The sequence below is a fragment of the Gobio gobio genome (genome assembly GCF_949357685.1).
Source record: "Gobio gobio genome assembly, chromosome: 18".
Classification (NCBI taxonomy): Eukaryota; Metazoa; Chordata; class Actinopteri; order Cypriniformes; family Gobionidae; genus Gobio; species Gobio gobio.
In genome coordinates this window covers 181,025-253,113 of record NC_137111.1, presented here as the reverse complement: position 1 = coordinate 253,113, position 72,089 = coordinate 181,025, and the positions used below count along the sequence as shown (strand labels likewise).

Below are 72,089 nucleotides of genomic sequence, written 5' to 3'. Positions count from 1 at the left end.
CACACACAGCTCCACCTCGATCATCAAGTTTGCTGATGATACTGTTGTCCTGGGTCTCATCTCCAACAACAATGAGACGGCATACTTGGACGAAGTGGAGCAACTGACATCATGGTGCCAGGACAACTGTCTCTCTCTGAATGTTAACAAGACCAAAGAACTGATTGTGGACTTCAGGAAGAGACAGCATCGGTCATACTCCCCTCTCATGATCAGCGGGACACCGGTAGAGAGAGTGAGCAGCTTCAAATACCTGGGTGTGAACATCTCCGAGGATCTGACCTGGACTACACACATCCAGACACAGGTGAAAAAAGCCAGGCAAAGACTGTACCACCTGCGCCAGCTGAGGAAATTCAGGGTTTCACCAGCCATCCTGAAAACTTTCTATCGAGGGGCGATAGAAAGTGTCCTGACTCAGTGCATCACAGCGTGGTACGGGAACAGCACCAGTCACGACTGCAAAGCCCTGCAAAGAGTGGTGCGCTTATCCGAGCGCATCTCAGGCTCAGCTCTCCCGTCTCTGCAGGACATCTACACCAAACGCTGCAGAGGTAGAGCTACTAAAATCATCAGAGACATTAATCACCCTGCAAACTCTCACTTCACCCTGCTGCCATCTGGTAAGCGCTTCCGTAGCCTGATGGCAAAGACTGAAAGACTCAGGAGGAGTTTCTTCCCCCAGGCCATCAGACTCCTGAACTCAGTCACGTGACTCACTTCACCCCCGCACACGCATAAACATACGGTCTTTCAACATTAACATCCACATACTGCAATTGCACTGCACTTTACGTCCCTATTGTTACTGCGTAACAACCTGTAATAAACCTTGCACATTATACTTCTTTATATATACATATTATATATTTTATGTTAACCACTTATTTTTAAGTCTACAGTTTATCTCACTTATCATATCCACATATTTTTTATATTTTTATTTTTATCTTATTTCCTATTTTTATCTTTTACTTGATTTATTTATAATTCTACTTATGTTAATACTTTTTATTCTAATTTTATTCTATTTCTATTTAATTTCTTGTAACTGTTATTTGCACTGTCCATGGAGCGGACCTGTTTACATTTCACTGCCAGTTGTATATTGTGTATATAACTGTGTATGTGACAAATAAAACTCTTGAATCTTGAATCTTGAACCACTTCGGAGTTGCACAGGTAGACCTGTTCGCTTCTCCGGACTCGACCCATTGCCAGTGGTACTACTCCCTGACCGGAGGTACCTTAGGCATAGATGCACTGGCGCACAGCTGGCCCCGGGACCTACGCAAGTATGCGTTCCCCCCAGTGAGCCTTCTCGCTCAGACACTGTGCAAGGTCAGGGAGGACGAGGAGCAGGTCTTGTTAGTTGCGCCCTACTGGCCCAACCGGACCTGGTTCCCAGAACTCACACTCCTCGCGACAGCCCCTCCCTGGCCGATCCCCCTGAGGAAGGACCTGCCACTCTATGGCACCCGCGTCCAGACCTTTGGAATCTCCATGTCTGGTCCCTGGACGGGACGCAGAGGTTGTAGGTGGCCTACCACAAGCAGTGGTAGACACCATCGCTTCAGCTAGAGCCCCCTCTACGAGGCGCCTCTACTCTCTGAAGTGGAACCTGTTCGTCGAGTGGTGCTCTTCCCGCCGGGAAGACCCCCGAAAGTGTTCGATTAACGTTGTACTTTCCTTCCTGAAGGATGGGTTGGATCGAAGGCTGTCTCCCTCCACCCTCAAAGTGTACGTCGCAGCAATAGCGGCGTATCATGATGCAGTAGACGGTAAATCCTTAGGTAAGCACGACTTAATCGTCAGGTTCCTCAGAGGTGCGAGGAGACTAAATCCTCCTCGTTCTACCTCGATACCCTCTTGGGACTTAGCCCTGGTGCTCAGAGCACTTCAGGGTCCCCCATTTGAGCCTTTGCAGTCTGTTGAGATAAAAATCCTGTCCATGAAGACAGTTCTCCTGATTGCATTGGCTTCAATCAAGAGGGTAGGGGACCTGCATGCACTCTCGGTCGACGAATCGTGCCTAGAATTCGGGCCGGCCAACTCTCACGTTGTCCTGAGACCCCAGCCTGGATACGTGCCCAAGGTTCCTACCACTCCCTTTCGGGACCAGGTGGTGAACCTGCAAGCGCTGACCTCGGAGGAGGCAGACCCAGCCCTAGCTTTGTTGTGTCCCGTCCGCGCTCTTCGCGCTTACGTTGACCGGACTCAGAGCTTCAGATCCTCACAGCAGCTCTTCATCTGTTACGGAGGCCAGCAGAAGGGAAAGGCTGTCTCCAAGCAGAGGTTGGCCCACTGGATATTGGATGCCATTGTCTTGGCCTACCAGTCCCAAGACATACCTTGCCCGTTCGGGTTGCGAGCACACTCAACAAGGAGTGTTGCTTCTTCCTGGGCGTTGGCTCAAGGCGCCTCGCTGACAGATATATGTAGAGCTGCGGGCTGGGCGACACCTAACACGTTCGCTAGATTTTATAGCCTCCGTGTAGAGCCGGTATCTTCCCGCATTCTCGCCCCCAGTGGCCAGCAGCGCTAAGTGCCCGTTCTAGTGTCGGCTTGCATACGCCACTCCCGCCCTCTGGGCCGGATACGTGCGTCTATTTTTTGCTCCAGTCGTGTTCCCCGAAATTCGGCTAACCCTGTGAGTTCCTCCGTCACCCCTCCGGTGTCAGACGTGGCGGCCGTCTGATGCCAGGCCTGCACCCGTATGCTTGTGGAACGTGTGTGTAGGCTGGGTTCCATATGTTGCGGTCCCCTCTAGGCTACCCCATATGTGTATTTTCCACGGTACCAGCTACCCTACTCGGCTAGCCCCGTGTCTTTCCCTCGACAGAGCTTCCTCTGTCGTCTCTAGTTGTGTTCTTCCCCCCCTGGAACCAGGTTGGGTCCACTCTAGAGACTGCCATTTGTTGCACTACCCTGTTAGGTTAGTCCTTATGTGTATTCCACCTCTCCTTCCATTGAAGGACGTGGTCCGCAGCGTACCATCTTCCGAGACGGGCACGCTTTCCCAGCGTTATCCAATAGTCACGCTGAGTGGGTCTTGCAGGAACAGCAGTGACTGTCCTTCCCTGCCCGGAGCCCTGACTCCCACTCTAACATAGGAGTGGTCCAGCGAGCTCAGGCAGGACGCTGGAAGGGCCAGCCTCCTGGCGTGTTGGTAGGGATCCCAATTCGTCGGTCAGTTCCGACGTACGTCGAACGTGACCGACTGAAAGGGAACGTCTCGGTTATGTATGTAACCCTCGTTCCCTGAAGGAGGGAACGGAGACGTACGTCCCGTCGCCAGGGGCTGTGCTTCAGCTGAAGGCCCGAGCCACTTATCTCGGCTCCTCAGTTGAAAACGGTATGCGGCATTTCCACATCCTTATTTATACCCGCAACGCGGAGCGGTGCGTGGAATGCGTGATCGCATGCCAATGTTTATTGGCTCGTTTTTAATTACTCGAAGTATGTCGGTCTCTGAAAACAGATCCCAATTCGTCGGTCAGTTCCGACGTACGTCTCCGTTCCCTCCTTCAGGGAACGAGGGTTACATACGTAACCGAGACGTTACTACTTGTGGAGCTTTTTTGTCCAATAATTAAAAATTCTGTTTTTTCTGAATTAAGTTGCAGGAAATTACTGGTCATCCAATGTTTTATATCAGCTATGCATTCCGTTAATCTTGTGAATTGTTAAGTTTCTTCAGGGCGTGAAGAAATATAGAGCTGAGTATCGTCAGCATAAAAATGAAAACTAACGCCATGCTTCCTAATGATATCTCCCAGTGGTAGCATGTACAGAAGAGTAGCGGTCCTAGCACTGAGCCCTGTGGTACTCCATACTGAACTTGTGCTCGCTGTGACATATCTTAATTTACTGCTGCAAACTGATAACGGTCGCATAGGTATGATTTAAACCATGATAAAGCAATTCCACTAATACCTACATTATTTTCGAGTCTATTCAGTAGAATGTTGTGGTTGATAGTATCAAATGCAGCGCTAAGATCGAGTAACACTAATAGAGAGATACAGCCACGATCGGATGATAAGAGTAAATCATTAGTAACTCTGATGAGAGCAGTCTCAGTGCTATGATACGCTCTAAATCCTGACTGGAAATCCTCACAGATACCATTTCTTTCTAAAAGGGAACATAATTGTGAAGACACTGCCTTTTCAAGTATTTTTGACAGAAAGGGTAGATTTGAGATCGGCCTATAATTGACTAATTCTGTAGGATCAAGTTGCGGTTTTTTAATAAGTGGTTTAATAATAGCCAACTTAAAAGTTTTCGGTACATATCCTAATGACAAAGATGAATTAATGATATTAAGAAGAGGATCTATGACCTCTGGTAGCATCTCTTTTAATAGCCTAGTCGGTATAGGGTCGAGCATACATGTTGTGGATTTTGATGATTTAATGAGTTTAGCCAATTCTTCTTCTCCCATAGCAGTGAATGAGTGAGTGTGTGTGTGTGTGTGTGTGTGTTCTCCTATAGCAGTGAATGAGTGTAATTTTTCCTCAGTGACACTACAATGCTCTGTCTGATGTGATACTGTAGTAGACGGCTGCATGGTTAAAACATTTTTCCTAATATTATCAATCTTACATGTGAAGAAGTTCATAAAGTCATTACTGCTGTGCTGTTTACAATCATCAGAAGTTGAAGCTTTATTTTTGGTTAATTTAGCCACTGTATGGAATAAATACCTTGGGTTGTGTTTGTTTTCTTCCAAGAGAGTTGTGAAATAAGCAGATCTAGCAGTTTTTACGGCCTTTCTGTATGTGATCATGTGCTCTTTCCACGAATTACGAAATACCTCTAATTTTGTTTTCTTCCAGCTGCGCTCCATTTTTCTGGCTGCTGTTTTAAGGGCCCGTGTGAGTGTGTGAGTGTGTGAGTGTGTGAGAGTGTGAGAGTGTAAGAGTGTGTGTGTGTGTGTGTGCTCGTTGTACCACGGCGTTGGACTATTTTCTCTAATCTTCTTTAAGCGCAGAGGAGCAACTGTGTCTAAAGTGCTGGAAAAGAGAGAGTCAATAGTTTCTATTGCAACATGGAGTTCTTCTAAGTTATCTGGGATGCTGAGCAGATGATACTGATGAGGAAGATTATTTAAAAAGCAATCTTTAGTAGCGGCAGTGATTGTCCTGCCATTTTTGAATCGAGGGGGCGGCTTTGCAACCTTAGCTAAATTAAGTATACATGATACTAAGTAATGATCTGAGATGTCATCGCTCTGCTGCAGAATTTCAACGGTATCAACATTTATTCCATGTGACAATATTAGGTCTAAAGTATGATTATGGCGATGAGCGGCTCCTGACACGTGTTGCCTAACTCCAATAGAGTTTAGTGTGTCTTTAAATGCTAATCCCAATACGTCTTTTCCGTTATCTACATGGATATTAAAATCACCAACAATTAGTGCTTTATCTACGGCCAGAACTAACTCTGATAGAAAATCAGCAAATTCTTTGATAAAGTCTGTATTATGCCCTGGTGGCCTGTATACAGTAGCTAACACAAATGTTGAACGGGTTTTATCATGTACACTACATAGCGTTACATAAAGCACCAAAACTTCGAAGGAATTATATTTGAAACTAGACTTCTGAGTAATACTGAAGATATTATTATAAATTACAGCAACCCCTCCCCCTTTACCTTTCAGACGCGGCTCATGTTTATAACAATAATCTTGGGGGGTGGACTCATTTAAGGTAATGTAGTCGTCAGGTTTTAGCCAGGTTTCTGTCAAACACAGCACATCTAGATTATTATCTGTAATAATATCATTAACAATAAGCGCTTTCCAATAAGCGATCTCCAGCCGGGAACAGAGAAGGAAGATGTTCTGAGAGATCGCACACAGACCGATCGGAGGGCGGAGTGGAGACTCATAAGAGTGAGTGGAGGAACTACACCAATAACTGATAAATAACTACACTTCTGTACGAATGAGCAGTCGGCAAACGACTAAAGATCAAGATCAGACCGGCGGGTTCGTGAGATCCGCATAACCCGGACTCTGAGCGGCATCAGGTGATGAACGAATCATTGAAAGTATGGGATGTCCCGAATAATCAAATATCTGAAATTCATGCATAATAATCATTTGAAGTTGGAGTCTGATTGAGGGTTATAGTGGAGCTAAAGTAACAGTGAATCTAAAGTCTAATCATTTAGGCTTCACAGATTTTCTGAAAGTCAGGCTCTTTCACACTTGAATCCGATGAATCTTGCCAACAGATGATTAAAGGGACTGTATGTAGAATTCAGACCACTGGAGACTGAACGTGATTCAAGAGCCAGATATACACACGGCCAAGTGTTCGATATTCGCTCAGAAGTAAAAAGAAGTGAAAATATTTTTCAGCGATGTACTGTTAAACATCCAGAAACCTTCCGCGCTGCGGCGGTTAGAGGAATATGTGCTGCGCTTTCCTCTCAGTAACAGAACTAACACAACAGAAATGCCAGCCGTTCAGAAAGCATCTGATCCTAGAGATCCAGACAGCTCTGTGATCTCAGTCCTTTACTCTCCACATGACACATGAACATCGAATGAGCATCAGTTTCATGAGCCATTGAACTGAAGAGAGCGTAAACGACACATACTTCTGATTTTCCTGGCATAAAGTTGTGTTACTAGCTGTTTAAACATAGGCAATAAGAAAACTATGAAAACTTTTACACACAGCCTCTTTAAGCAATGAGCTGGCATTAATTCTCCCTTCGCCAGGAGTTTGATTGACAGGCGATCTGACCAATCATAATCCACCATCCGCCGAATCTGACATTTTTGTCCGACAAAGTAGTCGAGAGAGTTTGTAGATTAACGTCGGTGGACTTGAACTCTTTTTCCGCGGTTGAAATAACATTCCTTCTGAAGTTTATTTGATACTATAAATGAACTAGAAGGAAGAGATGATCAGTTCACCTGTCACCAAAGAGCCACAAAACGCTATTTATTGTTTAAATTTCTTTTAAAAAATGACAGAATGATACAGTTGAGACTTTGTTTCCCTGCTCTGTCCTGTCTGCCGGCGTGTTGTCAGTGTCCTCTTTGCTCTGAGATGTGTTTTGCACTGCATGAGAACGTGTGTGTGTGTGTGTGTGTGTGTGTGTGTGTGTGTGTGTGTGTGTGTGTGTGTGTGTGTGTGTGTGTGTGTGTGTGGTGTGTGTGTGTGTGGTGTGAGAGCGCGGCTTGTCCGACATAGCAACAGTAACTAAAGTGGGCGGGTCTTTGCGAACGGTCAGTTAAGGCTAAAAGAACTGTTGCCAGACATTTAACATTCCAGAAACACATCAATCACTGCGATAATGATGCTTAAGTATTGGCTTCTTTAAATCCAAACGGCAACTTTTGGGGTTCAGGCAGTTCACACAGCTAATTACAAACCCTATACTCTAATGCTAACGGCTTTGGTCAGATTGAGCTCGCTGCTATCCTGTGGAGCAGTGGTTTCAAACTGCTTTAAGAGCGACCCTTTCTTTCTTTTTATGTGTTAGGGTTACATTTACATGCAGGTCAAGCAATACCTGTCTACAACGGGCTAAAGGCGCTTTGACTTCATTCTCCTTTAAACCACTAGATGGCACAAATGCAGCTCAGCACTTTTCTTAACAACTGCTTTTGCTGATCCTTGATGTGAGCGCAACACACGCTGATCCTGCACTGATCTGAAATCGCTTCATAGGGGCGCTAATGAACTGCTTAACGTTCAGGGGCCGGAGGGGGTTTGGGGCCCTTTAGAAGTTTGGACATGCTCTGACCTTTGTGCTTTTTTCAGTTGCTTATAATAATAATAATAATTATAATTTATTGTCATTGTTATAATACAACAAGATTACATTAGAGCATCGATCGACAGTGCAATTTCATGAAGTGCAAGAGATCAACAATAGCACATTTTATAAACAGGGCAAACGACATCTAGTGGACAGAGGAATAGTGTATATGAGCTGAAGAATCACTATTGACCAGGAGGAATGAGTGTAAGTACGTGTGCTTCAGCAATGCAAAGTCCAGTTCTCGGATAATTGTTCATGTGATGGGAACTTGTCATTGTTGTATAATCTGCATAATAGCCGGATTAAGAGCGTGGAGGTGGAGAGGAGAGCAGTGCTGATTCAGCTGTCTCACTGCCCGCGGATAGAGCCTGCTGGACATTCTGGTGGTCCTGCCATCAAGAACCAGCCGTGAGCGGATGGAACCGGTCTCTCATGAATCATGATGTTGTGTGTCCTACACAGGCAGTCGAGATCTCCGGGAGGACAGGCCCGATGATATTGCCAGCAGTTTTACAAAAGTCTACTATGAGTTCCTTTGTTTTTTTACTTTAAAGGGTTAGTTCACCCAAAACTGTAAATTGTGTCATGAATGACTGAGCCTCATGTGGTTGGACACCCGTCAGACCTCCGTTCATCTTCAGACACAAATGAAGATATTTTAGTGTAAATCTGATGCTCTGAAAGGCCTCCATTGGCTCAACTTTACACTCTCAAGACCCTTAAAAGACACTAAAGACTAAAGTTACAAAGTCCATCTCACTACAGCGGCTCTACAATAACTTTATGAAGACGAGAATAGTTTATGTGCGCAAAAAAACCCTAAATAACGACTTATATAGTGATGACGATTTCAAAACACTGCCTCATGAAGCTTCGAAGCGTTATGAATCAGTGAGTCGATTCAGCAGTTTGAATCGCCAAATTTCAGCAGTTTGGCGGTTTGACACGCGATCCGAATCATCATTTGGCTCAGTGATTCATAACGCTCTGAAGCGCTGAATCGACTCACTGATTCATAACGCTCTGAAGCGCTGAATCGACTCACTGATTCATAACGCTCTGAACCGCTGAATCGACTCACTGATTCATAACTCTCTGAACCGCTGAATCGACTCACTGATTCATAACGCTCTGAACCGCTGAATCGACTCACTGATTCATAACGCTCTGAACCGCTGAATCGACTCACTGATTCATAACGCTCTGAACCGCTGAATCGACTCACTGATTCATAACGTTCTGAACCGCTGAATCGACTCATTGATTCATAACGCTCTGAACCGCTGAATTGACTCACTGATTCATAACGCTTCGAAGCTTCATGAGGCCGTGTTTTGAAATCGTCATCACTATATAAGTTGTTATTTAGGGTTTTTTTGCGCACAAAAACTATTCTCGTCTTCATAAAGTTATTGTAGAGCCGCTGTAGTGAGATGGACTTTGTAACTTTAGTCTTTAGTGTCTTTTAAGGGTCTTGAGAGTGTAAAGTTGAGCCAATGGAGGCCTTTCAGAGCATCAGATTTACACTAAAATATCTTCATTTGTGTCTGAAGATGAACGGAGGTCTGACGGGTGTCCAACCACATGAGGCTCAGTCATTAATGACACAATTTACAGTTTTGGGTGAACTAACCCTTTAAGAACCAGGTTATGCTGTTTACACCAACCTGTCAGTTGTTCGATCTCCTCCTTGTATGCCGTCTCGTTTATTATGATCAGCGTTGTGTGGTCAGCAAATGTAAAGATGTGATAAGTGGGGAAGGAGGCAGTCGTGTGTGTAGAGGAGTGGACTGAGCACCCCTGAGGGCCACCAGGATTGATGTCTATGCTGTTAGAAACATGCTCGCCGATTTTCATACATTGAGAGCAGTTGGTTAAAAAGCCCAATTTCCAGCTCCATAATGACTTGTTCAGTCCAAGGTTACACAGTTTCAGCATGAGTGTATTTGGCCGTATTGTATTAAAAGCTGAACTAAAGTCAATGAAAAGTAGCCGTGCAGGTGTTTTTATGCTCCAGATGTTCCAAAAGTATGTGAAGCACAATAGCAATAGAATCCTCCGTTGATCTGTTCTCCTTGTATGCTAACTGGTCCAAAGCAGGAGGGAGGGCCTTTTTAAGTGTTTCATGACCAGCTGCTCCAGGCACTTTGCAGGGATCGATGTGAGTGCCTCAGGCCTATAATCATTCAGGGATTTGACATCGGCTTCCGTTCCAGTTAGAACATCAAACAGCAGAGCTGGACAGTAACTAAGTACATTTACTTGAGTACTTTACTTAAGTACACTTTTTGAGTATCTGTACTTTCCTTGAGTAGTAGTTTTTCTGAAAACTTATGACTTTTACTCCACTACATTTGAAATTTGAATATTTTTTGAACACAAATCAATTGATGGCAAAATAGAAGGTGGCAGTTCCCAGATGCAATGCGCGTTGCATAGTCATACTTAAAAGTTAAAATTCAGAAGAGCAGACGTGGATAAGTCTGAAAAAGTGCGACGACACGAAAGTGCACACAGAAAGCTGCCTCTCAGACGCCAGATCACAAGTTGGGAATTTTAGTCTATTGAATCTACTAAAATCTTATTATAGTCAATTAAAACTAGACTAAAACTAAAACAATTCAGATGCCTAAAATGTTATAGTCAAAAGACTATGACTAAAATTAAATCAAAATTTGCTGTCAAAATGAACACTGGTATGTATGTATGGTTGGTCGAATGATTTATAGATTTACCCGCCAAGTCGCCAAGTCCTTTCAGAAATGTGTGTTACATAATCCTGTCAAATAAACACAATGTAGAAACCTTTCTTTTCTAGTATGATTTTGACTTTGATAAGAGCTTTTTAACTTTTAAGCAAGTATTTAAATGAGGTATGCTGGCATGTCAGAGCATGACTGGCTTAAACCACCATGATGGAACAGCGTGCATTCATACAACAATGCAACAATAATAAAATAATAATGCGTTTACTTTTACTTTTGATACTTAAGTACTTTTAAAAGCAAGTACTTCTGTACTTTTACTTAAGTACAAATCTATCTTTACAACTTTCACTTGTAATGGAGTAATACTTAACCAATAGTACTTTTACTTTTACTCAAGTAATGGAGTTGTGTAGTTTGTCCACCTCTGTCAAACAGGTTCTCCTCTCTCAGTGAAGCACCCACTGAGTACCTGTTGAGACTCTTTCACCTAGATATTATCATATAGAGACTGTGTCTGTTCCCCGAATTAACACATACAAAAAAAAACATCAAAACCATTCAACAGTAAAAATGTAATTGATATCCAACAAATAAACAACTGATATAATACAGATGAACAATTGATAAAGCTTGGGTTGCTGAATATTCGATCCCTTTCCCCAAAAGCGCTTATTGTTAATGATATTATTACAGATAATAATCTAGATGTGCTGTGTTTGACAGAAACCTGGCTAAAACCTGACGACTACATTACCTTAAATGAGTCCACCCCCCAAGATTATTGTTATAAACATGAGCCGCGTCTGAAAGGTAAAGGGGGAGGGGTCGCTGTAATTTATAATAATATCTTCAGTATTACTCAGAAGTCTAGTTTCAAATATAATTCCTTCGAAGTTTTGGTGCTTTATGTAACGCTATGTAGTGTACATGATAAAACCCGTTCAACATTTGTGTTAGCTACTGTATACAGGCCACCAGGGCATAATACAGACTTTATCAAAGAATTTGCTGATTTTCTATCAGAGTTAGTTCTGGCCGTAGATAAAGCACTAATTGTTGGTGATTTTAATATCCATGTAGATAACGGAAAAGACGTATTGGGATTAGCATTTAAAGACACACTAAACTCTATTGGAGTTAGGCAACACGTGTCAGGAGCCGCTCATCGCCATAATCATACTTTAGACCTAATATTGTCACATGGAATAAATGTTGATACCGTTGAAATTCTGCAGCAGAGCGATGACATCTCAGATCATTACCTAGTATCATGTATACTTAATTTAGCTAAGGTTGCAAAGCTGCCCCCTCGCTTCAAAAATGGCAGGACAATCACTGCCGCTACTGTAGCGACAAAGGACCATCTTGTCCCTTAGGCTAGAGGTGTTGTAGGGTTATCTGACGCGTGGGATCCAAAACATGACGCTTCCAGTCCAGTACTGCAATTATCACCTTTATTGTCACAGTTACGATGCTCAAACACATAGTACTCCTCATACCCACTCCTGACACGGTCAAAAATTGTTTGCTTCCCTCATTACACCTGACCTCACTTCCTCTCTGGCTACCTATATCCATTAAACCCACACTCCACCCGGTGTCTAACAGTGGAACTACAACAGACATATAAATAAAGCATAATGGCTCTTACAGCTACTAAAGATTGCTTTTTAAATAATCTTCCTCATCAGTATCATTTGCTCAGCATCCCAGATAGTATCGAAGAACTCGATGTTGCAACAGAAACTATTGACTCTCTCTTTTCCAGCACTTTAGACACAGTTGCTCCTCTGCGCTTAAAGAAGATTAAAGAAAATAGTCCAACGCCGTGGTACAACGAGCACACCCACACACACACTCACTCACACACACACACACACACACACACACACACACACACACACACACACACACACACACACACACACACACACACTCGGGCCCTTAAAACAGCAGCCAGAAAAATGGAGCGCAGCTGGAAGAAAACATAACTGGAGGTATTTCGTAATTCGTGGAAAGAGCGCATGATCGCATACAGAAAGGCCGTAAAAACTGCTAGATCTGCTTATTTCTCAACTCTCTTGGAAGAAAACAAACACAACCCAAGGTATTTATTCCATACAGTGGCTAAATTAACCAAAAATAAAGCTTCAACTTCTGATGATTGTAAACAGCACAGCATTAATGACTTTATGAACTTCTTTACATGTAAGATTGATAATATTAGGAAGAAAATTTTAACCATGCAGCGTCTACTACAGTATCACATCAGACAGAGCATTGTAGTGTCACTGAGGAAAAACTACACACACACACACACACACACGGGGGTTTTTGTGAAATGTGGGGACATTCCATAGGCGTAATGGTTTTTATACCGTACAAACCGTATTTTCTATCCCCTTACACTGACCCTAAACCTACCCATCACACACACACACACACACACACACACACACACACACACACACAGACTCACACACACACACTCTCTCTCTCTCTCTCTCTCTCTCTCACACACTCACACACACACACTCTCTCTCTCTCTCTCTCTCTCTCACACACACACACACACACCCTCAGCAAACATTCCCAGCAGGTCACAAATGATCACATGATCAGATCTGAACACTGTTATCCTTCTGAGAGCACAAATGCCAATACGTTTACAATGTAATCATATCGGCAGGATTAGACATGTAAAGAGTTCTGGTCTTCAGGATAACGCTGTTGTGAAATCTGTCACATGTGAACTTTGACCTCATCACATTAGAGCAGAATCGCAGTCGGTCATCGGTCGTCATCTGCTGCCCACGGCTGCTCTGTGTCCGTCATCAGCTGTGTTTAATCTGGTTTTCTAAAGTCTTCATGACTTTAGTCCAGTCTAACAGATAAAAGAGTTTATCTGAACCGGTTTTAAACATCTGTGCTCACTCTAGTCCAAACACTGGCATCTGATTCTGCACCAGTGCTGGTGTAACTGGAGACTATCAGTAACTCTAATTTAATCACCTTTCCCTTCATAAAGTAAAGTAAAGGATTACTGTTATTATCTGTGTGATTTAATTACAGTAACTTCTGATGTGTGAACCAAATACTGTGTAGAACGATTATATTTAATACAATAAAACTAACAAATCTAACTTTAAATGCATGTTTTCTGTGTCCTTCTCACATTTATAAGCCTTTGGTCAGTTAGTTAGAGTCATTTCTGTAGTTTTATATGTGTTTGAATCTCTTACAGTATTTCACAATCGCTAAAACACTAAAGCCCATTCTCTGAACCCAATGCTCAGTGGCCTAAACCCATCTGTCAAATCAGTCACTTTGTAGGCAAAACCTTAAACAAGTTCAGGTAGTTCAGACACTGTTTGCAAATCTCATCCACTCTTTTTGCAAAACTCTAAACACATTCTTACTCACTAAAACACATTTTCCACTGTGTTGCAAAACGGTACATACATGTGGCAAAAGTTAAACACAACTACAACACAGTGGTCATCGTTTACACACAACAAGTCAAAATTGTTCACACTTGTTTCTAATGATGTGATCAAATCAGTTGTGTAGAATATAAGCCAGTTCAGAGCACACAGGTGGACCAGGAGTGTTGATACATCAATGGATGGAAACAGAGAGGCAGAAGAGGAAGAGGAGGAAGAGGAGGAAGAGTACAAGGACAATGAAGAGCAAGACCAAGAATAGTAATTTCAGATCAAATTCGGGCAACTTTTCACACACACACACACACACACACACACACACACACACACACACACGTCCACTATTACACTTCTTATTTCATTACATGTTGCCCCACGAACACATTAATATGCAAATTAGATAAAGAGTATAGAGACAGAGCGTATTTAGGCCACGCCCACACCGGGGGGGGGGGGGGGGGGACAATCCAAAGCTCTCCATTGACTCTGCATTGCGTGAGGCTGCCTCATTGTCATTTCGGACTTATAACAAAAAACAGAACAATGTCTAAAAGCTGATATGTGACAAGGTGTACAGCAAACAAGCTAAAAAACACAGAAATAAGTTTTTATAAGCTGTCGACCCAAAAAAACGAGCGTTTAAGAAGATAAAAGTGGATACAGGCAATACGAAGTGAAGCTTCAGCAGAAGAATGGTCAATTTTGGGATCCTGACACTCAGTATGCCTCAATATGTCTATGTGTGCAGTAAACATTTTGTCACTGTTAAGTCAAATATCAAAATGTCCTTTTTATATATTATATTTACTGTCGCTGATTACGTTCCCTCTAGTCGCCGTAGTTCTCAGTGTAATATGACCCGCGCGCTCTGTCTCAATGGCCTGAATCCACTTTTTTGTACTTAAACGCTCGTTTTTTGGGTCAACAGCTTATAAAAACGTCTGGGTTTTTGCTTCTGGGTTTTGTTTAGCTTGTTTGCTATGGGGCGCCGTTTGTAAAGCGGCTCACGCTGAAAATAACAGCAACATTTTGACACATTTAGCTTCAAACAATGTTTAAAAAACTGGTATGAATTTTTGGCGGTCACTTTTTTAGCACATTTACAACAATATTTGCCAACTTAGAGATATTTTAAATAGTTAAATCTAAATGTTAAATCTAAATCTAAATGTTAAATCTAAATCTAAATGTTAAATCCTAAATGTTAAATGTTAAATCTAAATCTAAATGTTAAATCTAAATCTAAATGTTAAATCCTAAATGTTAAATGTTAAATGTTAAATCTAAATCTAAATGTTAAATCTAAATGTTAAATCTAAACGTTAAATCTAAATGTTACATCTAAATGTTAAATCTAAATACAAAATCTAAATCTAAATCTAAATGTTAAATCTAAATGTTAAATCTAAATATAAATGTTGAATCTAAATGTTTCGGGTGAAACTAAATATTTAACTAATATGCAAATTCAGAATGCAGATAACCGGTTTTAACATTTAGATTTAACATTTAGATTTAACATTTAGATTTAGATGTAACGTTTAGATTTAACGTTTAGATTTAACATTTAGATTTAACATTTAGATTTAGATGTAACGTTTAGATTTAACGTTTAGATTTAACATTTAGATTTAGCATTTAGATTTAACATTTAGATTTAGATTTAGCATTTAGATTTAGATTTAACATTTAGATTTAACATTTAGATTTAGATTTAACATTTAATATTTAGATTTAACATTTAGATTTAGATTTAACATTTAGATTTAGATTTAACATTTAGATTTAACAATTAACATTTAGATTTAACTATAGGCTTGTTTGAGATGCGCCTCGCCTCGCCTGAAATTCAGCCGAGACTAGGCGGCTGCAGTGAGGGGAGGAGTGAAAAAAGTGCAGGCAAGCCGGACAGTTCTCTCTTCTCGTAGTGGATCCGACACCTGCGAGATCACAGGCGGATATCGCGGGATTCACACTCGTGCGCTTTGTTGCTGATAAACTGGATGTAATTTAAGTTCTGTTACTTTTATATGAAAATAAATATTATGAACAAGACACCCAAAATTGTTGTTATTTATTTCCATTCGAAAGACGTGTTTATCGATCATTTTGACTTTAATTAGGCCTACATACATGTTTTTATATATATATATTTTATAAATATGACAAAATCACATAACCCACAGAGAGATCGCCTTTGCTAGAGAGTTTGGGAATATTCACACATAAAAACATGATCTCAGAGTTTTAAAATCAAACATTTTAAAAAAAGAACCATACATCACGGTTGTTTAAACCAATAAGCATTAAGCTGTGTCGTCAGCAAGTCGTTTCCCATCATGCTTTTGCTAGCGCAGTCGGTGGAGAGCAGCTGCGCTCGACTGCAGAATCCGACACATCCGCCTTTCGCTCGCGAGAGTTTTTTGTCATACGTCAGCATGACATCAGAGCAAGGCGGACCGCCCTCGGACACTTTTCTAACCGGCATGCATCTCGCGCTGATCACCGGTGATCGGTTCTGCCAGAAAATGTCTAATATGGCGAGAAGTTTCACTCTCACTGAACTTCCGGCTTCTGAACTGGTTGCAGTTCCTCTCTGATTCCATATGAGGGCGCTCACAGGACGAGTGCAGAATGAATGGAGGTCTATGGCGCTATACCAATAAAAATCCACTTTTCTCAGGATATAATTTTTTATCTAGTAATTTGAATGTTGTATTCGAAAGGAAATGCAAATAAATTACACATTGCTGGGTGTTAGATTTTTTAGAGTCACTTATTTGCTTTAAAAAGTCTTTTAAAGTGTCAATGACGTCATACACATGTACGACCAGAGATACTGCTTAACGGCAATCCTTCAGTCGCTCTGGTGCTTTCGCGCTCTGCACTTTCTTTTCTCTCGAGGCATCGACAACACAGCTGACACAGGTAAATACACGTGCTAGAAGAGTTTTTGTTTTGTTTGTTTCTGGTCCCGCTTCAGATGACACGATGCCATCAAGCGGGATCTCTGGTCGTAATCAGTCCTTCACTGACCAATCAGCGTTCATTAGCAGAATGCTAGCGTGTTATGGACAACAACAACTCAACCTGTAAGAAATCAAAAGGACATAAGCACTCGTTCATTCAACTTTCGACCTAAAACCCATGTTGAACTTGCAAAATCTACAATCATTTCTGAGATTTCTCAACGGCAATCGGGTGAAAGAGACAAATTTAGCCGTCAAGCCCCATTGACTTCCATTCATTTTGCACTCATGGCGATCGCCCCCAGTGGAACTCTGGTGGTACTACAACCAAAATTCTGTACAACAGGGCTTAATAGGGAGTGGGCAGGCTCTCCGTAGACGGGCTCTGGTTCTGCGCAGATTTTGCTCATCTCAAACAAGCCTAATGTAAATAAGATGACGCGTTGGGCCGTCCATGACGTAATCTACTGAATATTCATGAGCCACGCCCTTGCTCGGAACTGCGCAGCTGATCGTTTCATGTTCTGCGCGTCACCGCGTCTCTTCCTGCATCAGGAGCGCGCTCAGTCTCACTCTCAGCTCACTCTCTGCGGATTCACTGAAGGACTCCAGCGCTCAAGACTCTAACAGAAGTAAGACTAACTTCCTGTTTACTTTCACTCTAAAGCAAAGGACGTCACTTTCAGTTTCTTATGAACGATGTTTTTCATTCCAGTTAGCACCTTTAAATGTGTCATGACTTACTATTGTTTACGATAGTGCTGTACTGACACACACACACACACACACACACACACACACACACACACACACACACACACACACACACACACACACACACACACACACACACACACTCACACTCACACTCATGATGTACAGTAACGCTCTTGTGTTCTCACAGGGTCAGGATGGTGAACTGCTGTGGACTCGTGTCAGAGAAAAATGAACCAGGTATAAACTCTCCCTCAAAATTACAGCAGTAGGTGCAGATCTTCTGGTGTGAGTGTGTGTGTGTGTGTGTGTGTGTGTGTGTGTGTGTGTGTGTGTGTGTGTGTGTGTGTGTGTGTGTGTGTGTGTGTGTGTGTGTGTGTGTGTGTGTGTGTGTGTGTGTGTGTGTGTGTGTGTGTGAGAGAGAGAGAGCTTTGGAGGGGCAGGTGCTCAAAGTATAAAAGGGAACAAGGTTTAATAAAGTTTATAGAAGACCATAGCAAGACTCATTTTAGCATTACAATTTGCTCCAATGGTGAAAGAGAGAATCCATTATTGTCTTTCTGTGATTTCAAATATATGAAAATACACCGATCAGGCATAACATTATGACCGGTGAAGTGAGTAACACTGATGATCTGTTAGTGGGTGGGACAGTGATGGAGTACTCGTCCTTATTCTCTGGACTGATGACTCGTACTTGGACTCGAGTCTCGAGGATATATAAAATCGCACTTGAGGATTCATCAAATTAATTACGTTGTTTCTGACAAAATAGGTTATCAAAATTTGATATAAGTTGTTACACTTTTCCTGTTTCGGGCTCCCAAGTCCGGCCGTGATCTATGTTTTCCCTCACAGACAGACACTGCTACCGCTCGCTCTCCTTGCTGGACCACACACTCACTGACTGACGTCACTCACTTTACGCCGCATTCTTGTGCATTATTCGCGGGCTAAATGTTGACATTTGTCGTGAAGTTCGCCTACACGGATTTTGCATCTAATGCTGAAAAGAGCAGCGCTAAATGTTGTGTGTGTAATCGCACAATTGAGGAAAAGACTGGGACAACTTCAAACTTGAACAGACATCTGTCACGGATGCACCCAGAAAAGTAAGTAAAATGGTTTCCATTGGCTAACATTAGCTTTAAAAAAAACTATTATTGCCTAATGCATATATGATAATAAACAGAGGAAGCTAGGGTTGGGCGATGTCTGCGGACAGTGAAGCGAATGTACAGTGACGTGACAATAACTGCCAGATTCAAACTGTGCCAAAGACAGACGCGCTCAGCGCTTAATCCCGCTTATGTTTATTTTAGATTTCAGATATTAAAATACATATAATTTATAGCAAAACAATACATTTATAGTTTGTAAAATACACAATAGTGTCTATAGAAGCAGCAATAAACAATCCTTTCAAATATATTTGCCGACATGACATACACTACAGGCCAAAAGTTTGGACACATTACTATTTGTAATGTTTTTGAAAGAAATTTCTTCTGCTCATCAAGCCTGGATTTATTTGATCAAAAATACAGGGGAAATTTTTTTTAATATTGTGATATATTATTACAATTTAAAATATTTGGTTTTCAATTTATTATACTTTAAATTATAATTTATTTCTGTGATGCAAAGCAGAATTTTCAGGATCATTACTCCAGTCTTCAGTGTCACATGATCCTTCAGAAATCATTCTAATATTCTGATTTATTATGAGTGTTGGAAACGAAATAAATGATAATTTAAAGTATAATAAATTGAAAACCAAATATTGTAAATTGTAATAATGTATCACAATATTAATTTTTTTTCTGTATTCTCGAACATGGGACTCGACTCGGACTCAAACTCAGGTAATGGTGACTCGACTTGGACTCGACTCGGAACACTGGGACTCGAGACTCGACTCGGAACACTGGGACTCGAGACTCGACTCGGACTCGACAGTTGGTGACTCGACTACAACACTGGGGTGGGATATATTAGGCAGCAAGTGAACATGTTGTCCTCAGAGTTGATGTGTTAGAAGCAGGAAAAATGGGCAAGCGTGAGGATTTGAGCGAGTTTGACAAGGGCCAGATTGTGACGGCTAGAGGACTGGGTCAGAGCATCTCCAAAACTGCAGCTCTTGTGGGCTGTTCCCGGTCTGCAGTGGCCAGTCTCTATCAGAAGTGAAGGACCAGTGGAGAACCGGCCACTGGGTCATGAAGGACCAGTGGAGAACCGGCCACAGGGTCATGAAGGACCAGTGGAGAACTGGCCACAGGGTCATGGAGGACCAGTGGAGAACCGGCCACAGGGTCATGGAGGACCAGTGGAGAACCGGCCACAGGGTCATGGAGGACCAGTGGAGAACCGGCCACAGGGTCATGGAGGACCAGTGGAGAACCGGCCACAGGGTCATGAAGGACCAGTGGAGAACCGGCCACCGGGTCATGGAGGACCAGTGGAGAACCGGCCACCGGGTCATGGAGGACCAGTGGAGAACCGGCCACAGGGTCATGGAGGACCAGTGGAGAACCGGCCACAGGGTCATGGAGGACCAGCGGAGAACCGGCCACAGGGTCATGGAGGACCAGCGGAGAACCGGCCACAGGGTCATGGAGGACCAGCGGAGAACCGGCCACAGGGTCATGGAGGACCAGCGGAGAACCGGCCACAGGGTCATGGAGGACCAGCGGAGAACCGGCCACAGGGTCATGGAGGACCAGCGGAGAACCGGCCACAGGGTCATGGAGGACCAGCGGAGAACCGGCCACAGGGTCATGGAGGACCAGCGGAGAACCGGCCACAGGGTCATGGAGGACCAGCGGAGAACCGGCCACAGGGTCATGGAGGACCAGCGGAGAACCGGCCACAGGGTCATGGAGGACCAGCGGAGAACCGGCCACAGGGTCATGGAGGACCAGCGGAGAACCGGCCACAGGGTCATGGAGGACCAGCGGAGAACCGGCCACAGGGTCATGGAAGACCAGTGGAGAACCGGCCACAGGGTCATGGAGGACCAGTGGAGAACCGGCCACAGGGTCATGGAGGACCAGTGGAGAACCGGCCACAGGGTCATGGGCGGCCGAGGCTCATTGATGCCCGTGTGGTCCGATCAAACAGACGAGCTACTGGAGCTCAAACTGCTCCAGAAGTTAATGCTGGTTCTGATAGAAAGTCAAGTGAAGTCAAGTCAACTTTATTTATATAGCGCTTTTAACAATGTAGATTGTTTCAAAGCAGCTTTACAGTGTTAAACAGGAAAATAATGCAGCATAATTTTATTCAGCTGTATAGCCATTCTGGAAAAATTTCAAGAAAGGGCTCAGAATACACAGAGCATCTCAGTTTGTGGAGTATGGACCAGTCAGGATGCCCATGCTGACCCCTGAACCCGCCCAAAGCACCAACAGTGGCACGTGAGCATCAGAACTGGACCACGGAGCAATGGAAGAAGGTGGCCTGGTCTGATGATCACGTGTTCACACACACACACACTCACACACACCCTCAGCAAACATTCCCAGCAGGTCAGACGAGCTGAAGCAATGCGTTCCTCTGAAACTCTTTTGTGAGTCAAACCAGTTTTTCTGGACCTGACGTCTGTTCTTTATCGCTCTAACGCGTCACTTTAAGCAGTTCTGGAGCAATGCATTGACAGCAACGAATCTGCTTCTGATGTGTGTGTGTGTTTCCCTCAGTTCCTCTGAAGAGTGTGTTGAAATATGTTGAAATGCCAGCCCAAGGGGAATGGGTGGGTCATCAGCTCGATTGGCACATCAACTGCCTCAAGTTGATGGCTGTATTTCTGGCCCTGAAATACTTTCTCCCCCAGTTGAGGGGCTGTCATGTCCTAGTGCGGGTGGACAGTACAGCGACAGTCTGTGGTCTGTGCTCACGCCATCGAAACAGGATAGCGAGACAGATTTTTCTCTTGGCCAATTCCGGGGCAGTTGAAGGTGGAGGCAGATTTACTCTCCAGACAGAATTACAGATGGGGGAATGCAAACTCCACCCAGAAGTAGTCAAGCAGATCTGGACCAGATTTTGACATGACCAGACATGACTAATGTCCTCATACATGGCCCAAGATGCGCCTGTATGCCTTCCCTCCAGTCTCTCTGCTCCCGGGAGTTCTAGCCAGGGTTCGCCAACAAGGGTCTTGCCTCTTATTGATAGCACTGCGTTGGCCGAACAGAGTGTGGTTCTCGGAGATAGTGTCTCTCCTCAATGGCTCGCTGTGGGCGATCCAAGCGAGGAGGGACCTTCTGTCTCAGGCAGAGGGCATGATATCTCACCCCAGGCCTGACCTGTGGAACTTTCATGTTTGGCCCCTGATGGGCACCAACTGAGGGACACTGGGCTTTCGCCTGTAGTTATTGAGACCATCATAAGTGCTAGGGCTCCCTCCTCTTGGAAAGTGTATGCCAATAAATGGGGGGTCTTTGAAAGGTGGTGTGCAACACATAATGCAGACCCAGTCAATTGCCAGGTTGCTTCAGTTCTGGATTTTCTGCAGGAAAAGTTGTCAGCAGGCTCCGCCACTCTCAGGGTTTATGGGGCCGCACTTTCGGCTTGCCACGCCTTGATTGACGGTTTGCCACTCGGGAGACATCCTCTGCTGGCTCGCTTCATTCGTGGGGCCGGGCAGTTGAGGCCCCCGGTAAGAACCAAGATCCCTTCAAGGGACTTAGCTATAGCCCTCGAGGGTCTGGTGGAGACCCCCTTTGATCCTCTAGAGTCAGTGTCTGACAAACTTCTGACCCTAAAGATGTTTTTTCTTGTGGCTTTAACTTCCTTAAAAAGTATTGGGGATATGCAGGCTCTATCAATATCGCCATCCTGCTTAGACTTTGCCCCAGGCTTGGTGGAAGTAATTTTGCATCCTCAACTGCCTAAGGTTCCTTTCTCGACTGTACATCCTGTCACTCTTGAAACCTTCTGCCCTCCGCCGTTCACAATGCCGGATCAGGAGAAACTTCATAGAAAAGTCCAGTTTGTGCTCTTCCGGCCTGCGGCATAAGTCAGAGCAGCTGCTTGTTTGCCATGGGGGCCGTAACAGAGGTTCTGCCGCCACCAAACAAACGATGTCACACTGGGTCAGGGATGCTATTGCTCTTGCCTATGAGGCGTGCGGGCAAGCTTCTCCTATAGGGTTAAGGGCTCACTCCACCAGGGGACTCGCCTCTTCTACTGCGTTAGCAAGGGGTGTCCCCTTAAAAAGTGTTTGTGATGCGGTAGGTTGGTCCTCTCCGCACACATTCATAAGATTTTATAGCTTGGATGCTCATGCCACTCTAATGTCCTTGATTCGACATTGACATCGACATCGACAAACTAGTGTCTGAGGCTTCTTGCAATCATGTGCACACCTACACAACCTTAGGGGTCCAGACACCATCAAACATGGGGCCGTGGGTATTCTCGTTCCCATTAGCGCTAAGCAGCGCAGCATTGAGTGTAGCTTTCGAAAGGGAACGGTGCGGGTTACTTGACTGTAACCCTGTTCCTTGATAAAGCGGAACGAGATGCTGTGCTAATGATGTCCCAGGACTGTTCTTCAACAAAAAAGACCTGAAGGCTAGCAGCTGGGGCTCATCTATTAATGACGTCACCAGACGACGCTATAATACCTCTGGGTCAATTTCATTGACGTGTTAAACACACTTTTTCACAGCTGGTCGTGATAAGACACTTCCCATTAGCGCTAAGAAGTGCAGCATCTCGTTCCGCTTTATCAGGGAATAGGGTTACAGTCAAGAAACCGCAAGCGTTTCCCTCAGTTCCTCTGAAGAGAGTGTTGAGGTGTGTGTGTTTGTGCAGATCTTCTGATATGTGTGTGTGTGTGTGTGTGTATTTCCCTCAGTTTCTCTGAAGAGAGTGTTGAGGTGTGTGTGTTTGTGCCGATCTTCTGATGTGTGTGTGTGTGTGTGTGTTTCCCTCAGTTCCTCTGAAGAGCATCTCAGTGCAGCTGCAGGTTCGGGATCATGTGACCTCCGTCAGCTCCAGTCTGCAGTATGTCAATGAGGAGGAGCGTCCGCTGGAGGCCGTGTTCGTGTTCCCGCTGCCCGCCGAGGCCGCCGTCTGCCACTTCAGTGCCAAGATCGGAGAGCAGGAGATTGTGGCGGAGCTGCAGGACAAACAGAGTGTGAGTGTTGTGTTTAATCTACGACAGGTGTTTGAGTCCAGAAGTCTGTCCGTTCACACATTACACTACAGACGTTTTTGTTATCTTTCTTCAGCAACCCGTGTAATTCTGGAGAGATTGTACAAATGCACTTTTGCCATGACATTGTTTTGAAAACTTTCCACAGTGTCTCTCAGCCTTTGAATAAAATGTCTTTTTTTGGTCATGGTTCATGTAAAGTACCTGTGTTATGAATGGCCTTCTCTGTTTGATCGTGAAACCTCACAGCTTTCAGCTCTGCTGTTGTGTCTGATATAGTTGACCCTCAGGTGACCCCAGAAATGAACACCATTAGAAAATAATGAACATGTTTCCCACAATCAAGCGTCTAATGAAGCTCTTGCAGCATCACGATTTACCTGAAATACAGCATTAATATCAATCAAAATATAGCATTGGCATACACTGAACACGGAGGGGTGGAGCTAGGGGGCGTGGCCACCATTGCTGTCTTTATTAACTTGACCAGAATTTACTTTATTTATACGTAGAACCGCCTCTTTACGACAACAACACATTTTTTTTTGCGATCAAATGTTTATTGGAAGGAAAATAACAAAATATTACAAGGCATTTCAAAAGAACAAAAAAAAAAAGTCAAATATACATATAACATATACACACAAATAAAATAACGTTTACATACATATACAATATACACATGGAGGGGAAAAATAAATATTAATAAAATAACTTATATATAAATAAAAGGGAATTACTCATGTTCAGGAGCTCAAATTAACAAATAAACAACTCAAGTCAGGAAAAAATGTAAATAAATAAAACAAAAATTATTTATCTTAACCAGGCTTTCAGTGACTCAGCAAGTGTGTTCCAACTACAGATTGTCTTTTCATTCGCACCATTAACTCGAGCAGTAGACAATTCTAAAAAGATCACATCCAGAAATGTAAGAATCCAACATTTAACAGAAAGTGAATGAGGAGGTTTCCATCTCAATGCAATCATCTTTTTAGCAGCTGTGAGGCCAGCTAATACTGTGCGCTTATGCTGAATATTAGTGTTCAACATTGTTAACTTATTCAATAACAAAACGGGCACTGTTACGGGTACTGTTACTGAAACCAAATCAGACAATCTGGATGCTACCTCTGTCCAAAACTGAGCAACAGGCGGGCATTCCCACATCATATGTAAGAAAGTACCTGGTACCTTGAGGGTACATAGAGTACAAGCTGGGTCGGTTAATCCCTTCATTAAATGGAGCTTGCGAGGGGTTAAATATGTTCTATGTACAAAGTTGAAATGAATCTGTTGGTGGTCAGGATTACGAGAGGCCTCCTTTATATTTACCCAAACATCCTCCCAAGTAAAATCTGGATCCAAATTCGGGTCACCATACTCCATACTTCACGTCTCCATACTCTATCTAAAGGCAGTTTGGCATTCGAGGCCTCCAAAATAAAATTATATAATATGGACACCAATCCTCTATTATTTCCTTGAGCAATAATCAAATTATGCAATGGGTGTACACACAAAGTTTGTTGCCAAGGTACACCATATGCTTTGAGGGCCGATCTAAGCTGTAAATAAAAGAAAAATGAGGAGGCTGGCAGATTGAATGAGTTTGCAATATCTTGAAAAGAGCACAAACCAGAATCATTATAAACATCTTTCAAGTGACGAACACCACTCCTACTCCAAAGCGAAGGAGGAATGGGTCTGCCACCAATTGTCAGACCTTTATTATTGAATATGGGAGACTGTGTATGCCACCTACATGAGATCTTGCATCTAGATTCAACCAACCTCCAAATTTGAATAAGATGAGAAACTATGGGACCAAAGCGCAGCTGACATTGCTTATTTGATACATTAGAAAAAAGAACGTCTTCCAAATTCCATGGATGCACAAAATGTTCCTCAATCTTACGCCAAGAGACAGAGATATGAGGGTTAAACCATATAAACAGAGGCCGGAGCACAAAAGACCAAAAATAAAGCTTACAATTAGGTACTGCTAAGCCCCCATCTACCCTCTTCCTCTGTAAAGTAGCCAACTTCAAACGCGGTCTTTTCCTGTTCCAGATGAATTGTGAGATATTACCATGGATTTTATTCCAGAAGTTGACAGGGGGGGACAGGGGTATCATCGAACTAAAATAATTCAGTCGAGGCAAAATATTCATTTTTACAATAGAGATCCGGGCCTGCAGAGAATTGGGCAGATTAATCCATCTGTCCAAATCTCTCTTGATGTCCTTGGTTACTTCTGAAAGATTGTGCGTTACAGTATGGTTCAAAGAGGGAAAAATTTGTATCCCAAGATATTTAAAGTTCTGAACAACAGAAATAATAGGTGGATACTGCAATATTTTAGCTGACTCATTTAAAGGTAAAAGGGCAGATTTAGACCAGTTAACCTTAAAACCAGATAAGCAGCCAAACTCTTCACAAATAGACAGCAGGTTAGAAATGGAGTGTATTGGATTTTCCATGAAAACCAGAACATCATCAGCATATAATGCTACATGATGCAAAGTATTGTGAATGGAAATAGGTTGTATCTCAGTGCATTGTCGAATCATCTGGGCAAGAGGTTCAAGGGAAAGAGCAAAAAGAGCTGGACTCAAAGGACACCCTTGTCGCGAAGACCTAGTTATAGAAAATGGTGAGGAAAGCAATTGCCCAGTGAGTACTAATGCTGTGGGATTAGAGTAAAGGACTTTAATCATATGTATAAAACCTTTACCAAAACCCATATTTTCCAGAACAGACCACAAGAATGACCACTCCATCCTATCAAAGGCCTTCATCGAATCAAGGGACATCACTACTGACGGAGCCTTAGCACCCACTGTTGCATCGATTATATGCAGGAGGCGCCTGACATTATCCACTGCGAGTCTGGACTTAATAAAACCTGTCTGATCACAATGGACTAACAAGGGCATGTGATCCTGAATGCGTCGGGCAAGAACCTTTGCATACATTTTTAAATCTGCGTTTAGCAGACTTAATGGCCTATAGTTTGCGCATTCTGTAGGATCCTTATCTTTCTTTAAAAGTACAGATATTAGGGCAGTATTAACATCTCTAGAAAAGCTGCCTTTTCCAACTGAAGCTGTTATCATGTCTAGAAGCAAGGGACCCAATACGTTCCAGAATATAACATAAAACTCAGGAGGTATCCCATCTAAACCAGGTGATTTATTCCTTTGCATGGCAAGGGCTGCTTCTTTCAATTCTTCTAAAGAAATGTTGTTGTCAAATAGAACGGAAGCATTTGTTGCCAGCCGTGGTAACTGTAATTTTTTAAGAAAATGATTACATCTATCTTGTTCAGGCTGAAGCTCTGATTTATACAAATTAGAATAAAAGACACAAAATGTCTCGTTAATTTGTTTGGGTTCAGTTGTGATGATGCCCATTGAGGATTTGATGGAGGAAATATCAGCAAAATGCTCATTTGATCTAATTTTCATAGCCAACAGATGACTAGGTCTAGATCCATGGAAATAGTATCGTTGTCTAGTTCTATGGATTAAAAACTCGCTTCAGAATATCATTTATTTATTTCTTAACAAGGTCACGTTCCACTGCTATTTGTGAAGAGGAATTGCTCTGTAAGGTGGAATCTAGTCTAACAAAATCTGCTTCAAGAGCTTGCAATTTGGCAGATCTGGCTTTGCGCAAATTGGAAGAAAACAGTATAGCATTACTCTGTATAAAGCCTTTTATCGCCTCCCATAATATTCTGGGGTCCTCAACTGATCCTACGTTAAACTTCAAAAACTCCTCTAATTGAGATAGGAATTGTGACTTATAGTCTTCATTCACCAATAGGGAAGTATTGAAGCGCCACCTAATGGCTCGTTTTGATAAACCATCCAAAGTAGCACAGCACCATATTCCTTTGTGGTCTGAGAGGGCGATAGGCAATAACGCCGCATGATCAATTTTCTGAAAAAGTAAAGGAGACGAAAACAAGAAATCTATCCTCGAAAACGTTTTATGTCTGGATGAGAAGAAAGTATAATCTTTTGATGAGGGATTGAGAGACCGCCATATATCTATAAGCCCCAGACTACTAGCCCACGAATGTAATGCAGCAGTAGCTAATTCTTGCTCCCTGGAAGCAGTTGAACTTGACCGATCAAGGTTAATGTCCAATATTGCGTTCATGTCTGCTCCTACTATGAATGAATAATCAGTCAGATCTAACATCTTTTGTGTTAATGTATCATAAAAGCAATTATCAAATATATTTGGTGCATAGATCGATATAAGAGCAACCTTTTTGCCATACAATTCAACTTTCGCAATAACAATTCTGCCTGCATCATCCGCCCATAAATCCAACACCTTAATTTTGAGATTACGTCTGCAAACAATGGCTACCCCTTTGGACTTTGTACTAGCCGTAGAGGAAGCAATAGTGTGATAATATCTATTAGCAATACGACCAGAATCTTTACTTAACAAATGAGTTTCTTGTAAAAGCGCAAGATTAATTTTCTTTTGCCGGAGCAAAGTTAAGACACTGCTCCGTTTATGCGGTACATTCAGCCCATTGCAATTCCATACTAGAATAGATAATTCACCCATGATCATCATGAACAGTTCTCATAGCAGACCCTGGTAGTCTAAATATAGGTCTAACCATTTTTTGCCAATAGGTACAATTAAGGTTTCCAAGGTATTGTGAAATGATTCTCGCCTTGCCAAACATAGAGCACCATGAACATTCCCCAAAATAAAATATATACAAATAAATAAACACAACAAATAAGAAAAGAAAATAGAACGATACAAAATAAAAAAGGTAAATAAAAAGTACATACAGATCGTGTTGATCCGTGACCACGGGGCAGCAAAGATAATTCAACCCAGAATTACAAACTATTAAATAACCGTTGAAATCAAAAAATAATATCCACTGTTTGCTTAAAAAAAAAAAAAATATATATATATATATATATATATATATATATATATATATATATATATATTGTGGCAGGGTGAAGAATCACACAACACAGTGCTAGGTGAAAAGCCCCCGGAGGGTGGGTTTATTGTGAGCAGGTGAACAAACAGTGAGGTGAAGTCTTTGGTGCGCGGTGCTTCCTTCTTCCCGGTGGTGCAGTGGTGACTCGCGGTGACGTCAGAGGGTCTGGGTGGCCGGAGTGTCACAGGCTGCTGTCTGAGAGAGAGAGAAAGGTTAGTGCTCTGCTTCATGGAGTGTTCGTGCTCAGACTGGTGTTCCCATGTGCGGTGCTTTATGTGGTGTGGGGATCGCCTGCAGCTGTGCCAATCCGGCCCGTGCTGAGTGCTGGCAGGTGATCGTTGTTTGTTGCCAGGGCGACGCTGACGAGAGCTCGGGAGACTTGTCACACCCCCCCCCCCCCCCCCCTAAGCGTCGCTCTGGTCCTGTAACGATAGTTAGACACACACATTGGGGAACATAGGGGTGGGCGGGGAGTGCGCCCTGACAGACCTGCGTAAGCTGACCACAGCCTGGAGAGTCCGTCCGCGTTGGAGTTGGCCGTCCCGGCCCGATGTACCACCGTAAAGTGGAAGTCCTGGAGCGCCAGGAACCACCGCGTCACCCTGGCGTTGGTGTCCTTGGCTCGGGCCATCCACTGCAGCGGGGCGTGGTCGGTCATCAGGGTGAAGCGGCGTCCCAGCAGGTAGTAGCGGAGCTCCAGGACTGCCCACTTTATGGCCAGGGCTTCCTTCTCCACCGCCGCATACCTGGTTTCGGCTGGGGTCAGCTTACGGCTGATGTACGTGACCGGATGCTCTTCACCTTCGCGGACCTGGGAAAGGACCGCCCCCAGGCCCGTGTCCGAGGCATCCGTCTGCAGCAGGAAGGGGCAGTTGAAGTCGGGCGCCCGCAAGACCGGCTCCGTGGTCAGGGCGGTCTTGATCCTCCGGAAGGTCCTGTCCAGGCTGCTGTCCCACTGCACCTTCTCCGGCTGCCCCTTCCTGGTCAGGTCTGTCAGGGGAGATGCTAGGGTGGAGAAGTCGGGGATAAAACAGCGATAGTACCCCGCCAACCCCAAAAAGGCTCGTACCTGGGTTTTGGTCTCCGGGCGGGGCGTCGACAGGATGGCGTCTATCTTCTTCTGCTGGGGCTGGATCAGTCCTCTACCCACCCGGAAACCCAGGTACTGAGCCTCGGCGAGGGCGAGATGGCATTTCCGGGGGTTGGCGGTTAACCCCGCCCGCCGGAGTTCCAGGAGCACCCTCCGCAACCGCTCCAGGTGGTCCTGCCAGGTCTCGGAGTGGATGACTACGTCGTCGAGGTATGCTGCCGCGTACGCTTGGTGGGGACGTAGAAGAATGTCCATCATCCTCTGGAACGTAGCGGGGGCCCCGTGCAGGCCGAAGGGGAGGACTCGGTATTGCCAGTGCCCACTGGGTGATGAGAACGCCGTCTTCTCCTTGGCGGAGTCGGTGAGGGGAACTTGCCAGTAACCTTTCGTTAGGTCGAGCGTCGAAATATACCGAGCCCTCCCCAGGCGCTCCAGCAGCTCGTCCACTTGGGGCATCGGGTAGCCATCGAACTCCGAGACCTCGTTGAGCCGGCGAAAGTCATTACAGAAGCGGAGGGTGCCATCCGGCTTCGGGACCATGACGATGGGGCTGGACCAGGCGCTGCGTGATGGCTCGATTACCCCCGACTTCAGCATCTCACCGACCTCGTCCTCGATGGCCTGTCTCCGAGCCTCGGGGACCCGGTAGGGCCGCTGCCGCACAATGACGCCAGGTGGTGTGCGGATGTCGTGCTGGATGACTTTGGTCTGCCCGGAACGTGTGGAGAACACATCAGAGAACTGACGGACCAGATGATCCAGCGCCGTCTTCTGGGGGGCCGACAGCTGTGTTCCCACGTCCACGAACGGGGGCTCGACAGAGGCCAGTGCGCTGAGTTGGTCTCTGGTCCCCACCCACCTCTTCAACAGGTTAATATGATATAGCTGCTCTTCACGCCTCCGGCCTGGCTGGCGCAGCCGGTAGTTGACAGGACCCACTCGCTCTATGACCGTGAACGGACCCTGCCAGGTTGGGGAACTTCGCGGACTCCGAAGAGGACGTATGGAAGCATCAGGTCCCAGTCTCGCTTATCTTCGGCGGCCACTCGCCGGAGCATCTGCTTGAGGGTTTGATTGAAGCGCTCTACTAAGCCGTCTGTCTGCGGATGGTATACTGTGGTCCGGATCTGCTTCACCTTCAGCAGCCGGCAGAGGTCAGCCATTAGCCGGGACATGAAGGGAGTTCCTTGGTCCGTCAGTATCTCCGCTGGGATGCCGACTCGGGTGCAGAGGAGGAAGAGTTCCTTGGCGATGTTTTTGGCCGTGGCTTTCCGTAGGGGAAGTGCCTCTGGATACCTGGTGGCGTAGTCGACAATCACCAGGATGTGTTCATGTCCACGGGCAGACTTCGGCAACGGCCCCACCAGGTCCATTCCAATTCGCTCGAAAGGTACCCCGATGATGGGCAGTGGTATGAGCGGACTGGGGGGAGGTGCTCGTGGCGCGGTCCTCTGGCAGGTGGGACAGGCTTGGCAGAACCGCTTCACTTCTCCATCCAAGCCTGGCCAGTGGAAACGGTCCCGGATGCGCTGGATGGTGTTGGCGGTTCCCAGGTGGCCGGCCATCGGATGGCTATGGGCTAGCTCCATGACCATTTCCACATTTGGTTTGGGAACCACGAGCAGTTATTTTACCTCCCCCCTTCGCTGGGCGACACAGTACAACAGGCCGTTCCTGACGACGAAGTGCGGGAGAGGATGGGGTGCTGGTTGGTGCTCGTGGCCATCCACTGTCCGGACCTGCGACCAGCAATGCTTGAGCCGGTCATCTTCCAGCTGGGCCTTCGCGAACGAGCCCCCTCCCTGGACCTGTTGGAAGACATCAAAGAACACGTCAGTAACCGGGGAGGGGGACTCACCATCTCTCCCGCTGTCTGTCGCCAGCAGGGCGGTGTTGTGGCTCCTCTTCCGGCGGCGACGACTATGGGGGCGGCTCCCGGCCCGGCTGGCTGGCTGCGTGGTGGCCCGAAGAAGCTCCTCGAACCCCGGCCAGTCCCGCCCAAGAAGCACAGGAACCGGAAGATCTTTCAACACGCCAACCTCCACTGGCCAGGCGCCAGGGCCCGCTGATATTGTCACTCGGCGGGCCGGAACATGACGAGTGTCGCCGTGAACGCAGGTAATCGGGAGCTGTGCTTTGACGGCCTTCTGCGGTGGGAGGACGGTGGCTTGGACGAGACTGACCGAGCTCCCGGAATCCAAGAGGGCCAGGACCGACCGTCCATTCACTTTTACCTCCGCTCGTGGAGCCCCGCGGGGTGGGTCCTGATGCAGGCTGCAACCAGCCAACCATGCGCGTGCTGGCGGGGCCGGGTGGGCCGATCTTCCGGGTGGGCGGTGGGAGAGCTCGGAGCATCCGGTCCACGGTGACGCGCTCCGCAACCTGACCCGCGGTGGGTGTTCCCTCGAGCAACCAGTGACGTGTGAGCCGCGACAGTTCTGCGGCTTGGGCGCGGGCTGGGCGTCGAGGCTTGAACTCCCACTCATGGAACAGCTGGGCTGCGGAGATGGCGGATAGCCCAAGACGTCCGAGGATTTCCTTCTTAAGTTCATCATAATTATCAGCCGACTCAGCGGGAAGAGAAAAGTATGCTCTTTGAGCTTCACCAGACAAAAGGGGTCCCAGGACCCGCGCCCACTCGCTTCGTTCCCAGCTCTCTCGAACCGCCGTGGTCTCGAACATCTGCAGATATAATTCAACATCATCTTGAGACGTTAGTTTTGGTAGCAGCTGGGTTGCTCGGACTCGCGGATCAGGAAGCGGAACGCGTTGGGCAGCGGAGAGGCGGAGGGCGGCGAACTCTTCTTGTATCGATGCTTGACGGGCTGCCAGGTGTTCAGCGATCTGTTGCTGACGTGCACTCACTTCCGTTAAGCATTTGAGCAGGTCTTCCATGATGGGGAGGAACGCCGCCCTACTTCCGGGTTTTCGTGAGTGACTGGGGAAACAGGAAAAAAAAACAAAGTAAAAGTCCGGGGATGGTTGGTGATTCTTCACGCTCTTGCCCGCATTCTCCACCACTGTGGCAGGGTGAAGAATCACGCAACACAGTGCTAGGTGAAAAGCCCCCGGAGGGTGGGTTTATTGTGAGCAGGTGAACAAACAGTGAGGTGAAGTCTTTGGTGCGCGGTGCTTCCTTCTTCCCGGTGGTGCAGTGGTGACTCGCGGTGACGTCAGAGGGTCTGGCTGGCCGGAGTGTCACAGGCTGCTGTCTGAGAGAGAGAGAGAAAGGTTAGTGCTCTGCTTCATGGAGTGTTCGTGCTCAGACTGGTGTTCCCATGTGCGGTGCTTTATGTGGTGTGGGGATCGCCTGCAGCTGTGCCAATCCGGCCCGTGCTGAGTGCTGGCAGGTGATCGTTGTTTGTTGCCAGGGCGACGCTGACGAGAACTCGGGAGACATATATATATATATATATATATATATGAGTGATGAAAACACTTCTTACACTGTAGGCCTCCTACCAGAACAGGTATTATAGTCATCTCGGTAACTACACAGTCAAAATGTTGGTCCTCGCAGTGAAAAAAATTATACAAATAAATCAATCAAGAAGAAGAAAAAGTCGGACATTAGTTGTTGATCCAGAGCTTGCGTGAGCGAGTCATCTTAATCCAAAAACAAATCATAGCTTGTATATAAATTAAATCAGACCATTATACTTCAAATAAACAAGTTAACATTATAAATACAGAATTAACCATGAGTTTTGTGACTTCAACGGCGCAATGTCCTCTTCTAAAGCAGCTTGTCGAACTGCTTCAAACCAAACATTCAAATAGCCAATCTAAGCCTGCAATTGTGTAACAAAGGCCCAGGGAGTGAACAACAAAACAAATCCTGAACAGGATCTTGTTTGACGAACCGCTCACGCGTCCGCGTCGGCATCTGTACCTTCAGTTTCCACTGAAATTCCATCGTCCGCACCCGAAAGGGGGAGCACCGCAGGCAGTGTATTGATAAAATCCTCAGCATCTCTAGGAGACTGGAACGACTCCATTCGGCCACCAACCTTTATCTTCAAAATTGCAGGGTAGAGCAGGAAGAACTCCACGCCCTTGGCACGAGCGTTATCCATTGCCTGGGAAAAGGCTAAGCGGCGTTTAAGAGTGTAGCTGCTATAATCTGGAAAAAATCTCACCCTCCGACCTTCGACAGTGAGAGGGTTTTTCCTGGCAGCTCGAAGAATCGATTGGCAGGTGGTAAAACGAAGGACGTTGAAAATCATTGTGCGGGCATTCCCTCGATTCTTGTTGTCAGTGTACACTCGATGGGCACGCATTATTTCACCCTGGAGACTGCCAAGGGAGGGAAACCCTTTAGGGAGTGATTGCGTCAGGTACTGGATTGCACTAGACCCTTCCAGACCCTCTGTCAAGCCCGTGATTCGAATGTTACACCGTCGACTTCTGTCCTCCATGTCCGCCAACTTAAGTTGCATCTGTTGTAGCATTGCATCTTGAGTGGCTAGCAACTTTGAGTTACCTTTAACATCCGATCGTATTTTCCCATCTCCGTATTTATAGTTCCGATGCTCTCAGACAAAGTCATTAAGTGGGTCTGGATAGCGCCCAGTTTCCCTTCCGTATCTTTTCCCATCTGCTGAAGTTGATCAAAACGGGATTCAAGATAGTCAGGCTGTTTCTCCAACACTGATTCAGCAATGGCTTCCATTTCAGACCGATTAACTTTGTTTTTCGAGGTATTGGATATGGACTTTTTACCCGATTCTGCCATCCTGCTTCAACTGAAATGATTATAAACAAACTGAACAAAAATAAAAATGTTTCAACGGAGAATTACCGATCAAATGAACAATTCTGGGTGAGGAGAATCAAACTATGCCGCCATCTTATCCAGCTGATCACGTGACTCCCCCACGACAACAACACATGAGACTTTTGCCTCCTCAGTGCCAGGCGCAGAGATCGTTCCCGACGAACAGTAGATGAGCGGATCACCCAACGGTTGCATGTATTTGTAATACACTCACCTAAAGGATTATTAGGAACACATGTTCAATTTCTCATTAATGCAATAATCTAATCAACCAATCACATGGCAGTTGCTTCAATGCATTTAGGGGTGTGGTCCTGGTCAATCTCCTGAACTCCACACTGAATGTCGGAATGGGGAAGAAAGGGGATTTAAGCAATTTTGAGCGTGGCATGGTTGTTGGTGCCAGACGGGCCGGTCTGAGTATTTCACAATCTGCTCAGTTACTGGGATTTTCACACTCAACCATTTCTAGGGTTTACAAAGAATGGAGTGAAAAGGGAAAAGCATCCAGTATGCGGCAGTCCTGTGGGAGAAAATGCCTTGTTGATGCTAGAGGTCAGAGGAGAATGGGCCGACTGATTCAAGCTGATAGAAATAGCAACTTTGACTGAAATAACCACTCGTTACAACCGAGGTCTGCAGCAAAGCATTTGTGAACCCACAACACGCACAACCTTGAGGCGGATGGGCTACAACAGCAGAAGACCCCACCGGGTACCACTCATCTCCACTACAAAGAGGAAAAAGAGGCGACAATTTGCACCAGCTCACCAAAATTGGACAGTTGAAGACTGGAAAAATGTTGCCTGGTCTGATGAGTCTGGATTTCTGTTGAGACATTCAGATGGTAGAGTCAAAATTTGGTGTAAACAGAATGAGAACATGGATCCATCATGCCTTTTTACCACTGTGCAGGCTGGTGGTGGTGGTGTAATGGTGTGGGGGATGTTTTCTTGGCACACTTTAGGCCCCTTAGTGCCAATTGGGCATGGTTTAAATGCCACGGCCTACCTGAGCATTGTTTCTGCCCATGTCCATCCCTTTATGAGCACCATGTCCCCATCCTCTGATGGCTACTTCCAGCAGGATAATGCACCGTCACAAAGCTCCAATCATTTCAAACTGGTTTCTTGAACATGACCATGAGTTCACTGGACTAAAATGGCCCCCACAGTCACCAGATCTCAACCCAATAGAGCATCTTTGGGATGTGGTGGAACGGGAGCTTCGTGCCCTGGATGTGCATCCCACAAATCTCCATCAACTGCAAGATGCTCTCCTATCAATATGGGCCAACATTTCTAAAGAATGCTTTCAGCACCTTGTTGAATCAATGCCATGTAGAATTAAGGCAGTTCTGAAGGCCAAAGGGGGTCAAACACAGTATTAGTGTGTGTTCCTAATAATCCTTTAGGTGAGTGTATATGCGTCACATTTATGAACCGCCCTCAATGTATATATGAGCTCACTATATAAGGCACAAATGAATGTACTTTTTATCTGTAATTTAATGCACAAATACATGTACTCGAAAACAAACATTCACCTCAATCACCGTCAAGTCCATTTAACTGTGTTCAGTTGTGTTGTTGGCACACAGTCCAGGACTGTATAGTCAAAATCGAATAATGAAGATTTCTGTGCCACTCCTATAAAATATCCTCGCCACTGTAAACACGGGGCTCGTCCTGAGAAGTCTGAGTTGGCCAGTAAAGCGTTGTCGAGGTCAGACTGAGATCAGGTGACGAGCGGTGGCTCTGGTGTGTTTGTGGTCAGACTGAGATCAGGTGACGAGCAGTGGCTCTGGTGTGTTTGTGGTCAGACTGAGATCAGGTGATGAGCAGTGGCTCTGGTGTGTTTGTGGTCAGACTGAGATCAGGTGACGAGCAGTGGCTCTGGTGTGTTTGTGGTCAGACTGAGATCAGGTGACGAGCAGTGGCTCTGGTGTGTTTGTGGTCAGACTGAGATCAGGTGACGAGCAGTGGCTCTGGTGTGTTTGTGGTCAGACTGAGATCAGGTGACGAGCAGTGGCTCTGGTGTGTTTGTGGTCAGACTGAGATCAGGTGACGAGCAGTGGCTCTGGTGTGTTTGTCTCTGCAGGCGCGGGATCAGTATGATGATGCTCTGAGTTCGGGTCAGCAGGCGTTTCTGCTGGAAGAGAGCGACGAGAGTTCGGATGTGTTCAAGCTGAGCGTCGGGTGTTTGTCTCCGGGTCAGATCGCCGTCATCACCATCGTCTATGTGATGGAGCTCAGCATTCAGGCCGACGACGCACTGCGTTTCTGTCTGCCAGCCGTTCTCAACCCCAGATACACACCAACAGGTGATCTCAGCAAACACTCACTCACACACACACACACACACACACACACACACACACACACACACACACACACACTCACACACATTACAGGACTGCACAATCATAATCATATACAGGCCACAACACTGACTGTCCTCATCTTCACTAGTGTTTTTACCTCTGTGTATTTCTACATGATTTTTAAAAATCTGTTCTGTTTGATTTAAAGCAGCAAAGATTATGATTATGTTCTCTGTGTATGAATGTATAGTAAAGTGTAATTTATTCCTGTGATCAAAGCCGTGTTCATTGAATACCGGGTCATATCTGTGTGTGATTGTCTCAGCTTCAGCCGCTGGTGTTCCAGAAGTTTCCTCAGCGAGTGTTATTCCCTACACACTGTCTCTGAGTGTGGATGTGAGATCGTCTGACCGCATCTCCAGACTGGACTCCAGCTGTCCTCTGGATCCTCTGGTGTTCCTCGACGCACAGCACACCCACGCCACGGTACTGTGTGTGTGTGTGTGTGAGTGAGTGTGTGTGTGTGAGAGAGAGAGTGTGTGTGTGTGAGTGAGTGTGTGTGTGAGTGTGTGTGTGTGTGTGTGTGAGCATGTACAGTTTTTATGCATTAAGGTCAGTTTCCTGAAGCCTGTAATGGTGTGTGCAGGTGACTCTGAGTGCTGGTCACCGGTTCGATAAGGACGTCGAGCTGCTTCTGTACTATGAGAATGCCCATCAGCCCACTGCTGTGGTGGAGGCCGGAGCGGCCGCGGCTCAGACAGGTGCAGGCTTTTGTTTCTACATGATTACATATACTTTTAATGTGTGAGTTAAAGGGTTAGTCATCGTAGGCAAGAAGACAGTGGTTCTGTTGAATCTTCACACTCACGACTGTAATGTAAAATATCCCACAATGCCAGATTTCGTTATGATGGCAGTTCCCTCACTGAGCGATTAAAGACTGCTGACCTCACCCTACAACAAAGAGAAACTATCCTGTTTACTCCACATTTCATTTAGACTATTAATAATTCTTGTATTAGAGAGAAAAGAGGTCTCTGATGTTTAGGGTGGATCATATGCAAGTTTTCACACAGGGCTTGATTAGTTATTCAGGGAGTTTGATTTGCTCTGCAGGACAGAGACACAGTTCATACAGGATTCAGGCCATTCACACCCTCTTACCCTGTTTACACCGTCTCTGTTTCAGGGTCTCTGATGGGCGACCCGGTGCTCATGATCAGTTTGTACCCAGAGTTCCCTGCGGACGTGATGTCATCATTGGCATCTCAAGGCGAGTTTGTTTTTGTGGTTGACAGATCTGGCAGTATGGACTGCATGATGCATCATGGGAAAGACGCACAGATGCGCATCGACAGTGCAAGAGTAAGATTTAGAATTTCAGATGACATTTATTGAGATGTACTGAGTCACTGTAACCACTGTACACGCGTCTCTCTACTGTACTCACTGCACATGCGTCTCTACTGTCCTCACTGCACATGCGTCTCTACTGTACTCACTGCACATGCGTCTCTACTGTCCTCACTGCACATGCGTCTCTATTGTACTCACTGCACATGCGTCTCTACTGTACTCACTGCACACGCGTCTCTACTGTACTCACTGTACATGCGTCTCTACTGTACTCACTGTACATGCGTCTCTACTGTACTCACTGTACATGCGTCTCTTCTGTACTCACTGTACATGTGTCTCTACTGTACTCACTGCACATGCGTCTCTACTGTACTCACTGCACATGCGTCTCTACTGTACTCACTGTACATGCGTCTCTACTGTACTCACTGCACATGCGCTACTGTACTCACTGCACATGTGTCTCTACTGTACTCACTGCACATGTGTCTCTACTGTACTCACTGCACATGCGTCTCTACTGTACTCACTGCACATGCGTCTCTACTGTACTCACTGCACATGTGTCTCTACTGTACTCACTGCACATGTGTCTCTACTGTACTCACTGCACATGCGTCTCTACTGTACTCACTGCACATGCGTCTCTACTGTACTCACTGCACATGTGTCTCTACTGTACTCACTGCACATGTGTCTCTACTGTACTCACTGCACATGCGCTACTGTACTCACTGCACATGTGTCTCTACTGTACTCACTGCACATGCGTCTCTACTGTACTCACTGCACATGCGCTACTGTACTCACTGCACATGCGTCTCTACTGTACTCACTGTACATGTGTCTCTACTGTACTCACTGCACATGCGTCTCTACTGTACTCACTGCACATGCGTCTCTACTGTACTCACTGCACATGCGTCTCTACTGTACTCACTGCACATGCGTCTCTTCTGTACTCACTGTACATGCATCTCTACTGTACTCACTGCACATGCGTCTCTTCTGTACTCACTGTACATGCATCTCTACTGTACTCACTACACATGCGTCTACTGTACTCACTGCACATGCGTCTCTTCTGTACTCACTGTACATGCATCTCTACTGTACTCACTGTACATGTGTCTCTACTGTACTTACTGCACATGCGTCTCTACTGTACTCACTGCACATGCGTCTCTACTGTACTCACTGCACATGCGTCTCTTCTGTACTCACTGTACATGCGTCTCTACTGTACTCACTGCACATGCGTCTCTACTGTACTCACTGCACATGTGTCTCTACTGTACTCACTGCATATGCGTCTCTACTGTACTCACTGCACATGCGTCTCTTCTGTACTCACTGTACATGCGTCTCTACTGTACTCACTGCACATGCGTCTCTACTGTACTCACTGCACATGTGTCTCTACTGTACTCACTGTACATGCGTCTCTACTGTACTCACTGCACATGCGTCTCTACTGTACTCACTGCACATGCGTCTCTACTGTACTCACTGCACATGCGTCTCTACTGTACTCACTACACATGCGTCTCTACTGTACTCACTTCACATACGTCTCTTCTGTACTCACTGTACATGTGTCTCTACTGTACTTACTGCACATGCGTCTCTACTGTACTCACTGCACATGCGTCTCTACTGTACTCACTGCACATGCGTCTCTACTGTACTCACTGCACATGCGTCTCTACTGTACTCACTGCACATGTGTCTCTACTGTACTCACTGCACATGCGTCTCTACTGTACTCACTGCACATGCGTCTCTACTGTACTCACTGCACATGCGTCTCTACTAGGGGTGTAACGATTCATCTACTACATCGATGTATCGATTTATTTTCTTATGATCTAACTACATCGATCTGTGCTCGGCAAGTTGGCCTTCCGGACGACATATATCGATCTAACATCGTTTTAAAAGGTAATCAATCGATTGTATCGATCATAGAAAATAACGCATTGGATTTAAGCACGTCAGACTTTATATGGATGTTTTTTCTTAGCACTTTTAATGATAAAGGCGTTAAACGTTACTCGATTCAGTCTGCCTATCTGTGACATCATCGCAACGCCAGCAGCAGCGCTCATTGAAATTAATGGGATTGTGTCGCTTTGTCGCTGCGTGTCGCTGGCGGTGAGAACGGGGCTTGAGAAAACAAAACATAGCATGGCGCATGGCAGAGGAGAAGCCAACGAGCGAGAAATTATCAAGCCACCAAGAGAAAGAGCTACCTGTCCTTTCAACCCTTGCTTGTTACCTGTGCATTCCTGGCACCAGTGTACCAGCAGAGTGAGTTTTTAGTACTGCTGGCGACATAATGAACGCACAGAGAAGTGTTCTGCGGTCAGATCATGTTGATATTTTTGAAAAAGAAATCTGTAGAGTCATTGAAGAGTAGTTGGTTACATTTTATCTTTTGTTAAATATTGTTTGTTTATTAAACTGAGAGTAGTAGCAGGTTCAGCCAGTTTATTCAACCTGAAGAAATGTTGGTTGCACTTTATTTTTGATATTAATATTGTATTTGTATTATTTTAATGTTGAAAAACAACAGCAAAAGTAGCAGGTAAACCTACTATTAATTAAATCTGAAGAGAAGTTAGTTGCACTTTATTTTTGATATTAATATTGTATTTGTATTATTTTAATGTTGAAAAACAACAGCAAAAGTAGCAGGTAAACCTACTATTAATTAAACCTGAAGAGAAGTTAGTTGCACTTTATTTTTGATATTAATATTGTAATATTATTATGTTGGATAACAAAAGCAGAAGTAACAGGTTAACCTACTGTTGAAATGTTGGTTGCACTTACTGTGCTTTTATTGAAAATGTATTGAATATTGAAAATGAGAGCAGAAAAGGTTAACTTCCTTCAAGTTTAGGTTCAACCTAAACTGTTGGTTGCACTTTATTCAAATAAAATTTGAATGCATTTGCCATTAATTGTTGTTTACTTGTTTGTTTATATCCATAATTATTTGATATACCGGATTCCCTTACAAGAAACAACAGGAATCTTGGAAACTTCACCTGCACTAACCAGTATCCAGATATTTATTTCAGTCACACAATTTTTGGCTAAAAAGTTACTGAATCGATTTCAAGTCACTGAATCGTTTCGGATCGTATCGTTCTAAATGAACCAATATCGTCCTTGAATCGTATCGACAACCTCAAATCGTGATATGAATCGTATCGTTGTTAAAACGAATCGTTACACCCCTAGTCTCTACTGTACTCACTGCACATGCTTCTCTACTGTACTCACTGCACATGCGTCTCTACTGTACTCACTGCACATGCGTCTCTACTGTACTCACTGCACATGCGTCTCTACTGTACTCACTGCATATGCGTCTCTACTATACTCACTGCACATGTGTCTCTACTGTACTCACTGCACATGCTTCTCTACTGTACTCACTGCACATGTGTCTCTACTGTACTCACTGCACATGCTTCTCTACTGTACTCACTGCACATGTGTCTCTACTGTACTCACTGCACATGCGTCTCTACTGTACTCACTGCACATGCGTCTCTACTGTACTCACTGCACATGCGTCTCTACTGTACTCACTGCACATGCGTCTCTACTGTACTCACTGCACATGCTTCTCTACTGTACTCACTGCACATGTGTCTCTACTGTACTCACTGCACATGCTTCTCTACTGTACTCACTGCACATGTGTCTCTACTGTACTCACTGCACATGTGTCTCTACTGTACTCACTGCACATGCTTCTCTACTGTACTCACTGCACATGCTTCTCTACTGTACTCACTGCACATGCTTCTCTACTGTACTCACTGCACATGCGTCTCTACTGTACTCACTGCACATGTGTCTCTACTGTACTCACTGCACATGCGTCTCTACTGTACTCACTGCACATGCGTCTCTACTGTACTCACTGCACATGCGTCTCTACTGTACTCACTGCACATGTGTCTCTACTGTACTCACTGCACATGCGTCTCTACTGTACTCACTGCACATGCGTCTCTACTGTACTCACTGCACATGTGTCTCTGCTGTACTCACTGCACATGTGTCTCTACTGTACTCACTGCACATGTGTCTCTACTGTACTCACTGCACATGTGTCTCTACTGTACTCACTGCACATGCGTCTCTACTGTACTCACTGCACATGCGTCTCTACTGTACTCACTGCACATGCGTCTACTGTACTCACTGCACATGCGTCTCTACTGTACTCACTGCACATGCTTCTCTACTGTACTCACTGCACATGTGTCTCTACTGTACTCACTGCACATGCTTCTCTACTGTACTCACTGCACATGTGTCTCTACTGTACTCACTGCACATGTGTCTCTACTGTACTCACTGCACATGCTTCTCTACTGTACTCACTGCACATGCTTCTCTACTGTACTCACTGCACATGCTTCTCTACTGTACTCACTGCACATGTGTCTCTACTGTACTCACTGCACATGTGTCTCTACTGTACTCACTGCACATGCGTCTCTACTGTACTCACTGCACATGCGTCTCTACTGTACTCACTGCACATGCGTCTCTACTGTACTCACTGCACATGTGTCTCTACTGTACTCACTGCACATGCGTCTCTACTGTACTCACTGCACATGCGTCTCTACTGTACTCACTGCACATGTGTCTCTGCTGTACTCACTGCACATGTGTCTCTACTGTACTCACTGCACATGTGTCTCTACTGTACTCACTGCACATGCTTCTCTACTGTACTCACTGCACATGCGTCTCTACTGTACTCACTGCACATGCGTCTCTACTGTACTCACTGCACATGCGTCTCTACTGTACTCACTGCACATGCGTCTCTACTGTACTCACTGCACATGCGTCTCTACTGTACTCACTGCACATGTGTCTCTACTGTACTCACTGCACATGCGTCTCTACTGTACTCACTGCACATGTGTCTCTACTGTACTCACTGCACATGCGTCTCTACTGCACATGCGTCTCTACTGTACTCACTGCACATGCGTCTCTACTGTACTCACTGCACATGCGTCTCTACTGTACTCACTGCACATGCGTCTCTACTGTACTCACTGCACATGCGTCTCTACTGTACTCACTGCACATGCGTCTCTACTGTACTCACTGCACATGCGTCTCTACTGTACTCACTGCACATGCGTCTCTACTGTACTCACTGCACATGCGTCTCTACTGTACTCACTGCACATGTGTGTCTCTAGGACACGCTGCTGCTGCTGCTGAAGAGTCTTCCCATGGGATGCTACTTCAACATCTATGGATTCGGCTCTCACTTTGAGTCCTTCTTCCCGTCAGTACCCAGTTCACGAGTTCACACTTACATTCAGTTAGAGGGAATAAAGTTGATTGTGTATTTGGCACATTACTTTGTTAATAAAAAATTACAAACTTTGTTAATAAACCATCAGATGTTAGTTGTTCTTCAGGAATGATCTCATGTGGTTTAGTGGTGGTTTTATGTGTGTGTGTGTGTGTGTGTGTGTGTGTGTGTGTGTGTGTGTGTGTGTGTGTGTGTGTGTGTGTGTGTGTGTGTGTGTGTGTGTGTGTGTGTGTGTGTGTGTGTGTGTGTGTGTGTGTGTGTGTGTTGTTGCAGTCAGAGTGTTGTGTACAGCGAGGACACGATGGAAGAGGCTCTAAAGAGAGTAAAGAACATGAAGGCGGACATGGGCGGCACTGAGATCCTTCAGCCTCTGAAACACATCTACAGTCAGCCCTGTTTCCCGGATCACCCCCGACAGGTACAGCCAAACTTCTCCACACTCCTTCTGCTCATCGTGAAGTGTTTTCCTCAGCCTGACACTGATTCTCTCTCAGCTGTTCATCTTCACGGATGGAGAGGTGTGGAACACTAAAGAGCTGCTGGACCTGGTGAAAAGTCACGCTTACTCTCACAGGTGAGCGCACACGTCTCAATCCTGCTCCTTCACTTATATCACTATGGGTTGGGTTTAGTTCATGTCGGACGGTCATGTGTTCCAGGTGTTTCTCCTTCGGGATTGGTGAGGGTGCGAGTACGGCTCTCATCACAGGAATGGCCAGAGAAGGTTCTGGTCACGCTCAGTTCATCACAGGCGCTGACCGCATGCAGCCCAAAGTAAGATCCGCTGTGGACAGAATCAGCACAAGATCAGTTCAGGGCTTGTATTCAACTCCCTCTCTTGTCCTTCTCTGTCAGGTGATGCAGTCGCTCCGGTTTGCTCTCCAGCCGGCCGTGGATAATATCTCTGTGGACTGGACCGTTCCTGAGGGCGTTACGGTGGACATGCTGTCCCCACCCATCAGTGCCCTGTTCCAGGGTCAGAGGGCGCTCATCTACGCTCAACTGAAAGGACAGGTCAAAGCTTTTTAATGGTCTAATTTAAAGGGCATTTGGAGACCAAAAACAACATTTCAATAATTTTTGTTGTTCTGTGAAAGACAGCCTGTCGTAACCCAGATGTGACGCGACTCTGGCCCTTGTAGGAAAGGGGTTGAAGAGTGTAAAATCCTCAAAGGCTCACATTACTCTCTGTTCCTCTCTCATCATAGAGTTCAGGAAAGACAGAAGGAGCAGTAACTGTGAAATACAGGCTGAAAGATCAACCAGTGACCAACCAGCTCCAGTTTACACTGAAACCAACGGAAGACACAGGGTAACACACACACACACACACACACACACACACACACACACACAAAACCTACCCATCACACAAAACTACAGGCATTTTACAATTTAAAAAAATAAATTCTGCATTATTTATAAGCTTCCACTCATTCACTGCTATAGGAGAAAACACACACACACGCACACACACTCATTCACTGCTATAGGAGAAGACACACACACACACACACGCGCACACACTCATTCACTGCTATAGGAGAAGACGCGCACACACACACACACACACACACACACACACACACACACATACTCATTCACTGCTATAGGAGAAGACACACACACACACACACACACACACACACTCATTCACTGCTATAGGAGAAGACACACACACACACACACGCACACACTCATTCACTGCTATAGGAGAAGACACACACACACACACACACACACTCATTCACTGCTATAGGAGAAGAAGAATTGGTCAAACAACACGTATGCTCGACCCTATACCGACTTAAAAGAGATGCTACCAGAGGTCATAGATCCTCTTCTTAATATCATTAATTCATCTTTGTCATTAGGATATGTACCAAAAACTTTATATTGGCTATTATTAAACCACTTATTAAAAAAACGCAACTTGATCCTACAGAATTAGTCAATTACAGGCCAATCTCAAATCTACCCTTTCTGTCAGAAACACTAGAAAAGGCAGTGTCTTCACAATTATGCTCCTTTTTAGAAAGAAATGGTATCTGTGAGGATTTCCAGTCAGGATTTAGAGCGTATCATAGCACTGAGACTGCTCTCATCAGAGTTACACATGATTTACTCTTATCATCCGATCGTGGCTGTATCTCTCTATTAGTGTTACTCGATCTTAGCGCTGCATTTGATACTATCGACCACAACATTCTTTTGAATAGACTCGAAAATGATATAGGCATTAGTGGAATTGCTTTGTCATGGTTTAAATTATACCTATCTGACCGTTATCAGTTTGTAGCAGTAAATGAAGATATGTCACAGCGAGCACAAGTTCAGTATGGAGTACCACAAGGCTCAGTGCTAGGACCGCTACTCTTCACCCTGTACATGCTACCACTGGGAGATATCATTAGGAAGCATGGCGTTAGTTTTCATTGTTATGCTGACGATACTCAGCTCTATATTTCTTCACGCCCTGAAGAAACTTAACAATTCACAAGATTAACGGAATGCATAGCTGATATAAAACATTGGATGACCGGTAATTTCCTGCAACTCAATTCAGAAAAAAATAAATTTTTAATTATTGGACAAAAAAGCTCCACAAGTAGTAACCTAGAATACTGTCTAACACTTGATGCTGTTCTGTCAAGTCCTCGTCGTCAGTGAGGAACCTGGGTGTGCTCTTTGATACCAATCTTTCGTTTGAAAGCCACGTTTCTAGCATCTGTAAAACTGCTTTCTACCATCTTAAAAATATCTCTAAATTACGGCACATGCTCTCAATGCCAAATGCTGAACAGTGAGTTAATGCGCTCATGAGCTGTAGATTATTGTAATGCTCATGAGCTGTAGATTATTGTAATGCTCTACTGGGTGGTTGCCCTGCTCGCCTAATAAACAAACTCCAGTGGGTCCAAAACGCAGCAGCTTGAGTTCTTACTAGAACCAGGAAGTGTGACCATATTAGCCCATAGCCCATAAATCTTGCTTATTACTTACAAAGCACTAAATGGTTTATCTCCAGTACTTGAGCGAGCTCTTAACCCTTTAAAGGGTAACTAAACCCTAAACCAACTTTTTTTAGTTAATGATCTGTAATACTGGGGCTTTATTAATTCTGTTCATTGATTCGAGTAAATGTTTTGACATTTGAGTATAAAGTGTTTTAATTCTATAAAATATGGTGTAAAACCGCCAAAGTGCTGCCCTCTTAAGGTTGAACGGTGGCTACTGCAGTTGAATTTTCCTATTGGACGTTGTGGTACATCGTGACGTAGGATGGTACCTCCAACGGCTCACTATCCGCGCCCCTGGCACGAGCTCACCACGCCCTCAGAAATGTTTCCCCCAATCACACGATGAGAACGGCTTCACTCCAGTATGAACTGTCATGTTACATGAAGTGTAAACATTATGATGAAACTGACTTAACACTTGCTTTAACATTGTATTGAAGAAAATACGGTTAAATAATGCAGTTGTCAGTACACGTCAGGCTTTTCTTGCGATATTATTGCCGCCCGTCATGTGTACAGATAATTTTCATACATGAGACACGCTTTCAAACCCTGACACGCAAGTGGTTGCCGCAGACGCAGATAGATTAGGTCAGTTCTCTTGCGCGGCTGCTTCACTAGCATCGTCGGCATCGGGAGTTAACGCAGTTTGAGCAGTGGCTCGCATTGATAAGGCTCCGGGTTTATGTCTACAGACAATCCACCCTCCTCCACTTCAGGTGAAGGTGGAGAAATGACCGCTCTGTTGCAAAGCTGGCGTCACTCCAGTCATTCTCCATCTTTGCGACTCGCGAGTCAGACACAGCTGTCAATCAACCCGTCACTGCGGGTCTCAGGTGCACGCCCTCCGCTCAGCCCCGCCCTCGGTTCGTCCCCTCTGTGTCCGCCGGGCTCTGCCCACTTTTCCAGCATTTTTTGAAAATTGCCAGTGGGTGGAGTTAAGCTCTGAGCAGGGGTTTAGTTACCCTTTAAGACCTAAAGGTATTTTTACAATTAATTTTCCGCCAGGTGTTATTTACTAAAAAAGCTTGTAAAACATCAACCCTGTTGTGCACAGACAATTGACACACCTCTTTTTTTTCAAGACAAGTTGCACTGTCAGTATATTTGTGTTGCATTGATGTCACCTGAATGTAAAATAAGTTATGGGACCATAAAGACAAATGAAAACATAAAACGGAAATTTAATCACTCAAATATTTATTGAAAACACACACAAATAAATAAAAGCTAAGCATTTTTCCTCTGGAAAACAGTTTGTTCAAGTCTTTGGAGTCCTGGAACTCAGGAATAAACATGATAACTTATACAGAACCAAAACTATTTACATTTTTCCAAAAAAAGTCCAGGCGTTTTTGGCCTCTTTGGATTTTGGATATTTACTGGTGCCAAGCCTCAAAACAGTTCCTATCAGGAACTTCTCCTCAAACTTTCTCCTCAAACTTTTTCCTCAAACTTTCTCCACAAAACTACTAAAAACTGCAGCGCGTCTCTCTCTCTCTCTCCTCAATACTAGCCGTGCGTCTCTCTCTCTATCCACAATAACAGAGCTGTGGTTCATGCGTAATGACGCACACCAACGTGGATGACGAATCAGCCTGTCATTGGTCAATCCCTCATCCAAAATGGCAGCTAGCATCGCGCTAGCGGCAAAAATGACGGAAAATTTATAAATTATGGACATCAAGTGGATAAATCTTGGATGTAAGCGTTTTGATTTATTGCTGAACAACTCCAAAAAGATGCACATGTTCCAGGCTGGATAGAAAATCTTCTGTAAAGGCTACAAAGACACCAAAGACACCCCCGTGATGGCTAGCTCGTTAGCTTTCTGCTGGAAAAAACGGTAAGAAAATCCCTCGGGAGAAACCAGGCTCAGTCGCTCAGTTCTCCTCTGGCCAACGAACAGACATTATTATAATCCAGGCCACATTACAGGTCAGAGGTCAGATACAATACAAAGAAGAGTGGGATCAGACGACCTGTGCTCACATTAGTGCCACCATATCGGATCACGTCTTCACAGGTGTGTGTTTGTTGCAGAAGGACGATCCACCAGCTGGCGGCCCGGTCTGTGATCCGCTCTCTGGAGCTGGAGGAGCGGGCCGGAGGAGCAGATGCGGAGGCCGTCCGGAGCCGGATTGTGGAGCTCAGCGTTCAGGCCGGAGTGAGCAGCGCTCACACTGCCTTCATCGGCGTCAATAAAGACAGCACACAGACTGTCAAAGGGCCGCTGCTGCAGAGGAGAGTGCCCGTCCCGCGTAAGTTCACTGATGTGTGTGTGTGTGTGTGTGTGTGTGTGTGTGTGTGTGTTTAGAGCAGGGCGGTCCAGTCCAGATCCCGGAGAGACACTGTCCTCCAGTCAAACACACCTGGACCAGATCAACTCTGCAGGACACTGGCTCTCCAGGATCTGGACTGTTCATAGGATTTCAGTTTCCTGTCACATAATAGTGTAATATTGTACTCACATCATCAACATGTGACATTAACTTCTTTATTAGATATGCTTGGAAGGTCTGGCTGTCCCCCTATGATGATGATGTGCGGTAAGAAATAAAACACTGTTCTTTCCTTTAGCCTCTTATGTGTGTCAGTCCATCTCAAGTGCTCCAGTGGATTCTTCATTTTCTTCTTTTTCTGAGTGATGACCTCTGTGTATTGGTAATGCAAAACCACAGTGTTGTATTTGACCTGGTTTAGCCACAGTTGAATGTCTCTGGTGAAGGACCAGGACACTGATGTAAGTTCTGTAGTACATCATATTACATCTGTCCATTTCTCCAAGCAGGTGAATAGAGCTTTCCCCCAGATTTCTACCAGCTCTATCTCTGTGAGCAGCAGAATCTCAGTATATCTGTGAAGGGTTCAGCTTCCTGTCTGGTCCAGAGATAATCAAACCCCAAAGTGAGGCGTATTTAAAAGAAATGGCACACTCACACTTTCACAGTCACATAAAAATATTAACAGACACCCTAAAAATCAGGGCTGAGACTGAAAACCTGAACAATCATTACATTTGACCTTCAGTTATAAGAACAAGAATGATTATATATGTTCATGAACCGTGTGAAGATCATTTTACATCTTAAAGAGCAACGACCATCCTGATCTCAAATATTGAGTTTTCTGTAAATGTTCATATAATAAAGATGCGTTTTTGTGCCGTGACACAAGGTCAAATAAAAATACAAAACTGATGTTTTTAATACCAGCACACAGAGGTAATCACTAAAGAAACAGGAAAATTAACAATGGTCATGCAACCAACTTTACAGTTTCTGGAGCTCTTGAGACTGATTTGAGCCGTGTGTGTGTGTGTGTGTGTGTCAGTAGCTGGTTTGGTGCGAGTGGGTTTTGATTTTGTTTTCATGTGTTTTTAAAGTGTCTGTAATTCTGCTTTTCTCTGTTTTTAGCGGCTCCCAAGATGGCTCGTTGTGGTAGGCGTAAGAGAAGCACACAGCCAACACACACTTCACTCAAATGTGTATTTTTTTACTGTATTTTTGTCCATATCATTTAAATTATTGTTTTAGCATAGGCTCTTATCAGTTTCTCTCTGTTTTTAGCGGCTCCCATGATGGCTGATTGTGGTAGGTGTAAGAGAAACACACGGCCAACACACACTTCACTCAAATGTGTATTTTTTTTACTGTATTTTTGTCCATATCGTTTGAATGATGTTTTAGCATATGCTCTTATCAGTTTCTCTCTGTTTTCTTAGCAATGGCGATGCCTCAAATGATGTTTGATTCAATGCGTAAGACAAGATATCCTTCCTGAGTGTTTCTGTTTTTATATGAATCTAATTGTCTTTTTCTGAATGTCACATCTCTTTGATTGATTTTAGCATGTGCTGCTGTCATGATGGATGATTCTTCTGATGTCATGATGGTTGAGTCCGACGCTGCGTCAGATCCGGGTAAACCAACACATCCGGCTCAGATTCAGAAAACTCTAATTAGTCAGGATTGGTAATCATGTAACACTTATAGAGCTGCTTCTGCATTTTAATCTCATCTGAATATATCAGTCAGTCATTCTTCCCATTCCCTGCCTGATCAAGATTTCTTCTATTAATTGCCCTTAACAGTCGCTAGAGTTAAAGGGATAGTTCACCCAAAAATGAAAATGCGGCTTTGAGGGTTAATAAAGGCCTTCTGAAGCGAATTGACGCATTTGTGTAAGAAAAATAACCATATTTAAAACTTTATAAAGTAAAGTTTCGGCCAATCGCCTTCCATATTCAATTTATGGAAAAAGTGTTGAAAGGTCCTCTGCTGATCGAAAGACAAACGCGGCCAGTTACGCTCGTCATGACGTCACGAACGCATCTTGAACTGCGCGAGGCACTTTCAACACTTTTCCACGGAAGGCGATCGGCCAGAACTTTACTTTATAAAGTTTTAAATATGGATATTTTTCTAACACAAATGCATCGATTCGCTTCAGAAGGCCTTTATTAACACCCCAGAGCCGCGTGGAGCAGTTATATGATGGACAGATGCACTTTTTATGGACTTCAAAAACAGAAAAACAGTCACTGCCTTTATAAAGCTTGGATTGGCCTGGACTTTTGTAATATAACTCCGATTTTATTAGTCTGAAAGAAGAATTTCATACACACCTCGGATGACTTGAGGGAGAGTAAATCATGGGCTCATTTTCATCCTCGTCTAGCGATCCCAATGCTCCAAAAAGCAATTAAACATCTAAAAGTATCTTTATTTGTACATTTTCTGAGAGGTGTACCTTCCTAAAGCGCAGTATTCCAGCTTTGTGAATATTCACTTTGAATTCTCGCTGACATGAGTCTAAACCAATGAAATATGATTTTCAAGCTCATGCTGATGCTAAACAAAACGATCTCAGTCGCGCTTGATGAGGATTCACGCCATCATTACCTGTGTCTTCAGTAACTGTTGAGGAAAAACATCTGCGCAATATTGCAGAAACGTTCTGTCTTAGGTCTTAACTTAAGATATGATAAGTTAATTTAGGGTTTCGTATTACAGAAGCAAATCTTGACTTGATTTAGGATTCTTATCTTATCTCACAAAATCTCATCTCATCTGTAGTTGGGAAATCTTAAACTGCTCCATCAGTTCGGTAATCAGCTGTCAGGTCTGTAGCCAACCAACAACTTCTGAGGTAAACCTAAAATCAAAATGCTGAAACAGCCGCATGCTTTTGATTTCATTGCGGCAGAGATTGAAATTTTGATAAGCTCTGTTGAAAAGTTAAAGCTTGTTTTATAAATCACCTTTTGCAAAAAAAACCCTGTAAGGCGTTAGTCACTGAAGAATGAGCGGTAGAGCTCTGTGACGGCTCGCTGGCCTCAGTTCCTCTACTAACTGCACAATCATGTGTACCAGTATTTTATCATCAAAGCGCAGCACATCCTCTTTTGTCCTAAATGAGGAACAGATAAGATAGGATTCTAAAGTTACGATGTTTCTGTAATACGCCTTATGGTGTGTAACATTATATTAGATCCGTGCGGTACAGCAGGTCTTAAAGGGGCAGTTCACCCAAAATGATAATCCTGTCATTAATTCCTCGTCTGAAACCCGTCAGACCTTCGTTCATCTTCAGACACACATGAAGATATTTCTGATGACTCCAGAGCTCTCTGAACCAGACATAGGCGACGAGAATACTTTAGTGCGCAAACACACACACAAATAACCACTTTATTCAACAATCTCCTCTCCGCAACGCATGCATGTGATCATGTGATCGTGCTCGGCCAATAGTGAGCCGAAGTGAGCATAACAGAGTCAGGGAAGAGAAGAAACTTGTTGAATAAAGTCATTATTTGTGTGTGTGTGTGTGTGTGTGTGTTTGCGCACTAAAGTATTCTCATCTCTTCATCAGATTAAGGCTGAACCGCTGGAGTCACATGGGCTATTGTTACCATGTCTTTACTTCCTTTCTGGCCCTTGAGAGTGTTCATCACTGCTGTCAATGGTGGGGTCAGAGAGCTCTGGGTTCATCAGAAATATCTTCATGTGTGTCTGAAGATGAACGAAGGTCTGACGGGTTTGAGACGACATGAGGAATTAATGACAGGATTTACACTTTTGGGTGAACTGACCCTTTAATTCAAGGGATAGGAGATGAAAAAGAGAAAAGCACATGATCACGTACAGTGTTCATAAAGTAGCCAGTATTAATCGCATCATACTTTCATCATCATTTACATTTACATTTATACATTTGGCAGACGCTTTTATCCAAAGCGACTTACAGTGGCCTTATTACAGGGACAATCTCAGGGACACACTGGTGGTGACCGCTGGGATCGAACCAGCAACCTTCTGTGTATCAGTTCCATGGTTTAAGCCACTGGACCACCATCTCCATACACAGGTTATATTAGGGTTATAGTTAGATTCTCTTTTGTGTGTGTGTGTGTGTGTGTGTGTGTGTGTGTGTGTGTGTGTGTGTGTGTGTCTTACACCAGTTGAATTTGGTCATTTAAACTGTAAGGGATGTGTTTGGGTGATTATGACATCACAGCTGGTCTTTCTGCTGCAGATGCGGATATTAACCCTTCAGAAATGGTGAAACTCGCTCTGTGTCGGTATTTCGGAGCGTTGAAATGGAGACATTACTGGCATCTGTCCTGAAACCGAACCTGTCTGAGTTGATCTCTTCTGATGATAATCATATCAGAAATCACGCTGTGTGTGTGTGTCAGCAGAACCCGAGCCCCAGGCCGACCCTTTGCTCCAGCTGGTCTCTCTTCAGAAGGCCTCGGGATGCTGGGAACTGAACGCCGCGCTGGCTGCCGTGTTTGGGAAGACGGAGGACGAGGTGACCAATCACAGACCAGCACAGGTGGGGCATGTGATGTCATATCCTCAGGTACGCCATGATTGGTTCAGTGTGTGACGTGTGGTTGTGTGTTCCAGGTGGACGGGTCCGTGTGGGCCACCGTTCTGGCTCTGATCTGGTTACACACCTGTAGATCAGGTGACCAGGTGGAGTGGCAGTTTGTGGCCATGAAGGCGGCGTCGTGGATCCGCTCTCAGAAACGTGAGACCACATTCATTCATTCCTTCAGTGTTCAGGGCTTGCTGCTCATGTTCTCGTACAGTGGTGATTGAGTCTGGAGGTGTGTGTGTTTCAGCGGACGGCCTGACTCCGTGTGTGTGTGATGGGAACGTCCTGTTGGGAGGTCATGTGACTCAAGAGGCCCTGGGAATCTGAAGACTGAAGAATCTTGTGCTGTCAGAAAACAAATAACTCTCACTCTTTATCACCAACATCTGTGTGTGTTTATATATATATATATATAATATAAATAAATAAATAAAGAATGAAACTGACAGATTTGTTTCTTCTTGTATCAGTGGCAGAGGGACTTCTTTATTATATGTAAGCTTTAGGGCTTGTCCTAAACTCATGTTATTGCTCTAAATATGATTCTAAATAAATAATCGTACAGTATTTTGTGTTCTGAACTCACTATATATAATTTGTTACATTTATATAGCGCTTTTCTAGGCATTCAAAGCGCTTTACATAGAAGGGGGAATCTCCTCATCCACCACCAATGTGCAGCACCACCTGATAATGATGTAGCGGCAGCCATTTTGCGCCAGAACGCCCACCACACACCAGCTGATTGGTGGAGAGGAGACAGAGTGATGAAGACAATTGTGTATATATATATATATGGAGATGATTAGGAGGCCATGATGGACAGGGGCCAATGGGCAAATTTGCCAGGATGCCGGGGTTACACCCCTACTCATTATCGAAGGACATCCTGGGACTTTTAATGACCACAGAGAGTTAGGACCTCGGTTTAACGTCTCATCCGAAGGACGGTGCTTGTTACAGTATAGTGTCCCCATCAGTATACTGGGGTGTTAGGACCCACACAGACCCCAGGGTGAGCGCCCCCTGCTGGCCTCATTAACACCTCTACCAGCAGAAGCCTAGTTTTCCCAGTTGGTCTCCCATCCAGGGACTGACCAGGCTCAGCCCTGCTTAGCTTCAGTGGGAAAGCAGTCTTGGGCCACAGGGACTACAGCTACTATCATGAGTTGTTTCTGATCATGACTCCATTATTTCGCTGTGTGAGCAGATTGAGTCAGTATGTCTTTACCATATAGAATCATAAAACAAACAAACAGGAGTAAAGAAAAAAATCAGCTCTCCAACTGATTTAAATGTCAAATAATAAAAAATGTGTTAAGACTAGTTTTGAAGGCAGGCAGTGTTGGGCCGGTGGGTTTAGGGACTTGACGTTCGCTCTCTGGACCGCCGGAAGCATGTTGTAGAGGCTAATCTTCTTTACCAAACTTCTTTAGCCCTCTGAGGTTAGTGCAGGAGTCTCTCCTGATACGCACGTCCATAAAGCACTCACGGAGATGCAGTCATAACAACAAAAAGCCGCGATTTATTGATTACAATCTCCGGTTTACTTTCCAACAAAAATACAAAATTAAACTTTCAAAGAAGACTCAATATTCGTGTGAACAAACATGCGATTGAAGAAACTGTTGCTCTCCACACTCTAACCTGTCTACCAAACAATTCTAGTTTACTATTTAAGACCTGCACTTTCGTGCTGTAGTGACGCGTCAAGGGGGAGGAGCAAGTCAAATCACGTGGACAGGTTAGTCCAGGTATTAAACATAAAAAATATATAATACGTAAATTAAACATGAATCTTTTCTTTTCTGATAGTGCACAAAATTCCAGATATGGCTCCTACATCCTGGCCCCTAATTGGTAATGCCCAAAGCAGAACAATTACCAAACAATATTTTTAACGGAGCCAAAACACACATAACTAATACAATCTTGCCATATTTTCAATATACCAAACCAAAACAATTACATTGCATTCCATTTATCAATGTCAACACATTTTCATTTCTTACTCCTTTTTTTTTTACAATCCCAAAGAATCACCCCAAAGTCTATGTATATGATGCACAATCCATAGGGAAGGAGATGAGAAGTCCAATGGGTGTTAATGTGGTGCGAAAGGTGAGAAGTCCATGTATGTGCAGAATTTTGAGTGTATATGTGGTGCGAAATTGAAAAGTCCATGTATGTAAAGATATGTAGTGGTGTGTGAGCACGCAATAGTATGTACAGGTTTGTCAGTTTATGTGAAAGCGTGCGGATAAAACAGACTATAGAATGCTGACATTGCATTGTCAGCCTCTTAAGCTGATTCTTCAGCTTCCAGAAGCAAGCAGAGTTTGGTGATAGGTCTTTGTAGAACAGCAGTTTTAGTCTTCACCAAGACACTGCGGACAAGACCTTTGGACCCTGGCAGGGTCTTCATCACACGACCTAAGGGCCATGAGTTCCTTGGTGCTGTATGGTCTACTATGACTACTATGTCATTTACCTTGAAGTTTCTCTTGGTATTGACCCACTTTTGTCGTTGCTGCATCAATGACAGATATTCAGTGGTCCATCGTTGCCAGAAGAGGTCTGCAAGGTATTGCACCTGTTTCCATCGCTTTCTGGCATACAAGTCATCCTTATTGAAGAGTCCAGGTGGCAAGAAGGGTTTGGATTTCAACTGCAGAAGGTGATTTGGTGTTAGAGGTTCGAGATCATTTGTGTCACCTGATACAGTTGTGATGGGCCGGTCATTGAGAATGCATTCGACTTCACACAGAGCTGTTTGTAACATATCATCGTCCAATGTCTGTTGTCTTAGGACAGAAAGCAGAATTTTTTTTACTAGCTTGATTAACCTCTCCCACACTCCTCCGAAGTGGGCTGCAAATGGTGGATTAAATATCCACCTAACATGATCGCCCAGCAATGCATCTTGAATTTTTTGATGGTCTATTTGGTTCTAGGTGGCCTCTAATTCCTTCTGTGCACACACAAAATTGGTGCCACGATCAGTCCTGATGGTCAGTATTTGTCCTCTCCGACACAAAAACCATCGAATAGCATTGATACAAGAGTTTGTGTCAAGTGTACTTGCTACTTCCAGATGAATGGCGCGGCTCGCCAGGCAAGTGAATATCACTCCCCATCTCTTCACTTGAGAGCGACCTCTTCTGACTTCTATGGGTCCAAAGTAGTCAATACCTACATGTGAGAAAGGTGGTAGATCAGGAGCGACACGTTCCACTGGTAGGTCAGCCATTTTTTGTTCTCCACTTTTAGCCTGCATTCGTATGCTAAAGACACAAGACTTTATTATCTTTCTCGCAGAGGAATTGGCAGATGGTAACCAGAACCTCTGACCCAATCTTGAGAGCATGTGATTTCGTCCTGAGTGTCCAACCTTTTGATGAATATCACGCAGGATCAGTTTGGATATATGTGAATCTTTAGGTAGGATAATTGGGTTTTTCAGACTCACCGGCATGGCTGCTTTACTTAGCCTTCCTCCAATCCTCAAAATGCCCTCATCAATGATTGGATCCAGTTTGTATATGGAGCTATTTGATTTGATGGGTTTGTCTTCTCTCAAGAGTGTAATCTCTGAGTCAAAGTAGCGCTGTTGTTCATAGCTAATGATGGACTTCTCTGCTTCGTCCAAATCCTCCGGAGTTAATCCTTGTTGCTCAACTTTCCACTTGGAATCTATAATAAGACCTTTGTCTTTCTGATTTCGAAGCATCAAGAGTCCTTTGAGCCTTAGCCACCATGCTATAGCTCTCAATAGTTTCCTCCATGAAGAATAAAATCAATTATTCTGGTAGTTGCGTTGTTCTGCAGGTTCAAGCAGTTCACAGATATCTCCCTTCTTACCTCAGTATCGTTTGATGAGATGTAACTGAGATCTTCTGGTACCTCAGGCCATTCGGATTTCTCCTTTGACAGGAAGTGAGGACCGTTCAGCCATCTGGTGGAATTCAGGAGGGATTCAATCTGTAGACCACGTGAGCTGTCATCTCCCGGGTTGTCTCCAGAACATACGTGCCTCCACTGATGTACTTGCGAGAGGTTATGTATCACTGCAATTCTGTTGGCAACATAAGTATGAAATCGTTTTGTTTGGTTATGGATGTACTTCAGTACTACAGTACTGTCTGTCCAAAAAGTAGAATCTTCCAGTTCCATATGAAGTTCCTTTTGCAACATTCGGTCCACCTTTACAGCCAGGGTTGCGGCTGCAAGCTCAAGTCTAGGAACGGTCATCCGTTTCAGTGGGACTACTCTGGCTTTTCCCAGTACAAAGGTGACGTGAACATGTTTGACACTATTGGTAAGTTTGAGGTAACTTACCGTCCCATACCCCAGCTCGCTCGCATCACAAAAGTGATGTAATTCGGCAGTCTTTACAACACCAAAACTTTCAGGCTTCATGCACCTGTCCACTTCAAATCTGCTCAGCTGGTCTAACTCTGCAAGCCATCTTTGCCATGGTCTCATCATTTCATTTGAGATTATTTCATCCCATCCATACTTCTCATGGCAGAGCCTTTGCAGGATTTGCTTAGCTTTGAGAACAAACGGGGATAGGAAACCTAGTGGGTCATAGATGGAATTGACCACAGAAAGGATTGTTCGTCTTGTGGGAGCTCTGTTTATAATGGCTACTCGGAAGGTAAATACATCCTTTTGGATATTCCACTGGATTCCGAGTGCCCTCTCAAGAGGAGGTTTTTCTCTGTCCATATCCAGCTGTTTCACAAGAGGGGCTCTGTAACTTTCTGGAATGGTCTCAAGGACTTCAAAGCTGTTGCTCACCCATTTACTCAAAGTAAATCCTCCTAGGGTGCATGCTTCTCTGAGGTCTTTAATGAGCTTGATAGCTTCTTCCACGGAAGCCACAGATATGAGACAATCATCGACGTAAAAACTATGATTAATTGTATCAATGACTTGTGAGCTGTATCGTTCAGAATTATCAATTCCTGTTTGCTTTAAGGCAAAGTTGGCAATGCTTGGAGAGGATACAGCACCAAAAAGATGAACATTCATCCTGTAGATTTCCAGTGGCTGGTTAACATCCCCTTGTGGCCACCACAGGAATCGAAGAAAGTCACGATGATGATCTTGAACTCGTACCTGATAATACATTGCTTCGATGTCTGCCATTATTGAAATTCTTTCCTTTCTAAATCTAAGCAAAACACCAAGAAGTGGGTTAGTCAGGTCAGGACCTTGGAGAAGTTCGGAGTTAAGAGCTTTGCTCTTGAATGAAGATGAACAATCAAAAACAACTCGAAGTTTTCCCTTCTTCTTGTGGTACACCCCATGATGCGGTATATACCATACATGACCATCATTCCTCTGGAGTTGTTCTTGTGGCACCTTTTCTGCATATCCTTTCCTCAGCACATCCTCCATGAACACACTATACTCATTTGCATAAGCAGGATCTTTCTTGAATCTCTTTGCAAGGTTAAGTGTACGTTGTGCTGTCACCTCATAGTTGTTAGGCAAGGTTGCATCTTTATCACGAAACGGAAGAGGTAAGTGGTAATGCCCATTTTTGAGTTTCAATGAAGTCGTTGCTATGTTCATGAATATTTTGTCTTCAGCTGACATCTCTCTTTTCTCCTCATAATCCTTTTCAGGAAAGTCGTGATTATATTGCCTGATAAGCAGATCTTGAATATACTCCATAGAGATGCGATTGGCCATCACTGACATTAATCCAGTTTTATCCATAGCGGGACAAGAATTGAGTGGGCCATTAACCACCCACCCTAGCAAAGTCTTGACCGCATATGGTCCATTTCCTTGACTGTTCACTATTTTCCATGGTTCCATAGCTTTTGGAACATTAATTCCAATCAAGATTTCAATATCAGCGTTGATTCTTTTTAGTTCGATTTCTTTCAAATAAGGCCATTTTTCAAGATCGTGGGGAGTGAGAAGGTTATCTTTTGACACAGGGATCTTGGGTTGAGTGTATACTTTAGGCAGATCTATGTATACACCTCCATTGATGCTACCTACTTCTAGTCCTGTGAGCTCATAACTCTTAACAGGTCTTTCTTGCCCCATTGTTTTCAGAAGAATTTCAGTTCTGCGTCCTTTGGCATTTAGTTGATTCATGAGATTCTCAGTGCAGAACGTTGCCGAACTGCCTGGATCAAGAAAGGCATAGGTTTTAATGATCTGACTGCCTTTAGCAACTTTAATTTGGACTGGCACGATTGCTAATGCACATTCCCTACTGGCCCCTGTTGCACGATCAGCTGATACTAGAGCACTATTGACTGGCGTTCCTTTTGGTTCTGTGAAGTTTGGATTTGGCCAAATCTGCTTCTTTGAATTTCCATTGTCAATGTGGAGCAGTGTAGGATGTTTTCGTTGACATATCTGACAAACCATTTTCTTATTGCAATCTTTGCTCATGTGACCCTTTTTTAAGCATCCGAAACAGTGACCATTCCTTTTGAGATATACAACCTTTTTGTCTTGGGATTCTGATTTTAATGTTTTGCAGTCAGTTAATGCGTGGTTACCTTGGCAAAAACTACATGAGGTCCAAACAGCAACATGATTGGTGCCTGCTTGCTGCTGCACTTTAGATGCCTCTCTGCTGGTCTGCTCATCCGCTCGTGTCACTGTCGTAACAAAGCTGCTGCCCCTCTTAGGGATCCTCAGGCTGGTGGTTCTGGGTTTTACAACTGTACCTTTAACAGGAGTAGGATCTTTGATATCTCCGAAGACTGGATGGAGTAAAATCTCAGACTGAGTTTCCAGAAATTCTACAAGATTTCTAAATCTAATACGAGTGTTCGTTCTTTGGAAGGACTCAAAAGTTACTGTCCGCCACCTTTCTCTGAGCTTGTATGGGAGTTTGGATACAATCAATTTCAAGTTTGAAACAACATCCAGTTCATCCATGTATTCTAGATCTTGCATGACATTGCAACATTCCCTAAGGTATAGAGCATAGGCGTGAAGTGATTTTCCATCATCAACTTTAATGGTTGTCCAATTCAGTGCCTTTTCTATGTAAGCATTTGCAATCTTCATTTCATTGCCGAAATGTTTCTTTAAAAGTTGCTGAGCTTCAGTATATCCTCTGCGAGCCTCCATGTGCAAACAGCTACGAACAAGATCTCTGGCCTGGCCAGCAGTGAACTGTTCAAGAAAGTAGAGTCTATCCTGACTGCTGCTCGTCTTGTCTTCAATCAGATATTTAAAAGCATTAAAGAAAGACTGATAGGACAGTGGATCACCATCAAAAACAAGTACTTCTCTCTTAGGCAATAGAGAAAGATTTTGCTGCATAATCATAAGATCAGTCATTTGCTTTTGCTTTTGAGCCATTAAGCTTAAGCCTTTGTGTGAGCCATTACTGACCTCCATCTGTGGACTTGATGAACTTGCGGCCACTGCTACTCGAGAGCTTCTCTGCACGTGACCGACTGCTCTCTGGAGTGGAGTCTTAGGTATGGCTGCCACCTGTGCAAACTCTATTGGAGAAGTATCAGCAAAAGTGGGTTCAACATTATCTTCCATGTTTGCATCATAATAGTCATTCATAACATCACCTTGTGACTCAGAATTATTTGTCAGCACTTTGATCTTTGCATTTGCTGCTGCCATTTGTGTTTGCAGTTCTACCCTTTCGATCTTTGATTTTATAATGGCTTCTTCCATCTGCAAAGCTTGTATATCAGGCAGAGCTTTGGCGCGTGCTTCTAAAGCGGCCTTTTCAGCGGCAGCCATTTTAGCTGCAGAAGAGGCCTTAGATGATGTAGACCTTACAGACAAACTAGAAATGTTTGAAATACTGTCTTTTGCTTCAACTGCTGTTTGACTTTGTTGTTCCTTTTTCCACATTTCAACTTCTTTAATAAAGTAATCGAAATTCATCATTCTAGGTTCAAACCAATCTACATAATCATTTTCCTTTTCTTCTTCTGCTAAGAGCTCTTGCACTGCGTTATGCACACTTTTGAAGTCATGGATAAAATATAAAAACGTCGCCATGCTATCATCCACCTCTTCAACGTTTCCATCTTCAACCAGCAGAGCTTTAATTTCATTCATTTTCCTCGTGCATACTCCTAATTTGCCTCTACGCGTTGCAATGCGTGAATTTAAAAGCTTTTCAGCCTCAGCGACCGTCTGAATTTCCTCAGCCATCGTTTAATACAGGACACAAACACAAGCAGTTCCTTTTAGCGTTTAAACGCACATTCCAGACCTCTGACGATTGTTTTGCCTTACTGCTCACACTACATGCCTGTTTGTTTGTATGCGTTTACTCAAACACTCAATCCAAGCTCAGATTCATTGATGCGTGTTTACACACACTCATACTCACAGCTGATGCGGCGTTCATTCATAAATCGCGTCCATCAGCCTCGGCCGTAAACAGCACAGAGAAGATCATTCAGTCCTTCTGTCTCGTCGATCGAGCTCAAGTGCAAGTTTCTTCAATAATTGTAGAGGCTAATCTTCTTTACCAAACTTCTTTAGCCCTCTGAGGTTAGTGCAGGAGTCTCTCCTGATACGCACGTCCATAAAGCACTCACGGAGATGCAGTCATAACAACAAAAAGACGCGATTTATTGATTACAATCTCCGGTTTACTTTCCAACAAAAATACAAAATTGAACTTTCAAAGAAGACTCAATATTCGTGTGAACAAACATGCGATTGAAGAAACTGTTGCTCTCCACACTCTAACCTGTCTACCAAACAATTCTAGTTTACTATTTAAGACCTGCACTTTCGTGCTGTAGTGACGCGTCAAGGGGGAGGAGCAAGTCAAATCACGTGGACAGGTTAGTCCAGGTATTAAACATAAAAAATATATAATACGTAAATTAAACATGAATCTTTTCTTTTCTGATAGTGCACAAAATTCCAGATATGGCTCCTACACATGTGGTCAGCAGACCTCAGAGACTGTGATGGGACGTGTGGTTCTATGAGGTCAGAAAAGCAGGCCAGCCCATTTAAGGATTTATAAGCAAACACTAAAACCTTAAAATAAATTCTAAGGTGCAGGGAATCCAGAATGAGGGATTTCGGATGCGGGTCCTTGCAAAAAGTGCAAACACGCGAAAATCTACAATTGGAGAAAGAACATACAGATTAATTGAAATGATTGCATAAAGGAATGCCATCAAATGTGATGATGGGTCAGTCCTTTACATCACCAGAGGCTCTTGGATGTTTAGCACCATTGTGGTGACCCACAAGTTAAATAGAGAGACATTCACCTAGAGACTGTACCTTTAAGGGAGCGGGGTTTTGAGTTAAGCACTTCCGGGTTAACGTTGTGTGACTGTTGTTTACATTACGCTGTAAAGTAATGAATGTTTGAAGTGGATAGTAAAGTCGACTCGACGCATCTCTGTCTCCAGTCTCCTCACTTATAACACTCCACAATGGTGACCCCGACGTGATCAAAACGTCTCTCTGGCACTTTGAAGGGTGCCAAAGGTGCCTTAGTATGACGAGTCACCTTTGCGCGCTGGCACGCCACACAGGCAGCAGTTTGTTCATGCGCTGTTACCTCCTCACTATGGTGGACAGGACAACTAGGTGGCCAGAAGTGGTTCCCCTGTCCTCCATTACATCAGCCGAAGTAGCCCGGGCATTCATTATGGCTTGGGTGGCCCGTTTCGGAACACCGTCCGACCTCTCTTCGGACCGGGGTCTACAGTTCACATCAGAGCTTTGGACGGCGGTCGCCGAGGTTCTGGGGGTGAAGCTCCACCGTACCACAGCCTACAACCCACAAAGCAACGGACTTTGCGAGCGGTTTCATCGGGACATGAAGGCTGTGCTCAGGGCTAGCCTTACGGACAACAACTGGGTTGACCGCCTCCCATGGGTTATGCTTGGCCTTCGCTCCGCCCCCAAGGAAGATCTTCAAGCCTCATCAGCCGAGCTGGTGTACGGCCAGCCCCTGCGCGTTCCGGGGGAGTTTCTTCCAGGTGCCACGGCCCCTTGGTCGGTTGCCGCCCATCGTGCTGTGTCCAGGAACATTGCCGATGCTTTTGTTCCCATTCCAACGTCTCACCATGGCCTCCCCCAGTCCTACGTGCCCAAGGATTTACCGTCAGCCAAGTACGTTTTTATCCGCCACGATGGCCATCGTACCCCGCTGCAGCCCCCCTACGATGGGCCCTTCCGTGTCCTGGCCGGAGGGTCTAAGAACTTTGTTGTGGATATGGGGGGCAGGCCTGAGCGGGTGGCTATAGACCGTCTCAAGCCTGCTCATGTGGACATTGGCGAACCGCTTCAGCTGGCCCAGCCCCCACGGAGAGGGCGACCTCCAGCAGCAGCCTCGGCCCCTGCCCTCTCCCCTGGCACGGTCCCTGCCCCGCCCCTTGCCCCTTGCCCTTTTCCTGTTAAGCGCAGCCGGTACGGTCGCCTGGTCCGCCGCCCTATACGTTGACTCTTAGGGACTGTTATGAGCTGGATTGTTCTATTTTGAGTACCCGTTCGGTATGGGCCTGTTATTATGGGTGAATTCTGGGGGGGCCTGTGTGGTGACCCACAAGTTAAATAGAGAGACATTCACCTAGAGACTGTACCTTTAAGGGAGCGGGGTTTTGAGTTAAGCACTTCCGGGTTAACGTTGTGTGACTGTTGTTTACATTACGCTGTAAAGTAATGAATGTTTGAAGTGGATAGTAAAGTCGACTCGACGCATCTCTGTCTCCAGTCTCCTCACTTATAACACTCCACACCATCATAGAATAAAGTACCCCCATATCTTTGATTAAAATCTGCCATTGTGCCAAAAACAGATCTAATTTATTTTATTTATTGATTTATTTATGCATTTAGCAAACGCTTTTATCCAAAGCGAATTACAACTTGGGAGTACAGGAAGCGATTGGTCATGAAGAGTCGAGTAAGCACAACAAGGGCCTGAAATACTGAGACCGTGTACATTTCTCAGTGTAGCACAGGCTAGAGTAGGGAGAGAAAAAGGGAAGAAAGGAAAGTTTTTTTTTGTTTTTTTAAAGTATGAGGTTAAGTGATCACAGAAGAGATGAGTTTTTAGTTGACTTTTGAATGTTGTCAATGATTCTGCTTTTCCGGATGGCGGTGGGAAGATCGTTCCACCAGCTGGGAACGTTGAATGTAAATGTTCTGGAAAGGGATTTTTTGCCTCTCTGTGATGGTACCACAAGCCATCGCTCCTTAGCCGAAGGCTTCTGGTGGGGGTGTGGATTTGTAGAATTGAGTCAAAGTATGCAGGAGCTGAGCGTGTGGTGGATCTGTAGGCAAGCGTCAGCGCCTTAAACTTGATGCGAGCAGCGAGTGGTAGCCAGTGCAGAGAGATGAAGAGTGGTGTGACGTGGGTCCTTTTGGGCTCGTTGAAGACCAGACGTGCCGCTGCATTCTGGATCATTCAAAGTGTTTGGATCGCAGAAGGCTCTTTCCTCACTGATGTCTCTCTCTATGAGCGTTCCTACATGTACCACATCATCATCAGTAGTGGCACCCTTACGGAAAAGAAGTATACTTCAAATTCATTTTATTAAGTATACTTAAGTAATCTTCAAGTTTATTTTTAATATACTTTCTGTTGTAAGTATACTAATATCAATGTGTACTAGTAGTAAACCTGTAAGTGTACTATTTCAATACTGCTTGGGACTAAATTGGCCCACTTTTAATATATATATTTTATATGGTTATTTTTGCACTTTCAGTATGCCACTATGTTCAAATGTTGATATACATTTTTTGTACTTGAACTATACCTTTAAATGTAATGCTACTTTAACTTTAATTAGGAACATATCTGTTTTATATCAATATTCTATTCAATATTTTCAAACAATGTAAGTTTCATAAGACTGTATATAAAACTATGTAAAAAAAAAAAAAAAGTATACTTAATAGGCCACTAAATCAAAAGATTAAACACAATTACAAGCCAAGTATACTTTGGGTCAAAGGGTCAGTTTGTGTTCGTCTCTGAGATGACGTGTCAACAGCCGTAATGCCTCCACGCCGTATCAAACGTCTGATCTGTCAGAAAACTTGTGTTCTGACCAATGACGAGTGGCGGTTCTACTCGCACACAATCCAAAACATTTCCCATCAGCAAACGCAAAGCTACATCTCTTAAATGTGTCTATGATGACTGTGTGTAAATGAACATTATTCTGGTGACTGACGAGAGAAAGTGGAGGCATAGCGATAACGGTCTGTTTGTTGAACTGAACTCACTTCTCACTGAAGCTGCTTGGCTTTCCACTGTTCCAGCGCTCATTATAAATTGGAGCCACGTTTCCACCAAAATTACCCGGAACAATTTGTACCAGGAACTTTTTTTACAGGAACCTTTTTCCCCAGACCTGCTACTGTCTGCTACCGTGAAGATTAGGCACATTAGTCCAGAGATGTGGGACGGCCAGCGACTGAGATGCAAGCAGCGCTGCTTTTGCTGGTTATGTATTGGTTTACTAAAGAGGTCATTAACAAAACGGCGGAAAAGAGATGAGCACTGATACTAAAGCGTATTCTGAAAGCTCGTCAAGCTTGATTTAAAATATTGTATGTTATTATCAGCTATTATGGACATTGACCGTGAGATGGCAAAACGAACTCGCGCCATCGGACAGAAAGAGCAAGACTGATATTTACTGAACGCAGAACGAACCTTGCAAGATTTTTAAAAATGCCGGTTGAAATAAAATGTTGCGTGAGCTCAACCAATCAGCATGTTCAGCGCCCAAGTCCCGCCCCCGAAAGTTCCGGAACTTAGAGAAAGTACTACCTCGCTAGCAGGGACTCTCAGAGGGGAAAATTTACCCTGAACTTCATTTAGACCCTGCGGTCGAAACACACCGAGTACCAGCCCAAAGTTCCTCACTCCTGGGGAAAGTTCCTGCGGTGGAAACACGGCTATGGTCAGACGCAAGTAAAGGAGCTGCTTTTGTGCCAAGCCTGCAGCACTCCTGCAAATAACTGAAGCCTCCGCGCCTCGATCGCCCCCAGGTGGCCGGTCCCAGTATAGCCGCCCCTCCGTGGATTCTAATGGACACAAGACAAACTAAACAATCAAATTACACATCATGTAATTTTCCCCAAAGTTGGTTTCTGTCATTTTAGGCAGTTTTTATCACGATGGTTTCATTTCAAGTGTTCGTTTTTTAAATAAGTTTGAGTTAGTTATTTGATGCTGTAAAAACAGGGGGTGTGGCCTCATGATTGACAGCTGAGATTGACGGCTTCTCTGAGTGAAGTTGTCACTGAGGCACTAAAATACTTTTTTCGGGATTTTCAGGAGGAGATTGGAGCTTTCATTTCTACATTTCCATAACTGTTTATTTCACACCAACATAATGAATTGTTCTGCATCTGTGAGAGTGAGGGCGGGCTTTTGATATATCGCGCCTCTACTTCCTGCTCTCTACTGCGCAACTACGGTCCCGAGATCACCACTGTGCAGACTCGGTCCCAAATCTGCGCAAGATGTCAGCGCCGTGTGCGGGCTCCGAAAGCTTCAACTCTCGTCAGCGGAAGCCAATGAAGTTGCATCGTCTATATATTTTTACGGCCTATGTTTTGTGCGCAGTCAAACTGCTTTAATATAAAGTATCTAGTAAAAATTACTATCAGATATTATTCACTGAATGTCATTAAAGGCCAGAAGACAGAAGGAACTTGTGAACAGTGATGCGACCACTTTTTCCAGTAATGAGTAATCTAACGCGTTACTATTTCCAAACCAGTAATCAGATTAAAGTAATTTATCCAAGTCACTATGCGTTACTATTTTTGTCATTTTCCTTAGTAAAAATATATATTTTTGCTTTCTTCTTGTGTCTCGGGGAGATAAGTCACGTATGCGACAAGTCACGTTTTCAGCATGAGGACAGTTCACGTGACGTCACGTATAATACACACACAGCAACACAAACGTAAACAAGAATGGAGGTAGGAGAGAGATGCGCGTTTTCTAGATGTAAATACAGTCACTATTTTGAGTTTGTGTCAGCTAAAGATGGCAATATTAAAGTTCGTTGTACACTCTGTGCTGGTGGCGACAAAGTGCCATCTAGCTACAAAAACACTACGTCAAATTTGAAGAAACACTTGGAGTCGCAGCACTGCACTGTCAAACTTACAGAGCAAGTCCCACCAGGTAGTGCGAAGCAGAAAGCAGGAGGTTCCCCACCACCCAAACAACAAAAGCTGGACTTCAGTGCAAAACCAGTAAGTGGGGGAGAGTTGAAGAAGTTGGTCGGGCAGTATGATGTAGAGGAAATGCTGCCCTTAAACACCCTTGACTCGCCCTCGTTTCGTGCCATTATAAACAAGATCCCTACTACTGTTAATGCCGAGCTGCCTCACAGAACAGCCTTTTCTTCTTACATGGAGAAGGAGTATGCAGTGATGGAGAGAAATCTGAAGGCCGCGCTGAATGAGGTCGACTTTGTGTCAACTACCGCAGATATTTGGACCGCTAACAACAGAAGTTATATCGGAATAACGCTCCACTGGATCAGTAGATCCACATTAGAGCGCAACAAGCCTGTATTGGCATGTAGGAGAATTCACGGTAGACACACACATGATGCTATTGGTGCAGAAATCAAAAATATTCACTTCATATGGACTACTCAACAAGGTAGTTGCAACAGTGACTGATAATGGATCCAACTTTGTCAAGCGTTTAAAGTTTATCACCCCATCACAGAGTCCGATGATGAGACGGAGGGAGAGTCCACCCCCACAGAAGATGATGTGACTTTTTAGATCTGTCAGAAATCCTCTCAGCTGAGGATGAAAGTGATGGCCAGCTGTCTCTTCCCCCGCACCACATCAACCTCATTTCCACAAATGATGTGGAGAAATATTTAACTTCCAATGCAGAGAGCAAGGCTGTGTATAGGAGCAGCACAGCAAAATGTGCAGATCTTTGGACCAAATCAAGTAGGTCTACCCTTGCATCCGAAACAGTGGAGGACGTCAGCAAAGGAAAGCTCCTGCTACCAACATCCACAAGGTGGAACTCTTTTTTTGATGCTGTACAGAGAATTTCAGAAATCCCCATGAGTGAGCTGAATACTGTGCACCAACCTGGGAGTGAAGTGCTTCAAAGACCAAGATTACCAGTTCCTGCATGAGTACTGCACAGCCATGAAGCCTCTGACTTATATATATATCTGACCTTATGGGACCTTACTACCCACACTTGAAGTTCTGATGCAGAAGACCCTGGCTGTGAAAGACACCCTCTCCAGGATGACTGCAGGCCTTCCAGATGCCATAGTGCAGGTGTGTTCCATCTTTTAAGCTAGTTAAAATTTCTTGCAAATTTCACATTATTCATGAACATGGATGGAACAGAATATTCATTATCATTGCAAAAGATTAAAACAAATACAAATGTCAATAAGTAACCTAAAACAAAATTAAATGCATAATATTAATCCCATATTAGGCATGGTTTGCAAGAAATTCAATGACATAATACATAGTAGGCCTTGTATGCATAAACATATCAAGTATACTTTTCAGGCTATTCAAACTCGTTTTTCCGGTGTGCTGGGCGACAAGACGCTCTTCTTGCAGCTATCAGTTGTCCACAATTCAAACTCCGATGGCTGAGAGATGCAAGTAGGAGGGAGCGAGTAAAAGAGCTTCTGACAGCAGAATGCCGCCGCACAACTGCTCCTGCAGCCCAGAGCTCTGCCAGTGTGGCCACCACATCTGCCAGCCGAGGTGAGATGGACTTTTTCACTTTTGAGGCAGAGCCAGAGGAGACCTACTCTGCAGAAAATGCCTATGACCTTCAGATTCTGCATCAGTTTTCAAACATGAACATTTTTTTGAAATATAATACTCCAACTCCATCAAGTGCTCCTGTGGAGCGGCTTTTCAGTCTGAGAGGTTTGGTGCTCATGCCTAGAAGAAATAGACTTTCTGACAAGAGGTTTGAGAAGCTTCTTTTAATGAGGTACAACCACTGGTTTACTCGCCCCACTGTGATTAGTGACAAAAGTAGACATGATATCAGCCTACATGTGGTGTTATACACTTGTTTTGTTTTGTAAAAAAACACTCTTGCTGCTCTAATGCTGTGAACAACAGGTTCAATGTTCATAAAAAATAATTGAATAGTTACATTTATAAACAATGTAGAATATAAATGGTAAGTTTGGACATGTCAGGTCAAGAAAGACTGTCTTTATTTTATTTTTTATGAAAACATGTTTTTTTTTCTCCAGGAAATAGTTTTTAAGTTCAACTTAAAATGTCAGGAGATATTGTTGACCTTACTGTTAAAAATGCACTTTCAATAAAGTAAGTGTTGGCAAAAACGGTTGTGATTTTTATGTTGAGGGGTGTTGTCGGCAACTGCTGAATGTAACTAATAAAGTAACTTGAAATCTAAATTAGTTACTTTTAAAATCAAGTAATCTGTAAAGTAGCCTAACTAAGTTACTTTTTAAAGGAGTAATCAGTAATCAGATTACTTTTTCAAAGTAACTGTGGCAACACTGCTTGTGAACTGACTTGCTAGCTAAAGAGTGCTGTGCGCTGTCAAGTGGTGCACAGATCATTATATCCGCGGGTAATACAAAATAACATTCTGATAAATTGCGGGTGGGTCGCAGACGGATGATATAAATGATTAATGATGCTAATATTAAACGTGTGGGCCTACATGTGTGTGAGAGTGTGTTGCTGAAATCTGAGTGGTTGATGAACTGCTGTTTGGCTGGGGAACTGCCAGATTCACATGATGTCAAAATGCCTGCCTTGGAGAATATTCACACAAATGCAGTCGGTCGTCCCTTATGGAAATGTAATATATGTAGTGATGTCATATGTTTCGTATAAGGCAATACATTATTAGCACATATATACATCCTCACGATATATGAAGATATAGGTTCATACCATGTATGAAATACCCATAGAAGAATTATTATATATACATATATTAAAATTATTTATATGACTTTTTATATGGTACTGTATGTTAATGCCATATATGTAAACCATATATGTCTAATTTATATATGCAAGTTTATTTAAACAACATATATGCAAACATTCAGTATGCTTGTACAGGATTTTATATGGATTTATATAGTGGTGTTTGAACCCTGGCATTTCATTCTAGTTTTGTTTTGGTTCAGGCTTCAGACATTAATGCTCCATGAGTATTCGCTTGGTCTCATGTGAGCAAGTAGTTTTGCTTGGGCAGTATACACTCTTTTGACCATGTGTTGTGTGTTTTTTAGCACGCAGCTCGTGCTCATCATCAGCAGTGCTCTTTCATGTTTTGTTCTGTGTAGCATGTAAAGGTTACAGGGCTGACATTTTTCATCCTGTCCTCTAGAGGGCAACAAAGGGAGGAAGTGGTTTTAAGGTTGTGAGTACACTCTAAAAAAAAAAAAGGTTCTATATTGCACCAAAAATGGTTCTTGGCTCGTAATCATAGGGGAACCTTTTTTAGTGCTATATAGCACCAATTTTGGTGCTTCAGTGGTTCTTCAGCGGTTCTTCAGAGGTTCTTCAGCGGTTCTTCAGAGGTTCTTCACCGGTTCTTTGACTAAGGTGCTAAATAGCACCTCTGAAGAACCGCTGAAGAACCACTGAAGCACCAAAATTGGTGCTATATAGCACTAAAAAAGGTTCCCCTATGATTACGAGCCTTTTTTTTTAGAGTGTAGCGTAGGAGAGGCATGGCGATGGAGTATGGGTGAAAATGCCTGGAATCACATTGGAGGGCCACTGTCCAGCAGAGTTTAGCTCCAACTCTAATTAAACACAACTGAACCAGTTAATCAAGGTCTTACTAGGCATACTGGAAACTTCCAGGCAGGTGTGTTGAGGCGAGTTGGAGTGAAACTCTGCAGGACAGAGTTTGGACACCCCTCATATAGACCAATAGTGATCAAGTTAAGTATGAGTTCCCTTTCAGTTGGTCACATTCGACGTACGTCGGAACTGACAGACAAATTGGGATCTGTTTTCAGAGACCGACCTACTTCGATTGATTAAAACGAGCCAATCAACATTGGCATGCTATCACGCATTCCACACACAGCGGGTATAAATAAGGAAGTGGAAGTGCCGCAAACCGCTTTCAACTTCGGAGCCGAGCATTTTCAGCTTTGTCTGGTGTTCCTAAGAAGAGTATTTTCTACGAGCGAGGAGAGATTCTTACCTGTTCCGGTTCCAGTGTCGGTGTGACGGTGCCTTGCAGCGGTGATCGCGAAACCCGGAAGAAAACAAACAGCTGTTATCACAGCTTGCTGGGCGTTTTCTCTTTGAGTGCTCACAGCGGGCTTGCATCTTTGAACCGCTGTGAGCCGCGGCCATTTCCCCTGTGTGCCTCGGAACTGACGGAGTGGTTTTTCTTCTCACTAAAAGAGCAACACGGTTTGACCCTGAGTCTTTTTCAAGATGTCATTCAAACCGTGTGTTTCTGGATGCCGTCGGTTTCTGTCCCCA

At 44.3% G+C, this 72,089-nt stretch overlaps 1 protein-coding gene across 5 annotated transcripts; it reads left to right on the top strand.

Moving 5' to 3' along the window:
• The first annotated feature begins 17,424 nt into the window (after window positions 1–17,424).
• LOC307142532 (von Willebrand factor A domain-containing protein 5A-like) lies at window positions 17,425–54,085 on the top strand. Of its 5 annotated transcripts, none has more exons than XM_079843501.1 (22): window positions 17,425–17,546; window positions 17,819–17,868; window positions 23,571–23,773; window positions 36,752–36,974; window positions 37,300–37,460; window positions 37,621–37,735; window positions 38,164–38,339; window positions 43,583–43,671; window positions 43,975–44,119; window positions 44,196–44,275; window positions 44,361–44,475; window positions 44,557–44,715; window positions 44,910–45,013; window positions 48,765–48,982; window positions 49,226–49,270; window positions 50,138–50,161; window positions 50,291–50,314; window positions 50,446–50,481; window positions 50,572–50,643; window positions 53,428–53,564; window positions 53,639–53,762; window positions 53,857–54,085. In XM_079843501.1, exons 2-22 carry the CDS (start codon window positions 17,826–17,828, stop codon window positions 53,934–53,936), a joined length of 2,373 nt encoding a protein of 790 aa, XP_079699627.1. In that variant the 5' UTR covers window positions 17,425–17,546; window positions 17,819–17,825; the 3' UTR covers window positions 53,937–54,085. The 5 variants fall into 5 exon arrangements, with proteins under 5 accessions (XP_079699627.1, XP_079699625.1, XP_079699623.1 ...); XM_079843499.1 differs by having other exon boundaries at window positions 17,442–17,546; window positions 50,138–50,167; window positions 53,425–53,564; XM_079843497.1 differs by having other exon boundaries at window positions 17,442–17,546; window positions 50,138–50,206; window positions 53,425–53,564.
• Window positions 54,086–72,089: the final 18,004 nt, after the last annotated feature.

Bases quoted from the DNA above. Each gene is read 5' to 3' on its own strand.
- LOC307142532 (XM_079843497.1), top strand. From the start codon at position 17,826: ATGGTGAACTGCTGTGGACTCGTGTCAGAGAAAAATGAACCAG. The intron at 36,975-37,299 runs GTGATCTCAGCA...TGATTGTCTCAG, and splicing joins CCCCAGATACACACCAACAG to CTTCAGCCGCTGGTGTTCCA. The intron at 37,736-38,163 runs GTGCAGGCTTTT...TCTCTGTTTCAG, and splicing joins AGCGGCCGCGGCTCAGACAG to GGTCTCTGATGGGCGACCCG.